Source organism: Eurosta solidaginis, chromosome 1 (genome assembly GCF_040869045.1).
Source record: "Eurosta solidaginis isolate ZX-2024a chromosome 1, ASM4086904v1, whole genome shotgun sequence".
Lineage (NCBI taxonomy): Eukaryota > Metazoa > Arthropoda > Insecta > Diptera > Tephritidae > Eurosta > Eurosta solidaginis.
The window spans coordinates 125,090,323-125,162,411 of record NC_090319.1 but is presented as its reverse complement, the minus strand read 5'-3'; the positions used below and the strand labels follow the sequence as shown (position 1 = coordinate 125,162,411).

Sequence of the window (72,089 nt, the reverse complement as noted above, 5' to 3'; positions counted from 1 at the left end):
AAAATTTGAGCTTATGCGCCTAATCCGCTAAGCAAATATTTATTTAATTCTCTGCGCCTAATACGTAGATAAAAAAGAAAAAAAGAAACATTTGAGCTTATGCGCACAATCCGCTAAGCAAAAATAAAACACAATTTTTTTTTTTACAAAAACAAATAAACAAATAAAAATAAATATAAAATTAAAATATTAATCCAAAGAAAAGAAGAAAAATGAAAAAATTGTTAACAATGAAAAGGAAAAAAAGAAAACCAAAATTTTTCACCTTTTTTAATTTTCCTAATTTTTCGTAATAACAGTATAAAGTAAAATTTTTAAATTTTATTTTAATCTTCCCCACTAATCATAATTTGTAAACCACTGACACATTAACAAATTAACATCGCTAGAAAGGCGAAAATCCTAAAATAAAACAGTAATGCTAGTTTAATGATAACCAATCTAATTTGAAGAATTCCGCTTACTAATAATACCTTCCTACTATCAATAATATTGATCCTCTTTATTAAATAGGTAACCGTAACTTACTTAGAACATAACAACTACTAACTACATTAAATTAGAATTAACACCTTGCGTTGCAGATTCCCACTGCTGGCATCAGCCATCAGCGCACTACACATATTTAAATACAAGGCCCCAATAATAACCGTCCAGAGCGGAGATGGGTGGATCATAGGGGGCTTATTCAAACTCATATACGTCATCGACCTACAAAAATATACCACGATGGTGACTCAAATGGATAAATTAGCAAGTCGTCTAATCAAACGAACCGACGAGCAGCTCTTAGCCCAGCACTACATCAACCAAACACTCGAACGACTCGGAGAGTTGATGGGAAGCACAAGCAAGACTAGAGTCACCCGATCCATTGACTGGATTGGGTCGGCATGGAAATGGCTGGCAGGATCGCCTGACGCAACAGATTGGAATAACATCCTCCACAGCCAAAACCAGATAATAGCGAACAACAACCATAAATATAAGGTCAATAGAAAGCTATTCACAACCACCGAAGAAGTATTGAAACGAATTGAAGAAGTGGTGAACCGCACCAACTACGTAGTAAAGGAAACAGAAGGAATCGAATTCGAGCAAAGCGCACTTCGCAACATCGTCCTCGTTGGCAAAGAGGTCAATGAATTTGTGCGAGCATGTCAATTGGCAAAGCGAGGAATTGTTAATACCAACTTGTTAGACATAGACGAGGTGAACCAAATACTATCCGAAACAGAAACCCTCCCATACCAGAATGTAATTGAGGCAATCGAATATGGCCAACCATTGGTTCTCACAAAAGGGACACTTCTACTCTACGTCCTATCGATGCCGAAAGTGACGGCCATTAAATACAATCTTCTGATTACCCGCGCTGGAATCTACGCTGGTAAACAAGTGGACCTACCGTTCGACAGAATGCTGGTCAATCAAGAGGAGACATACGGGTTGACGAAGGATTGCATGGTTATCGGCTCATTCACAGTATGCAGCTCCGAGTCCTTTATTGCGCTGGAAGAAAACAGCTGCCTGCCACGACTCTTAAAAGGTGGGGCTGCTAGTTGTCAATTTATTAGACGAAACGGATCCCATATAGAGTTGGTAAACGAAAACACCATTTTCATTTCAAACTACCAGAGCATAATAAGGAGCAACAATGCCACAAATACTATTAATGGCGCATACGTAATTCAATTCAAGAACGAGACAATCAAGATTGGCGATCAGGAATTTTCCAGCAATGAAGCTGTTACCACACACGCCCTCCCAGCCGCAGTTTCTAACATAAAAAACCATACCATGAAAGTCAACTTGGAGTACATCCACGACATCACAATGGAGAATGTTAAGTATCTAGGCTATGTCAATGGAAAAATAAATTTTTCTATCGTTACAGAGGCTATCTCGATTTGCGCAATAGCCCTTATTGCCGGAACTCTGTGGAGATGTTACACAATGAAACTAAACCTTCCACCGGTTCAAATTCCTACGCATTGGACGGGAAACATTAGCATAAATAGGATCCCCAAAGGCAAATCTGCACCTGAATTTTATCGCTCAGATCCTAGCCTGCCAGTCACAAGCGTCAGTACTAAATCATCACCAGAAAGTCGCAATCACTCTTTACAAAATTTCTCCGCTCACGCTTTCCGACATTTGATCTACGAGACGCAGATCTTTAAAGGGGGAGGAGTTACACGCATAGGTAACATAATACGGCACACCCTACTATCACTTTGCTAAGCATGTGCCTTATTTAGTTCAATAACATAAAGTCGCTGACGCGGCACACGCGCAACCATCGATCAGGTCACCTTACGCTAGTTATGGGAATCGCACGCTAAGCAATTCCTGTCTACACGCGCGAGCAGTTCAGGGTAAAGCATGCGAACTGCAATGTAAACATTTTTGTTAGACTAAGAAGTTATTTAAGTAAGTTGCAACGTATGTTTAGAGCAGTAGTTAAATAGCGTGCAAGTGACACGAATAAAGAAGTTGTGAGGTTAATCTGAAATCGTTCCTTGTTTCATTTCACAAGTATCGGAGGACAGTGAGTTCCTCCGCACCTTTAATTTTTTACATCTCCCACGAGACGGGAGATAACTTAGATGGCATTTAACAATTCAAATGGTGACAGACCTTTATCAAAATTTGCTTCGTAAATTTGGTTCAAGTGAATTATTTCGCATTCTTAGTTTGAGAAACGTCCGACATGTATTTTTCGATAAATTTTGCAGCATTCGCCCGAACCGAAGTTTCATCCATGTCTTCAAATTGCCACAAAAAGTAAAACGTCTCGTTCAAATTTCTCATAGCTGCAAATCGTTCAGTAATGCCAGTGATTACCCAATCGACGATCACCAAGAATGTATTGTTTTTAAAATCAGACTCTGGATCATCCGTAATCATCTCATTCCATTATCTTCAAAACGTCTTTTGCGTTTTCTCTTTCCAATGTCCGGAAACTGTGGCGAGATGTTCAATTGAATAGCAACTGTTTTGCATTCGTTTAAAATTGTTTCAAATATTGCTACAGTTTTGTTTCTGTTATTGTATGTTGGTTTTTTATTTTGTTTATGAAATTAAATATTTTAGCGTGTATCCCAAACGCAATTTGAATGACGTTGTGCCACCTTTCGATGGAATTATTTGTACGCTGATATTATACATACCATAATTCGATTGGATGTAACGGCGGCCACCGTGGTGTGATGGTAGCGTGCTCCGCCTACCACACCGTATTCCCTGTGTTCACACCCCGGGCAAAGCAACATCAAAATTTTAGAAATAAGGTTTTTCAATTAGAAGACAATTTTTCTAAGCGGGTTCGCCCCTCGGCAGTGTTTGGCAAGCGCTCCGGGTGTATTTCTGCCATGAAAAGCTCTCAGTGAAAACTCATCTGCCTTACAGATGCCGTTCGGAGTCGGCATAAAACATGTAGGTCCCGTCCGGCCGATTTGTAGGGAAAATAAATAGGATCACGACGCAAATTGGAAGAGAAGCTCGGTCTTAGATCTCCTCGGAGGTTATCACGCCTTACATTTATTTTTTATTTATCACGCCTTCTTTCGACGTTGCTGTATACCAGGCTGAAAACTTCTTCTATTTTGACTTCTGAAATTTGACTTCTGAATATTGATTTCTGAATTTTTGTTTGTGAATTTTGACTTCTGAATTTTGGCTTTCTGAAAAAAGGGCTCTGACTAATGTTTTATGAAAAAACGTGTTTCCGAATTTTTGTTTTCTGAATTTATGAGGGGAACCAGATATCGGACCTCAACATCTATGTTGGCGTGTCTAGCTTGGAGTACGACGTTTATTTCATTAATGATGACAGCAAGATACATTCGAACTTGTTGATGTACTTGAGAATGCCGGTAAAATCTCCGTATGCTTGTTCAGTCAAATTTAGCTTAAGTAATGCGTTTAGTGCTTCTGTTAATCCTGGAACATGGTTTGCGAATGGTCTGATTGCCTCAATTCTAGCCGACCACCTAGTGTCTGAAAGACTGTGAAGAGAGCTCGGTACATTTTTTTGAGGATGTCCTATTGTTGTGGACTGCTGCTGAAAATAGTAAAACATTTTTGTACAACTCCGAAGAAAGTAATTGCAGCCGTACAACATTCTGCAGCATCAACACCACATAAATTCAGACTGTGGGTTGCACAAGGCGAGTAATCTTTTAATGGGATTTCATGTTTAACTAGAGTATGACAAATTAAATCAGCGATTTCCTGACCAGTTTTTTGGTTACAATCCACGAAAGCCAAAAAACGTTCTTAAATTGTTAAATTTGTTGCTTTCGAAATGGAGGTAGCGCAAAATGAACGTAGTCTGTTCAACGTGACTGGCATCAGTCAGTCAGCAAAATTCTTGCCTTTCTTGCGTTGATCTAATATATTTTTCCTCATGTGTGTTGCACAAACTTCTATAAACTCGTTCTGAATGTCTGGGGAAAGACGGTGAACTTGTAAAAGTTTATGCTGCTGTTGTGAAATCCTCACTTTCTCCAAATGATCCCTAAGTATCGCATCATAATGGCTTATGAGTTCTAAGATGCCCAAAAAATGTCCATTGTTTCGTTCACCAAGATATGTATATATATACTTTCGCCTATGAAAGCTAGGCCTATTTCATCCAAAAATAAAATAGTGTCCAAAATTCTATATACCATTTCTTTCCACTTTTGAGTTTCAGTGATAAGTGTATCAATTGTAGCCTCCTTTTGAATTAGATTTTGTAAAGATCGCCATTGAATATAATATTTGATGTGATCTTGAGTATTTTCGTATGCTGGCAGTTTATCGTATAGCTTCTTCCCACCTGCAATTTCGAATATCTGCCAGGACAACAAATTTTAGGTCAATTTAAAGTATTGGTGCTTAACAGACGACATGGTAGGCAATAAAAAGCATTGCTACTGGCACTACACAATAACCAGTCACGCTTCACTTTCTCTCCATTTGGCAAGTCTCTGCTTAACAACGAGTAGAAATGCCTCGCCATGACAATCACGTGGAAAAATAGCAGGGCACTTTTAATGACCTCGACGAAATATTTCGTTGACTTCTTCAGATAGCAAAAACTCATTATTCACGGTACCGATATCGAAGTCGTTTAAATAATCTGGACTTTGATACCGAGTTGGTGGTATTGTTGGAAGACTTTTTAAAGATGAACCTTCATCAGTGTCACCACGAAAACTTTACGATTTCGGATTCATGTAAACATACATTTTTGTTTGATGTTTTTATTGTATCTTCAGGTCCAGGCAAAAAATTATTATCAATATTCGTTGCTTTTGAAATTCGGCTTAAAATTTGCACATGATACAACTAAAGACTTTCCTGAATTAAAAAAAAATGTCTTAGTACATCTAAATCGCGGGCCCCCTGAGAAACACATTTTTGTTTGTTGTTTTTATTGTCTCCTCAGGCCCAGGCAAAAAATCATTATCAATATTCGTTCCTTTTGAATTTCGGTTTAAAATTTGCACATGGAACAACTAAAGGCTCTCCTGAATTAAAAAAATTTCTTAGTACCTCTAAATCGCGTGCCCCCTGAGAAACCCCGGGCCCGTGGGGAATACCCCCAATCCCCCCCCCCCCCCCTCAGGAAGGGCCTAAGTGCAAAAATCTTTTTCACATACATTGTGTTGATATCCGTCAGTCAGACGCCGATTTTTTATTGAACTCCTAGCAGAGTTTTTTTTTGTAAAGATTGTGCTACTCAAAGTCGGAATTCCCTCTGCTCTCCTCCCCCAACTCTGGTGATTGATGAAAAGGCTATTGCCATAAACTGGAATTTGTCAGAAAGTAATACTTCAGAATCTACGAAATCTAAGCCTGACAAAGTGATAAAAAGTGACAACACTAATAACAATGTCAATAAATAACAACCAACATTGGTGTCTTTATTTAATATAATATCTTCTCTTAGAGCAGAGAATGCTCGTGTTTTTAATGTGGTCAGTTCCATGGCGGAACGATACAAGTTGGCAGCATGGGACAGCTGATTATCAACTTTTTTATTTGAGTTGATACATCAACTTCCGGCGCGTACGATTTTGACATTTGTCCATCGAATTTACAAAAACAAAGTACATGGAATTTTTATATATGTTTGTAGATATGTCACCATGCTGCCACCTTGTATCGTTCTGCCATGGTCAGTGCTCTAAAAGATGAAAACAAAAGACTCTCGTTAAAATTTGATAGCTTGCACTCACAAATAACCTACCCAGATTGCGCATTCACGAGTTCAAAATTGCTTCGTTCTGCGCATATACGTCACAGTTGCCTACTTAAGCGAATGAAAGAAAGAGACAGAAAAAACAAGAACTAAAGGAAAATGACGTAATAATTGCCATAAAAAACAGCTGAACTGATGTTTACATGCGCCATGCGCCACCTTCATTTTTCCATCATGGCTTGCACTCAGCTCTTCTCGCGTTTCAGCGAGATATGCTTGAAAAGACAATACAATTGCTTCATTCACTTCGGAAATAAATTGCCAACGCGGCTCTTTTGAAGTCGCAGTTAAACAAGTTATGAGTAATGCGGAACGTTGTGTCGTCAGTGCATGAGAATGCTCGATCGGCTGTCGCTGTTGATGCTGCTGCTTGTACCAAAGATTGATCGAAGAGTAAAGATGTTGCAGGGAAGAAAAATAATAGTGTGAAGCAAGCTTCACAAAATTCTAGTAGGTCACATTCTCCACTTACCACAGCAGAATTTGTTAAACTACCACTGTCTGTATTTATTATTTAACAATTATTTGTACTCTTTTTATTTAGCTTATCTGTTTATAAATTTCAATTTTACAATCTAAAACAACAATCAGTGTATTTTGTGTGCCTAAATTATGTTAAAACTTGTGTTAAAGTTTGTTATGTGGTGAAAGTGACCTACTAGAATTTTGTGAAGCTCCGCTGCTTTCCACTGAAGTTTGCGTATGCAACATCTTTATTCTTCAATCAATATTTGTCGTAGTGTTGTGAGCTCAGTGCCTATGAATCCTCAATCATCTGTAGTATCGGTTAGTGCTATCTCAAATATTAGTGCTACTAATAAAACGGTGTCCACTGCTGTGACTTCGACTCCTCAGAATTTTATTTCAACTTCAAATAATACTCGCAATACGTATGCATCCATAATTACGGCCTCGCCAATGACCGATATATCGGCGTCTTCATCCTCCAGTCATGCGCCTAGGGGGCAAATGTGGCTAAAACTAGAACCAAAATGAAAAATAGTAATTCTCAAATTCTTATTAGAGGATCTAATGCATCGATCGATATGGTGGTTGCTGATCGTTACAAATGGCTACATATATCGTCTTTTTCGCCATCTGTAACTGAAGATAATTAATTGAATACGTGGCTAGGCAAGCTAAATTAAATAAAACCACGTTGAGTTGTAAGAAGCTAATAAAAAAAGATGTTGCGTTGGCAAATCTGAATAGAGTTAGCTTCAAGTTGGGAGCTCCTGAGTCATCATTTGACAAATTGCTCAGCTCCGAAATTTGACCGACAAAGGTTACCGTGAAGTTTTTTCAGTTTTTTCGGAAGGCTCACAAAAATAAATAGTTCTCGTTCTGGTGCACAAGGATCCCTATATCTGCTTGCCTCGTATGTTCCAACAGGCAGCGCATTTGTTGTATACAAAGCACATGCTGATATCATAATCTCTCTTGTTTTACGAAACCTCACCTACCCCTGGTCATTACTTGTAATTTTTATTACTATGCGTGGGATACTTCAGAGAGCAGGCAAACGTTCAATTTCAATTCGTGCGATTTTCCTAGATTTAACGATTTTTTAATGGAAATAAACTGGGACTTTTAAACTCTAACTGCTTCTCCTCGTTCAAATACATTCTATTTAGTCACTGTTTGTATACAATTCCGGTAAAGCGAAAGCGGCCGTATAAACTTCCGTGGTATTCGAAAAAATTAAAAAACTGAAGAACATAAAAAATAAATACTTGCTTAACTTCAAACGTTCAAATAATCATATTGTAACGAATTTAGTGAAATTCCTCTTATTTGCAACCTTCTGCTAACGTTCGTATCGCTAAACTGTTGAATAAATCACTCCAATATTCAGTATTGCAAACTGGTCTTTATTAGACTACTTTGAAAATACTTCACAATAACACTTATACTTTGCAACCAATAGCGTGCTTAAAACAAACTGATTGCTGTTTACTCAGCGTTTGCTCCTTTTATACTCTCTGCTGTCTCGTTCGCATACTTCTAGGCTTTTCTTCCTGTAGAATATACTACTCGTTTACCAGCTATAACTTATCAGCTATAAAGTACAGATGCACGTTTATAGCATTTCTCATAGCCATATGCGCGTGTATATGTGAGTAATACTTCCACCGATGATTGCACACTTTTGTGAGTATCTCGGATATATGCGTGTGTTTGTGCGTATCTCTCCGCTGCTCTTATGTACATATGTGTAGACATAATGATTGATTTGTTTATGTACATAGAAATCCCTGCTTAGTATCGGCTTAGAGGTGATAGTATCCATTATTGTTGCTAATATTCTTTACTAAGTACAAGCACTATTTAAAGATATTTTATAATTTAGATGAGTTTCTGTACAATAACTATATTCATAACATCGAGTCGAATATTAAATCGAATCCTACAACTTTTTGGAACTATATAAAGTCAAAACAAGTAAGGAAGGCTAAGTTCGGGTGTAACCGAACATTACATACTCAGCTGAGAGGTTTGGAGACAAAATAAGGGAAAATCACCATTTAGGAAAATTAACTTAGGGTAACCCTGGAATGTGTTTGTATGACATGGGTATCAAATGGAAGGTATTAAAGAGTATTTTAAAAGGTAGTGGCCTTAGTTCTATAGGTCGACGCCTTTTCGAGATATCGCCATAAAGGTGGACCAGGGCTATTCACGTTAGCCTGCTTATCAAGTTATCTGTTTAAAAAATTTTTTCTGTCTTATGCATTTTATTTTTGTAATTGGGTAAAAAAAGATCTAAATGAGCTTATAACCAGATAGGATCCCCAAATGATCCCGAAATTATATAGAAAAAGCCACAAACTGACCCCCACGATATTGCGGACGGATCCCGAAAACCATCCAGAAATGCCCCGGAAGGGTGTCCAAAAGTTCCCGGAATAGTCCCAAAAAAACCCCAAATGACAACGACACGATTCTAGACTTATCCAGAGAACCACACAGAAATGAACCCTGAAGGGTACCAAATTAATCCCGAAATAATCCCGAAAAAGTTCCGAAATGACCCTGACGGGCTCCCGGACGGATCTCAAAACCATCCAGAAAATATCCAGGAAGGGTTCCTAAATTATCACGACATAGTCCAGAAAAAAATGACCCCGAGGGGATCCACGACGGATCGCGAAAACCGTACAGAAATGATTCCGGAAGGGTCCAAAAATGATCCGAAATAGTCCCGAAATGACCCCGACTGGATCACGAAAACTATCCAGAAATGATGCCGGAAAGGTCCCCAAATGATCGCCTAGTAGTCCCGAAATGACCCTAATGGGATCCCGGACGGATCCCGAAGACCATCCAGAAAATATCCAGGAAGGATTCCTAAATTATCCCGACATAGTCCAGAAAAAGTTCCGAAATGACCCCGAGGGGATCCACGACGGATCGCGAAAACCATCCAGAAAATATCTAGGAAGGGTTCCTTAAATTATCCCGATGTAGTCCAGAAAAAGTTCCGAAATGACCCCGAGGGGATCCACGACGGATCGCGAAAACCATACAGAAATGATCCCGGAAGGGTCCCAAAACTATCCCGAAAAATTAACAAAAATATCTCGAAACGACTCCTACGGCATCACGGACGGATCCAGAAATGACCTCGGAAGGGTCCCCAAATGATCCCGAAATAATACAGAAAAAGTCATGAAATGACCCCAAAAGGGTTCCCAAATGATCCCGAAATAGTCCTGAAATTACCCCGATGGGTTTCCGACAAGATCCCGAAAACTATCCAGAAATGATGTCGGAAAGGTCCTCAAATAATCCCCCTAACAAATCCGAAATGACCCTGACGGGATCCCGGACGGATCCCGAAAGCCATCTAGAAATGATGCCGAAAGGGTCCCCAAATGATCCGAAATAGTCAGGAAATGACCCCGACGGGATCCCGAAAACTATCCAGAAATTATGCCGGAAAGGTCCCCAAATGATCGCCTAGTAGTCCCGAAATGACCCTGATGGGATCCCGGACGGATCCCGAAAACCATCCAGAAATGATGCCGAAAGGGTCCCCAATGATCCCGTATTAGTCGAAAAAAAGTCCCGAAATAACCCCGACGGGATCCCGAACGGATCCCGAAAACCATCTAGAAATGTTGTCGGAAAATACCCCTCAATACTTATTTGTAAGCCCTCGACTTATTTGACGTATTGAGTTTGTAATATTGGTAAAGGTCAATAAAGGTAAAGTGATAATATTTAAAAATTATTAAAAAGTAATTTTTCGAAGGGGTCGTGGGACCCCCACCCCCCTTTCCATGTTCGAAAAAAATTTCGTTAGTAGACTATTTTCTGTGTCCCAAATTTCATCAAAATCTGTGTAGCCGTTCTGGCGTGATTCAGTCACAAAGACGAAAAAATATAATAATTTAATTATAACTGTTCCTAGGGGGCGGGGACCTCCCCAACTTTAAAAAATATATGACCCGTAGATCCTTCTCGACTATTGGCTATATGTGTGCAAAATTTCATCCAAATCCGTCCAGCCGTTCTTGCATGATTGAGGCACAAAAACAAACGTCTGGACATCCAAACATCCAAACTTTCCCATTTATAATATACTAGCCTTTACCCGCGGCCCCGTCCGCAAGGAGAAAATTAAATATATGGACTATTTACGTTAGCCTGCTTATCAAATTATCTGTTTAAAAAATTTTTTCTGTCTAATGCATTTTATTTTTATAATTGAGTAAAAAAAGGAACTAAATGAGCTGATAACCTGATCGGATCCCCAAAAATAGTGATGCAAAAGTTCCGAAATTACCCTGACGGGCTCCCGGACGGTTCTCAAAAACTATCCAGAAAATATCCAGGAAGGGTCCCTAAATTATTCCGCCATAGTCCAGAAAAACTACCGAAATGACGCCAAGGGGATCCACGACGGATCGCGAAAACCGTACTGAAATGATTCCGGAAGGGTCCCAAAATGATCCCGTATTAGTCCGAAGGGATCCCGGACTGATCCCGAAAACTATCCAGAAATGATGTCGGAAAGGTCCTCAAATGATCACCTAATAGTCCCGAAATTACCGAAAACCATCCAGAAATTATGCCGGAAGGGACCCCAAATTATCCCGAATAGTCCCGAAAAGGTCCCGAAATGACCGCAAGGGATCCCCGACGGATCCCGAAAACCATCCAAAAGGGTCCCCAAATAATCCGACTCCATTCGATAAAAAGTCCCGAAATAATCCCGAAGGGATCCCGGAAGGATCCTGAAAACCATATAGAAATGATGCCGGAAGGTACCCCAAATGATCCCGAAATAGTCCCGAAATGACCCTGGCAGGATCCCATACGGATCCCGAAAACCATCCAGAAATGATGCCGAAAGGTTCCCCTAATTATCCCGTATTAGTCCCGAAAAAGTCCCGAAATGACTTCGACGGGATTCCTGACGGATCCCGAAAGCCATCCAGAAATTATGCCGGAAGGGACCCCAAATGATCCCGAAAAAGTCAAGAAATTACCACGACGGGATCCCGAAAACTATACAGAAATGATGCCGGAAAGGTCCCCAAATATTCCCGTATTAGTCGCGAAGAAGTCCCGAAATGACCCCAACGGGATCCCGGACGGAGTCCTAAAACCATTTAGAAATGATGCCGGAAGGTACCTCAAATGATCCCGTATTGGTCGAGAAAAAGTGCCGAAATGACCCCGAAGGTATCCCGGACGGATCCCGAAAACCATCTAGAAGTGATGCCGGAAGGCACCCTCAAAGGATCCGGACATAGTCCCGAAATGACCCTGACGGGATCCCGGACAGATCTCGAAATCCATCCAGAAATGATCTTGGAATGGCCCCAAAATGATCCCCTAATAGTCCCGAAATGGCCCTGAGGGGATCTCGAAAACCATCCAGAAATGAAGCCGAAAAGGTCCCCAAATGTTCCCGTATTAGTCGCGAAGAAGTCCCGAAATGACCCCAACGGGATCCCGGACGGAGTCCTAAAACCATTTAGAAATGATGCCGGAAGGTACCTCAAATGATCCCGTATTGGTCGAGAAAAAGTGCCGAAATGACCCCGAAGGTATCCCGGACGGATCCCGAAAACCATCTAGAAGTGATGCCGGAAGGCACCCCCAAAGGATCCGGACATAGTCCCGAAATGACCCTGACGGGATCCCGGACAGATCTCGAAATCCATCCAGAAATGATCTTGGAAGGGCCCCAAAATGATCCCGAAATATATCAGAAAAGTCCAGAAATTACCCCGACGGGATCCCGGACGGATCCCAAAAGTTATCCAGAAATGATGCCGGTAAGGTCCTCAACTGATCCCCTAATAGTCCCGAAATGGCCCTGACGGGATCTCGAACGGATTCCTAAATAACCCTGGGGGATCCCGGACAGATCTCGAAATCCATCCAGAAATGATCTTGGAGGGCCCCAAAATGATCCCGAAATAGTATCGGAAAAGTCCAGAAATTACCCTGACGGGATCCCGGATGGATCCCAAAAGTTATACAGAAATGATGCCGGAAAGGTCCTCAAATGATCCCCTAATAGTCCCGAAATGGCCGAAAGCCAATCAGAAATTATGCCGAAAGGGACCCCAAATGATCCCGAAAACCATACAGGAATGATGCCCGAAAATACCTCAAATTATCCCGAAATAGTCCCGAAAAAGTACCGAAATGACCCCAAGGGATCCCGGACGGATCCCGAAAACCATCCAAAATGGTCCCCAAATGATCCGACACCAGTCGATAAAAAGTCCCGAAATAATCCCGACGGGATCCCGGAAGGATCCTGAAAACCATATAGAAATGATGCCGGAAGGTACTCCAAATGATCCCGAAATAGTCCCGAAATGACCCTGACAGGATCCCGTACGGATCCAGAAAACCATCCAGAAATGATGCCGAAAGGCTCCCCTAATCATCCCGTATTAGTCCCGAAAAAGTCCCGAAATGACCCCGACGGGATTCCTGACGAATCCCGAAAACCATCCAGAAATTATGCCGGAAGGGACCCCAAATGATCCCGAAAAAGTCATGAAATTACCACGACGGGATCCCGAAAACTATACAGAAATGATGCCGAAAAGGTCCCCAAATGATCCCCTAATAGTCCCGAAATGGCCCTGAGGGAATCCCGAAAACCATCCAGAAATGAAGCCGAAAAGGTCCCCGAAATGTTCCCGTATTAGTCGCGAAGAAGTCCCGAAATGACCCCAACGGTATCCCGGTTGGAGTCCTAAAACCATCTAGAAATGATGCCGGAAGGCACCCCAAATGATCCCGAAATAGTCCCGAAGTGACCCGACGGGATCCCGAACGGATCCCGAAAACCATCCAGATATGATGCCGAAAGGGCCCCCAAATGATCCCGTATTAGTCGAAAAAAAGTCCAGAAATGACCCCGACGGGATCCCGGACGGATCCCGAAAATCACCTAGAAATGATGCCGGAAGGTACCTGAAATGATCCCGTATAAGTCGAGAAAAAGTCTCGAAATGACCCTGCCGGGATCCCGAACGAATCCATCCAGAAATGATGCCGGAAGGCACCCCAAATGATCCCGAAATATTCCCGAAATGACCCGACGGAATCCCGGACGGATCCCGAAAACCATACAGATATGATGCCGCAAGGGTCCCCAAATGATCCCGTATTAGTCGAGAAAAAGTCTCAAAATTACCCTGACGGGATCCCGCACGGATCCCGAAAACCAACCAGAAATGATGCCGGAAGGGTCCCCAAATGAGCCCGTATTAGTCGAGAAAAAGTCCGGAAATGACCCTGCCGGGATCCCGAACGAATCCATCCAGAAATGATGCCGGAAGGCACCCCAAATGATCCCGAAATAGTCCCGAAATGACCCGACGGAATCCCGGACGGATCCCGAAAACCATACAGATATGATGCCGCAAGGGTCCCCAAATGATCCCGTATTAGTCGAGAAAAAGTCTCAAAATGACCCTGATGGGATCTCGCACGGATCCCGAAAACCATCTAGCAATGAGGCCAAAAGGTACCCCAAATGATCCCGTATTAGTCGAGAAAAAGTCCCGAAATGACCCAGGACGGATCCAGAAAACCATCTAGAAATAATCCCGGAAGGAACCCCAAATAGTCCCGAAATGAACCTGACGGGATCCCGGACGGAACCCGAAAACCATCCAGAAATGATGCCGAAAGCGTCCCCAAATGATCCCGTATTAGTCGAGAAAAAATCCCGAAATAACCCCGACGGGATCTCGGAAGGATCCCGAAAACCATCGAGAAATGATGCCGGAAGGGTCCCCAAATTATCCCGTATTAGTCGAGAAAGAGTCCCGAAATCACCCGACGGGATCCCGGACGGAACCCGAAAACCATCCAGAAATGATGCCGAAAGGGGCCCCAAATGATTCCGTATCAGTTGAGAAAAGGTCCAGAAATGACCCCGAAGGGATCCCGGAAGGATCCCGAAAACCATCTAGAAATGATGCCGGAGGACACCCCAAATGTACTATATTCTTAAGTCTCTGCTGTATAATAGACATACAAGTAAATAAATAAATAAATAAATAAATAAATAAATAAAATGATCCCGAAATAGTCCCGAAATGACCTTGAGGGGATCCCGGACGGATCCAGAAAACCATCTAGAAATAATCCCAGAAGGTACCCCAAATGATCCCGAAATAGTCCCGAAATGAACCTGACGGGATCCCGGACGGAACCCGATAACCATCCAGAAATGATGCCGAAAGCGTCCCCAAATGATCCCGTATTAGTCGAGAAAAAGTCCTGAAATGACCCCGACGGGATCCCGGAAGGATCCCGAAAACCATCTAGAAATGATGCCGGAAGGCACCCCAAATGATCCCGAAATAGGCCCGAAATGACCCCGACAGGATCCCGGATGGATCCCGAAAACCATCCAGAAATGATGCCGGAAGGGTCCCCAAATGTTCGCGAAATAGTCCCGAAATGATCCCGGAATAGTCCCGAAAATGTCCCAAATTAACCTGGACGGGATCCCGGACGGATCCCGAAAACTATACAGAAATGATCACGGAAGGGTCCCAAACTGATCCCGAAATAGTCCCGAAAAAGTCCCGAAATGACCCCTGCGGGATCCCGGACGGATCCCGAAAAACATCCCGAAATGATCCCGGAAGGGTTTCGATATGACCCTAACGGGATTACAAATAAGGTGAAGCTAATTATAAAACCATGTTAATAAGCAGCAGGCGCGTTGGAGCGAATGAAGAGTTATATAGAAACATACGGGTAAAGCTAATAAAAGCGTGCTAATAAAAACAATTGAAGGAGGGCGGATGGCGGGAGGAGAAGGAGAGGACCACTGATCGTTTTTCCAAAATTGTTTAGATCTCGATCTGTATGTGCCAGATACCAAAAACTATTGATTTTGGAGAAAATTTATATGGAGTTATAACAATTTATAGATTATGCACCAGAGGTGGAGAGAAGGCGGAGGCGGGACGGAGGGTGTCACTGCTCATTTTGGAAGCCCACGACTTATTTGACCTATTGAGTTGTAATATTGGTAAAGGTCAGTAAAGGTAAAATTATAATGTGTAAAAATTATTAAAAAGTAATTGTTCGAAGGGGTCGTGGGATCCCCACCCCCCCTTTCCTTGCTCGAAAAAAATTTCGCTAGTGCGTGATTGAGTGACAAAGACAAACGTCTGGACAAACATCCAAACATCCAAACTTTCCCATTTATAATATATATATTAGATAGATTAGATGAACTTCAATGTGTTGATGATATTAAAGACCTGGGTGTCGTTTTCGACAAAAGGTTTTCTTTCATTAATCACATTAACTACGTAACATCGAAAACATATTCTATGCTCGGATTTGTACGGCGCAATGCCTCAAAATTCTCAGACACCTATACATTTAAGCTGCTATACACGTCATACGTTAGATCTCATCTTGAATAAGCTGTCTTCATTTGGAGGCCAAGCAACTAAACGGCCATTTGTAGAATTGAGAGAATTCAAAAAATTTTCCTTAAATATGCCCTTCGGCCGTTAAACTTTACGGAGCCGATTCCTTCCTACTCTGCACGTCCTTTACTTTTAAGCCTCAATTCTTTGGAAAATCGAAAATCTATACTGTCATCCACGTATAATATTATTAATGGCTATATTGATTGCCCATATTTGCTGGAAAGGATTCGATTTAATGTTCCCCAGAGATCTCTCAGAAATTCCTTTCCATTTTATTGCGATTATTTCAGAACGAATTACGCTGGTAATGCTCCCATTACGCGTGCTATTCAGGAGCTTAACTCAATAAGTAATTCCGTTGCTCTTGATTTTTCTGTACAAAGGGCTGAATTTATGAATAATTTGAAGTTTGCTTTCTAGGTACACCGAGAGTATATTAACTTTGATTGGATAATGGTTGGTTGTACAGGTATAAAGGAATCGTGATAGATATATACTTCCATATATCAAAATCATCAGGATCGAAAAAAAAATTGAGTGAGCCATGTCCGTCCGTCCGTTAACACGATAACTTGAGTAAATTTTGAGGTATCTTGATGAGATTTGGTATGTAGGTTCCTGAACACTCATCTCAGATCGCTATTTAAAACGAACGATATCGGACTATAACCACGCCCACTTTTTCGATATCGAAAATTTCGAAAAATCGAAAAAGTGCGATAATTCATTACCAAAGACGGCTAAAGCGATGAAACTTGGTAGGTGAGTTGAACTTATGATGCAGAATAGAAAATTATGGACAATGGGCGTGGCACCGCCCACTTTTAAAAGAGGATAATTTAAAAATTTTGCAAGCTGTAATTTGGCAGTCGTTAAAGATATCATGATGAAATTTGGCAGGAACGTTACTCCTATTACCATATGTATGCCTAATAAAAATTAGCAAAATCGGAGAACGAGCACACCCACTTAAAAAAAAATTTTTTTTAAAGTCAAATTTTAACATTTTATTGATAAATTTAATAGCCTTGTTTAATATAATTTGATAATTTTGATTGAGCTTTAGGCCAGATTATTGAATGAAACTTCTTTTTTTTAGTAGTATTCAAAATATATTTATATTATTTGTTCGATATTTCGACCTCAATCTGAAGTCATCATCAAGAATACATATGGATATGTATGATCCATATATCAATCATACATATCCATATGTATTCTTGATGATGACTTCAGATTGAGGTCGAAATATCGAACAAATAAATATATTTTGAATACTACTAAAAAAAAGAAGTTTTATTCAATAATCTGGCCTAAAACTCAATCAAGATTATCAAATTAAGTCAAATTTTAACAAAAAATGTAATATCTTTACAGTATAAAAGTAAATTATGTCAACATTCGACTCCAGTAATGATATGGTGCTACAAAATACAAAGATAAAAAAAAATTTCAAAATGGAAGTAGCTCCGCCCTTTTTCATTTAATTCGTCTAGAATACTTTTAATGCCATAAGTCGAACAAAAATTTACCAATCCTTGTGAAATTTGGTAAGGACATAGATTCTATGACGATAACTGTTTTCTGTGAAAAAGGGCGAAATCGGTTGAAGCCACGCCCAGTTTTTATACACAGTCGACGGTCTGTCCTTCCGGTCGGCCGTTAACACGATAACTTGAGCTAAAATCGATATATCTTTACTAAACTCAGTTCACGTACTTATCTGAACTAACGTTGTATTGGTATAAAAAATGGCCGAAATTCGACTATGACCACGCCCACTTTTTCGATATCGAGAATTACGAAAAATGAAAAAAAAATGCCCTAATTATATACCAAATACGAAAAAGGGATGAAACATGGTAATTGGATTGGTATATTGACGCAAAATATAACTTTAGAAAAAACTTAGTAAAATGGGTGACACCTACCATATTAAGTAGAAGAAAATGAAAAAGATCTGCAGGGCGAAATAAAAAACCCTTGAAATTTTGGCAGGAATACTGTTCGTGGTATTACATATATAAATAAATTAGCGGTATCCAACAGATGATGTTCTGGGTCACCCTGGTCCACATTTTGGTCGATATTTGGGAAACGCCTTCACATATACAACTACCATCACTCCCTTTTAAAACCCTCATTATTACCTTTCATTTCATACCCATATCGTACAAACATATTATAGAGTAACCCCTGGTCCACCTTTATGGCGATATCTCGAAACGGCGTCCACCTATGGAACTTTTTTAAAATACTCATTAACACCATTCGTTTGATACCCATATTGTACAAACGCATTCTAGAGTCACCCCTGGTACACCTTTATGGCGATATCTCGAAAAGTTGACCACCTATAGAACTAAGCCCCACGCTCTTTTAAAATACTCATTAACACCTTTCGTTTGATACACATATTGTACAAACGTATTCTAGATTCACCCTCTGGTCCACCTTCATGGCGATATCTCGAAACGGCGCCCACCTATGGAACTAAGGGTCCCTCCCTTTTAAAATACTCTTTAACACCTTTCGTATGATACCCATTGTTTACGCGGCGTAGGCTGCCACCCGTCCCATCTCCCCCTTGCACATACGTATATCAATGAACTTATATATATACCCCATATCTTGTATTATATTCGATTATTGAATTGTATTGTATCGAATATCTATGAATTTTTATATACCCGTATCTTGTACTGTATTCAATTATTGAATTTTATTAAATTTTAACAAAAAATTTAATATCTTTACAGTATATAAGTAAATTATGTCAATATTCAACTCCAGTAATGATATGGTGCAACAAAATATAAAAATAAAAGAAAATTTCAAAATGGGCGTGGCTCCGCCCTTTTTCATTTAATTTGTCTAGGATACTTTTAACGCCATAAGTCGAACAAAAATTAACCAATTCTTTTGAAATTTGGTAGGGGCATAGATTTTATTACATTAACTGTTTTCTGTGAAAATGGGCGAAATCGGTTGATGCCACGCCCAGTTTTTATACACAGGCGTCCGTCTGTCCTTCCGCATGGCCGTTAACACGATAACTTGGGCAAAAATCGACATATCTTTAATGAACTTAGTTCACGTGCTTACTTGAACTCACTTTATCTTGGTATGAAAAATGAACGAAATCCGACTATGACCACGCCCACTTTTTCGATATCGAAAATTACGAAAAATGAAAAAATGCCATAATTCTATACCAAATACGAAAAAAAGCATGAAACATGGTAAGGTAATTGGATTGTTTTATTGACGCGAAATATAACTTTAGAAAAAACTTTATAAAATGGTTGTGACACCTACCATATTAAGTAGAAGAAAATGAAAAAGTTCTACAGGGCGAAATAAAAAACCCTTAAAATCTTTGCAGGTATTACATATATAAATAAATTAGCTGTATTCAACAGATGATGTTCTGGGTCACCCTGGTCCACATTTTGGTCGATATCTGGAAAACGCCTTCACACCACTCCCTTTTAAAACTCTCATTAATACCTTTAGTTTGATACCCATATCGTACAAACTCATTCTAGAGTCACCCCTGGTCCACCTTTATGGCGATATCTCGAAAAGGCGTCCACCTATAGAACTAAGCCCCACGCCCTTTTAAAATACTCATTAACACCTTTCATTTGATACCCATATCGTAAAAACATATTCTAAAGTCACCCCTGGTCCACCTTTATGGCGATATCTCGAAAAGGCGAACACCTATAGAACGAAGGCCCACTCCCTTTTAAAATACTCATTAACACCTTTCTTTTGATACCCATATTGTACAAACAAATTCTAGGGTCACCCCTGCTCCACCTTTATGGCGATATCTCGAAACGGCGTCCACATATGGAACTAAGGATTACTCCCTTTTAAAATACTCATAAACGCCTTTCTTTTGATACCCATATTGTACAAACAAATTCTAGGGTTACCCCTGGTCCACCTTTATGGCGATATATCGAAACCGCGTCCACCTATGGAACTAAGGATTACTCCCTTTTAAAACACTCATTAGCACCTTTCATTTGATACCCATATCGTGCAAACGCGTTCTATAGTCACCCCTGGTCCACCTTTATGGCGATATCTCGAAAAGGCGACCACCTATACAACAACCACCACTCCCTTTTAAAACCCTTATTAATACCTTTAATTTGATACCCATATCGTACAAACATATTCTAGAGTCACCCCTGGTCCACCTTTAGGGCGATATTTCGAAACGGCGTCCACCTATAGAACTAAAGCCCACTCCCTTTTAAAATACTCTTTAACACCTTTCGTTTGATGCCCATATTGTACAAACAAATTCTAGGGTCACCCCTGGTCCACCTTATGGCGATATCTCGAAACGGCGTCCACCTATGGAACTAAGGATTACTCCCTTTTAAAATACTCATTAACACCTTTTTTTTGATACCCATATTGTACAAACAAATTCTAGGGTCACCCCTGGTCCACCTTTGTGGCGATATCTCGAAATGGCGTCCACCTATGGAACTAAGGATTACTCCCTTTTAAAATACTCATTAACACCTTTCATTTGAAACCCATATCGTACAAACGCATTCTAGAGTCAACCCTGATCCACCTTTATGGCTATATCCCTAAATGGCATCCACCTATAGAACTATGGCCCACTCCCTCATAAAATACTCTTTAACGCCTTTCATTTGATACACATTCCAGGGTTTCCCTCGGTTCATTTTCCTACATGGTTATTTTCCCTTATGTTGTCACCATAGCTCTCAACTGAGTATGTAATGTTCGGTTACATCCGAACTTAACCTTCCTTACTTGTTATCATTATTATTGTTATGATAAATTTTTTCTTAATTGAAAAAAATTTTAAATTAGAATAGAAGAAAGAAAAAATTTAGACAACTGCCAAAGCTCGTTGTATAGATCCGTTTCGGGAACTGCTAAATTCCTTCATCGGCAACGTTTAGGCGCCGCTGCTATAACCATTCAGCCATCACAGCGGTTTTTTGTTTGTCTTCATTAATCCTACTTCTATTCTGGTTCGTGCCAATTGATATTGTGGCAGCTCTGCCAGCCACCTATCAACGACTAGCACGGAGTAGTAAACGAACAACCACAACAATACATTTTGACATTTCATTGTATCTTGCTATGTAATTATTCTTCTTATACTTTCTTAGCGACCAGACGTGTCGAGTAACTTGAAATTGAATTATATTAATCTTTGTAATTATTAATAGGTGTTGTTGAATAAATTGAATGAAACACCAAAGTGGTGACCCCGACGTGATCTTCAACAAGAAGATTTTTCAGTTTTCGACACGTTTGCAAAGCATTTTAGCAACGATAGTGCAAAACCACGGAAAATTCCCAACACGAAATTCAACGAATTTGCCTGGAAGCGTATACACACATACATCGGCACAGAATATTTTAAAAAGCAACGTTCAACGAATGAGCGAGAAGCGAATGCACACATTAAACGTAGGAAGAACATTTTGAACGTTCTAGAATATTATCTTTTTGATGTTGCGGTTGAACGAGTTTTTTTCAATCGGCAATTTTTAACTCAAGCAAAATTAGGGTTATGCATGCCGGCCGATACGATTTGCGTAGTGCTACAAATAAAGATTCGAGTGAAGAAGATTTATTTCATGACAGTGTGATGGCGGAATTGAGCGACGAAGTAAAGCAGCAATTGCAGCAAGTTCAAACAAGCATTGAATAACTTCAAAACAATTACTTGCCTTTGTCAACAAGAGTAAACTGGCAACGTATGCACGTACCAAATTTCAATAAACAGAATCCGCAGTTATGGTTCGCACAACTAGAGCGATCATTTCATTTGAGCGACATTACTTCGGACGCCGATAAGTTTGACTGGGTAACTATACATCTCGATCAAGAAATTCTGTTAGCAGTAGAAGATCTTGCAACTCAGCCCCCAAACGAAAATAAATACACCACTCTTAAAGGTAGGTTACTAGCGAAATTTTCTGAATCTTCAGAGAGTAAATTACGGCGATTGTTGCAAGGCGGTGGCACTGCGGGTATGAAGCCGTCTGAGATGTTATCGTACATGCAGCGCCTCGCACCGGACCCAGGCAGTGCAGCCGTTATTAGAACATTGTTTTTAGGACAAATGCCCAATTCTATACGCCCACTTTTAACAGTATGGAAAGAAGACGATCTGGGCAAATTAGCGCTTATTGCTGACAAGATGTTAGAAGCAGTCAGCTCTAACTCTCTTAACATGATAGCGGTACAAGGAAACGTATCAAGTGCTGCTTCGTCTTCAGTTAACGCGTTGTCGAGCGACGGCAATTCCTTGGGGGAAATTGTCAATACACTTAAGTCACTATCTGAGTCGGTCAAGAAACTGCAGATCGACATCAACAAAATTAAGAATAATCCGACAAAACGTTCAACCTCCCGGGCTCGTTCCTCCAGTAGGGACAAAACAACAACTAGTAATGATGGAGGGAAACATCTATGTTATTTTCATAACAAATTTGGCGATAAAGCACGCAACTGTCGTCCAAATTGTACGTACACTAATTCGTCAAACTAGAGCCGCTGCTGCCAGTCCCGCTGGTGGGTAGCAGCGATAACAGGACCAGCAACAGAACTAAACCGAGTGATGATTCTCTTCATGAAACAAGACTACATGTATACGATCGTCACAATTGCTTCCAGTTCCTCGTAGACTCGGGTTCGATTATTTCCGTTATACCACGTAAATTCACTAATTTAAAATTAAAACCAAATGAGCTTCAGCTGTATGCTGCTAACCAAACAGTCATACAGACATACGGAAACCATATCCTCAAACTAGATTTAGGGTTAAGACGAGCGTTCAACTGGAAGTTTACCATTGCTGATACTCATATAGCGATTATTGGGGCAGATTTTCTGACTCACTATAATTTATTAATTGACTTAAATCAACAACGTCTTATTGACAGGACCACTGGTCTTACCACAAGTGGAAAATTAGTCGACACTGCCGAGTTTGATATTTCTACAGTTAACAGCGCTAACGATTTTGCAGGACTTTTAACACGTTTTGTAGAGATTACAAAACCCTCACGTAAATTCAACAATAATAGTAGCGTTAATAACGTAAGACACCATATAGAAACAAAGGGAAATCCAATTGCCGATCGGCCGCGACGTTTAGCTGGGGATAAGCTTTCTAGTGCAAAGAATGAAATTAATTTTCTTCTCGAACAGGGTATTTGCCAACCATCAAAAAGTCCATGGGCAAGTCCACTCCACATGGTCGAAAAAAAGTCGGGAGGTTGGCGAGCTTGTGGGGACTATCGTAAATTAAATGCGATCACCATTCCAGATCGATACCCAATTTCCCACATCCATGACCTATCAGAGAAATTATATGGAAAACAAATTTTTTCTACAATTGACTTGGTGCGCGCATATTATCAAATCCCCATGTGCGAAACGGATATGGAAAAAACTGCAGTATGCACTCCTTTCGGGCTTTATGAATTTCTGTACATGCCGTTTGGGCTTAAGAACGCTACTCAAACCTTTCAAAGGTTTATGGACGGTATTTTTAAAGACATCGATTTCGTGTACGTATATATAGATGATATTCTGGTAATGTCCACGTCAGTACGCGAGCATGAAGATCACCTTCACACAGTTTTTTCCATATTACAGCGGCATGGTTTGACAATTAATGTGAATAAGTGTCATCTTGGAAAACCTGAAGTAAATTTTTTGGGGTATGTCATCAACGGCGATGGTGTACGTCCACCCGCCGAGCGAGTAGAAGTCATAAGGAATTACAAACCACCTGACACAGTTTGCGAACTTAGCCGATTTCTCGGTATCATCAACTACTATCGGCGGTATATTCCAAAGGCATCACAACTACAGTCGCAATTGAGCGAGTTCACACGCAACATGCGAAAGAATGACAAAAGTAAAATCAACTGGACTAGTGAAACTCTCAAAGCTTTTGATGATTGCAAGCGTAGTTTAGCAGAAGCTACGATCTTGGCTCACCCAGCTCCAGATGCAAAGCTTGCAGTGGTAAGTGATGCTTCAGACATAGCGATCGGTGCGGCGTTAGAACAACTTTGCGATGACATTTGGCAGCCTCTAGGGTTTTTTTCAAGAAAACTTACTAGTACTGAAAGGAATTACAGCACTTACGATCGAGAGCTTCTGGCCGTCTATGAAGCCATACGGTATTTTAAACATATGTTGGAAGCACGCGTGTTCGTCATCAAGACAGATCATAAGCCACTTATTCACGCCTTTAAGCAGAAGCCCGAGAAAGCGTCGCCGCGACAGTTAAGACAGTTGGACTACATTTCGCAATTCTCTACGATGATTATGCACGTATCCGGTGACTCTAACGTAGTAGCTGACACCCTGTCACGTCTGAATGCTATTTCAATGCCAACCAGCGTAAATTATTCGGAGCTTGCGCATGCACAGGCCAAAGATATTGATCTACCTCTACTTCTACAGGGAAGCACTTCGTTAAAGTTACAGACAATGCATTTCGAAGGCAACAGCGTTTACTGCGACATTTCTACTGGAAATATAAGGTTATACGTACCTAAAGAGTTGCGTCACAAAATATTTGCATCGGTACATGGACTTTCACACCCGGGGGGTAAGGCAACCCTAAAACAACTACGAAAAAAGTATGTTTGGCCGTCGATGTGCAAAGACGTGGCGCTTTGGGCAAAGGCTTGTTTACCTTGTCAACGAGCAAAGATTCATAGACACAACTCCATTTTACCGGATAAAATCGACATGCCGGACAACAGGTTTGATCATGTGCACATTGACATCGTTGTAATGCCCCAGGTAAACGATTATCGTTACTGTTTGACTATGATCGACCGATTTTCACGGTGGCCCGAAGCCGTTCCCCTGCAAGACATATCTGCGATGACTATAGTAAAAGTTTTTTGGACTCATTGGATCGCTAGGTTTGGCTGTCCAAAGACCATCACGACTGACCAGGGCACACAATTTGAGTCAGCACTTTTTAGAGCTCTCACGAACATGATCGGATGTCAACGCATACACACCACAGCCTATCATCCCCAATCTAATGGGATGATAGAGCGATGGCATCGATCCTTCAAAACAGCGCTCATGTGTGACCCAGCAACTCCATGGCCAGATCTACTACCGACCGTGTTACTCGGATTACGAACATGCTATAAGGAGGATCTTCGAGCTTCCACTGCAGAAATGTTGTATGGTGGTCCAATCAGATTACCTAATGAGTTTTTTGAAGACCTAGACAAAACTATCGATCCACAAAATTTTCTGGAAAAGCACCGCGAATATATGCGCAACACTCGGCCTATTCCAGCTGCTCATCATAACTCGAAGAAAAGTTTATTTTTGCTCAAAAACTTATATGACTGTTCACACGTACTGGTGAGAACAGATGCAGTTCGAGAGCCCTTAGAAGCTCCTTACACCGGCCCCTACGAGGTTATAGATCGTCCCACTGATAGAGTTTTTAACGTGAAGATGAATAACAAGAAAGTTGCTGTATCGGTTGACAGATTAAAGCCAGCTTTCATCATACGTGAAGATACAGATACCAGTTCCGATGAGGCAGCTACGAAACCGATCCCTCGAACATACGAGAAGTCAAGGCGCGTACGATTCCTGAACCAACAGTGACTTCGTCATTAAAAGGGGAGTACTGTGGCAGCTCTGCCAGCCACCTATCAACGACTAGCACGGAGTAGTAAACGAACAACCACAACAATACATTTTGACATTTCATTGTATCTTGCTATGTAATTATTCTTCTTATACTATCTTAGCGACCAGACGTGTCGAGTAACTTGAAATTGAATTATATTAATCTTTGTAATTATTAATAGGTGTTGTTGAATAAATTGAATGAAACACCAAAATATTCACAACACTGCGACATCTGTTGTAGAATGGATGTAAAAATTGGACTTGTTTCATGGCAATGCTGCCATAGTGTCATATTTTATTGACACTTTTTTCCCCGTGCTTTGGGATGTATTAACAATTTTTGTTGTTATATCGGCCAAATGATTTGCAAGATCGGGGGTTCGAATATCGACCTCAAGGCCTAACAATAATTTTTTTATCATTATTATTGTTATGATAAATTTTATTTTTAAATATATGCCAAAGATGCTGTTTGTTCGCACAAAGCTCTGCAATTTTTTTTATTCCACCAGTGTACGGTTTTTTTTTATCGCATTGGGGTTGTACGTAACGGGGAATAGATCAATTGGCAGCAAATATGATTTTTCTATGAAAAACAGCCGCCTATTTATTGATATTTTCCGATATGTCAGAATGACTAAAGCTGCTTGAGGCAATATTATAGAAACGTTCCCAATCAGCTTTGTCTGTCCGAAATCGTGTTTACTTTGTTTTTGTGGATGTTCATTGATGACCGTGTTTTCGTTATTGATTTTTGTTCCCTTTATTCTCTTTTGCCTTGTATTGATTGCTTCTTCGAGCGATTCGGTGGGTGAGATGTAGCTGCTATTTGTAGTTTCGTTCGCAGTTTGAGTAGCCTCGCTGTAGGAGCAGTTATTTTTTGTTTTTATTTTTATAATGTCTTGAACGTGGGACAGTTTCTATTACTTGTGCGGTGTTGTTGGTCGCAGTTAATGCACTGAACTTTTTCGCATGGAGTAGGATCATGTATGCTGAGGGCGCAAACGTCACATTTAGCATCGGTTCGGCAATGTTTTTTTGTGTGACCAAATCTGAAACAGTTTTTGCATTGAAGTGGCGTTGGAATATAGGCCTCTACCTTAAAGTTTAAGAATCCGATCTTTAATTCCTTTGGAAGTTCGAAGCTGTTAAAAGAAAGAATGTGTAGTGGGGTATTAATGACTTTGCCGTCAATGAATTTAGAGATTTTTTTGCATGCTACTATGTTTTGGTCTTTTAAGCCTTCTTCAATTTCACTTTCACTTAATTCCTTAATAGAAGGTGCAAATATTACGCTTTTTATGGTGTTGAGCGTCGGGTGTAGTGTAGATGTTATTTCGCATATGTTTGCTAATTGTGTGGCCCGTAGAAACCGGTTTGCTTGTTCTTCGTTTTGTGTCAATATCAAAAAATCACCGTCACGTGTGAATGTAATTTTTTTTTTGTTGCTGAGAGGTAATGCCTTCTAGCACTTTCGATAGGAGAAAAATGTTCAGTGTATCTAGTGGTTTCTCAGCGTTTTTATTCTTCATCAAAATGAATTTTGGGCAGCATTTCTTAATTGTTTTGTTAGTTGTAGAGAGGAGTGGATACACCCCTTTATTTGAGAAGTTGAGCTTGTTTGTTTGATTTTTTCTCCTCTTTGGAGCCGAACTAAATCCATCCGGATCTAATAAAGCAAAGAAAATTGCCTCCGGAGGCGAAGGCCATGGTGGTGTAACACTTAGGTATTGCTCACTCCGTATCGATTAGAGAAACGATTGTGAAGAGAACAACAGTAAAACTGACTGTAGTGTGTTTAACGTATCACTTTCGGTCAAAGAAGCTCGGCCTTAGATCTCTTCGGAGGTTATCGCGCCTTACATTTTTTTTTTATTAAGTCCCTTTCATGATTGTCCCCTCATATCCATACGAATTTTTGACCCACGGAAAAGTCTTTTTCGGTAACTTCCCGTTGAGCGATACTTAGAACATAGTTGAGATCTGGGGGAAATTACAATGAAAGTGAAAAACAAACTGCCGCCAGGTGGCAGACGAATCGAGATAAACGAAAACCGCTGAAATCCCTGAAAAAACGCAGGGAATCTTGCGATCGATATTTAAGTAACTTCCCGGTGAGCTAGAGTCAGAACCCGGTGACATTGCAACATTTGACCAAAAAAATTTCGCTAGGTGGCGCATGGATCGAGATATTAAGAAAATTTATTTTGATTTGGGAATCTTTCAATCCAATTTTAACTAACTTCGCGGTGACCTAGAGACTTGAAACTTGGCACACAGTTCGAGACTTGGGTACAATACAATTTACAGAAAATGAGATAACTACAAATCCTTGAAAATGAGGGGAATCGATTTTTGAGTAACTTCCCGGTGAGCTGGAGACATGAAACTTGAGCCGTAGGTCATCATTTTATCAAAAAATTCCGCTAGGTGGCGCATGGTCGAGATATTAGGAAAATTAATTTTAATTTGAGAATTTCCAATCCATTTTTAACTGACTTCCCGGTTACCTAGAGACTTGTAACTTAGCACCTAGTTCGAGACCCGGTGGCAATACAGTTTACAGAAAACAAAATTCCGCTAGGTGGCGTGATAAGTGAGATAACTACAAATCTTTGAAAATGAGGCGAATTTCGCAATCGATTTTTGAGTAACTTCTCGGTGAGCTCGGTGAGATAAGAAGCTTGAGCTGTAAGTCAGAACCGGGTGACAATGCAATATTTTATCAAAAAAATTCCGCTAGGTGGCGCATGGATCGAGATATTAGGAAAATTAGTTTTAATTTGGGAATCTTTCAATCCATTTTTAACTAACTTCCCGGTTACCTAGAGACTTGAAACTTAGTTAGAGGCCTGGTGACAGTACAATTTATAGAAAAAAAGCTCCGCCAGGTGGCCCGCTAGTCAATATAACTGCAAATCTTAAAAAGGGGGGGAGGGGGGAACTTTCCGATCGATTTTCGAGTAACTTCCCGATGAGCTAGAGACATGAAGCTTGGGCCGTAAGTCAGAACTCAGTGACAATGCATTATTTTATCAACAAAATTCCGCTAGGTGACGCATGGATCGAGATATTGAGAAACCTATTTTTAAATTGGGACTCTTGCAATCGATTTTTAACTAACTTCCTGGATATCTAGAGACTTGAAACCTGAAATATAGTTTAAAACTCGGTGGCAGTGCAATGTTTGATCAAACAATTTGAGCTACGTAACGCACAAGTCGAACTATTTAGAAGATTAGGCCATACCTTCATGGCTAGCCTCGTGAGTGTTGCAGGCGTGTAGAATTCCAACTCGTTGAAGGCCCAACTCAATGCACGTCCTTGCATACTTTTAGGCGTACGCGACTTTCACCACGATTCTTTTAGATTTTCAGGCGTATGCGAATTTCACCACGATTTTCAGCTGTGCAAATTAAGTAGCTGACAAAGGAGATGAAATTCTCATGTTATGATTCGAGGTGGAATTCTGTTGTTTTTGCCAGTGTTGTCAGCGAAAATTCCACTAATTCTCTTAAATCTTGCTATTTTGAACAAATAAATAAATATAAGAATTTTCACTTAGGAATTACTTAAATTACCAATCAAATTTGTAATTGCCTTTTTGTAGGCAGTACTAAAAAATTGAAAATAAAAAGATGATAAAAAAATTTTAAAGACTACCTTTATATAAATGGACCAAAAAATATAAAGCAATTTTTCTTTTAATACAGACATAGTCTTGTTGAATTTTGACTAAAAAACTTTAACAATAGCTCTTGTAAAATATTTTGGGATTTAAAATTAAAAAGTTTGTTAAAGTTTTTTAAACAAGACTATGTCTGTATTAAAAGAAAAATTGCTTTATATTTTTTGGTCCATATATATAAAGGTAGTCCTTAAAATTTTTTTATCATGTTTTTATTTCATTTTTCGAAATTTTTGATATCGAAAAAGTGGGCGTGGTCATAGTCGGATTTCGCCCATTTTTAATACTAAGATAAAGTGAGTTCAGGTAAGTACGTGAACAAAGTTCAGTAAAGATATATCGATTTTTGCTCAAGTTATCGTGTTAACGGCCAAGAGGAACGACAGACGGTCGACTGTGTATAAAAACTGGGCGTGGCTTCAAACCAATTTCGCCCATTTTCTCAGAAAACAGTTATCGTCTAAGAGGCTATGTCCTTACCAAATTTCACAAGGATTGGTAAATTTTTTATCGACTTATGGCACTAAAAGTGTTCTAGACATATTAAATGAAAAAGGACGGAGCCACGCCCATTTTGAGATTTTCCTTTATTTTTGTATTTTGTTGCACTATATCATTACTGGAGTTGAATGTTGACATATTTTACTTATATACTGTAAAGATATTCAATTTTTTGTTAAAATTTTAATTTAAAATTATTTTTTTTGAGTGGGCGTATTCGCCATCCGATTTTGCTAATTTTTATTTAGAACACATATAGTAACAGGAGTAACGTTCCTACCAAATTTCATCATGATATCTTGAACGACTGCCAAAAATCCAGCTTGCAAAACTTTTAAATTACCTTCTTTTAAAAGTGGGCGGTGCCACGCCCATTGTCCAAAATTTTACTATCTTTCTATTCTTCGCCATAAGGTCAACCCACCTACCAAGTTTCAGCTCTGTATCCGTCTTTGGTAATGAATTATTGCACTTTTTCCGTTTTTCGAAATTTTTGATATTGAAAAAGTGGGCGTGGTTATAGTCCGATTTCGTTCATTTTAAATAGAGATCTCAGATGAGTGCCTGGGAATATACGTACCAAAGTTCATTAAGACACCTCAAAATTTACTCAAGTTATCGTGTTAACGGACAGACGGGCGGACGGACATGGCTAAATGAATTTTTTTTCACCCAGATAATTTTGATATGTAGAATTATATATCTATCTCGTTTAGTTTACGCCGTTACGGGGTACCGTTGTGCGAACAAAATTAATATATTCTGTGAGCTCTGCTCAGCTGAGTATACAAATTCCTACGAGATTTTGAATCTCTCGATCGATTTTTACGTAACGAACTAGAAAAGTAGAGGCTTGATACTTTAAATGTATGTCAGAAGACAAAGCAAGCAAAATATAAATTTCAAAGGGTCCCCTAGAAAATCGTTCGGAAGTTGGAATGCTTTATTTCCAAGAAAGTTTCCACTGAGCTACAAATAGTTAAGCAGTTATCACATAAAGTTAAACTGTTTTTCAGAAACAATACTATAAAGATAAAACGCGATTTGTATCTTCTTTACTACGCTGTTTTCCAATCTTGATGGACTTTAAGTAATGAATCACCTAGGTTCGGCAACTGCGCTCCATCTTTATAATTTTTCTTTCGATAAGCTGTTTACAATAGCTATTGTTTAATTTTCAAAATCAAAATTCATCGGCATTATGTCTATGTTAAGGACCCATTTTCCGCTGAATTTTGACCCAATTATGGAAAAGAAGTGTACGAAACTTTACCTGCGAAGAGATTTACGCCGAGCTTCTCTCCAAATTTGCTTCTTTTAATTCTTGCTACAAATTGGCGGGACGAGGCCTGCATGTTTTAACGCAACTGGGAACGGCAGATGCGCTTTTACGGTGAAGCTTTTCATTTCAGAAATGCACTCTGAGTATTTATCAATCCAATGCCTAGGGCCGACCCCGCATAGAAAAACTTGTTTATGGTTGAAAAAATAAAAGTTATACTTTATATACTTTATTTCAAAAGTCCAAAACAGCGCGGAATAGCTAATATATATATATATGTATATATAGATATATAGATATATATATAAATGGGCAACTCACAAAGTCTCCTATTCGCCGTATGTGCTATGTTTCAATCAAATTTTGTATTGAAAACCATGGAAACAACTCAAAACTTAAGATTTCACATTAACAAGACACTCTTGTGAATTGCCCAATACTTTTTTCAGTAATAGATGTCTAAAAGTTGCCTAATGGTGTATTGACATTATTCAACATCCTATTTTAGTTGCATGCAAACAATTCATTTAAAAATATTTAGTAGCCCGCTTACATTGATCGATTTTTTTAAATATTTGAAAGAATGGGTTGTCAGAAAAAAGAAAATAAAAAATTTAATTTGAAAAACAAAAACCCAAAAGAAATTTCTTCAAGGTCAGCAAATTTACCCAATTAATTTTATTGCCAGCTTTAAATAACATAATTTGTTTATGTAAAAAAATGTAAACAACTTTGTTGCAATTGATTGGAAAGTCGATCAATATAAACGGCTTTTAACATACATTTTTTTGTTGCATGTCAGAAAGTTACTCACTGTAACGAAAACAGACCCAGTGCTTTAATTACATAACATTAATATATTGACCTCTTATAAAATATTAAACTTGCACGTTATCAAGTTGCCGGCTACGATTAACATAGTGCCCATTCTGTTGAAGATCGTCATAGAAAATGAAATCATTGTAAATTTCATCACGATGATAATAATTTTGGAAGCCATGGAGCTTTTCACCGCGTTGGTAATTGGTTTGTTCATCATAATATTTCTCTCCACTTGTTCGCAATGGTTGGCTTTTAAAATATTTTTTGTTATATCGTTTAATCGGCTTTTCACTGCCAAGATATTTTAGAACTGATTTAATTGGCATTCTTTTGTCTGCTGATGCAGCATATTCTACGGATTTTGTATTATGCCCCGCAAAGTTTTCATCATCAATATTCATCGATTTAGCTTCTGCACTTTCCATTTGTTCCTCAACTGTGGATGTTCCGTCGCATACGACTTCCCCATTTTTGTTTTGTGTTATTGGTACTATCTTTGCCAAAACATGTTTATCTGTAGCCTGGACGTTTTTTTTTAAGGGCTTTTGATTTTGCAGAGGCGTCCGACTCTCAAGGTTCCGACTTTCATTATTTTTTTCAACAACACTTAAATTTTCAACAGTCGGAGATGGATTTTTCCATACATCATTAGCATAGAAACATTTTGATACGAAATCCGACCGTACAATGATATAGGGGCATAAACTCACTATTTTAGTTAATCTGTCAGACATACCACGACTTTTGGTTGGCACTTGATATTTTACTGAAGTGTTTAGAGCGCTTTTTGTTATTTGTGTATTTGTGTAATTTTTCTGATTGCTATTAACAATTGAATAATTTTCCATATTCGATAGTGTTGGTGTATCTGTCGTGTTATGGTATGGGAACTGTAGAATGTGAAATTCGCGTGGAACTTGTTCGGGCTTCCCAGGCAGCTTGTAATATGAATATAAATTATGCTCTACGATGATTGCATTTAAAATCGTCAACTCTTGCAATATAGCGATTAATCTTATTGTGGTTACTGAAAGCTTTATAGAGATATGCATAGTCGCACAATATTTGTATTTGGATGTTGTACTAGCCGATTGCTAAGTAATCAGTGAACTAAATTTATCTGTTTGTCGCTTCTTACATTTATATATTTAGTTTTGTTGTTTATGCCAATGATTTAAAAGTTTGCAAATATCTAAAAAAGTTTGCTTCCGTTTAAAGTAATAGGCATATATAGGTATGTTTGTACATTAGGTCAGGGGCGGATCAAAGAAGACATTTGGGGTGGAATCGGAACTACGAAAAAAAATTGCGTGTAACAATTTGTAGCCACTACCGATTTTTGATCGGTGATAGTGTATAGCGATATTTTTTTTCGATAGGGTATGAAAATGCTAGAATATTTTTCAGTACTACAAAATTTATTGAATATGAGGCTGGGTGCGAGTTCGCCTAAATTATAGGTACCTAAATTAATATACCACTGGAACTTTCCAGCACTGCTACAATTTAGGTAAGAAATTGTCAAAACTGTGCGAGTTGATAATCTAATTTGTTTATGCATATAAATAATACTAAAAATTGCAATAAGAAACTTTGTGTTTGCGATGTGCAGATATCACTGATTCAAACCGTGAAGGAGTTCCCTAGACACATACATACATATATAGAAAGAAAAAAATTCATCTGCTCCAATGCTAAAAGTCCCGACAACTTTTATCGTAGTGGAAAACATTAAGAGGGGTGTCCGCCACTATCCATGGGTAAAAATGATGTGGCTAAATTTAGGAACTCCATTAATAAGAGTTTTAGGCCAATTATTGACCACCTCTGAAAAATGTGTGCAAATTTGTCTCCCAAATAGCCGCCATCAGCTTAAGGCGACTTGGTATCACTTTAAAAACATAACCACAGGCACAATTTTTATCAATCAATCGCCACACCGAGAATGGAACTTCCCATCACGTTTTTGGTTTCATGGTACCTGATTTGTGTGCAGATGCAGATGATTTTAAAATTAAAAAAAAAAAAAAAGAACTATTCAAAAAAAATCAAAATTTTTTATTTGTTTTTTTTTCAATTTGACTTTTAAATTTAGGTTGAAAAGTATGCTCCAAAATATTCTAATTTTTTGCGTTTGCGCTCCCTTACCGACAGTTTCCAGTGATTTAGGCTTTTTATCTATTTAGGTAGCAATTTAAGCGAACTCGAACCCTAAATTTGAGAAATATTTCAGCAACAGAAAATAAGCAAAGCAAAAAATATTTGAGATGTAACTTATATTGATACGAGCTAGCGTCGTCAGTAGAAAAAAAAAATTGAATATTTTACTGATTTATTTAAACAGATCCCGCTTTAAAAAATGAGAGCGCAAATAAATCATAGTTAACTGTGAAATAAATTTTCTGGGCGTGACATCACGCTTTTGATAACATATTTCAGTGCTGACGCAGTGTTCAGACTTTATTCCAATCGCGGTTATTTTGCTCCACTCCGACCTACTATAGCATTTTTTATCTCAAATTTGTATTTGGGTCGAGTTGAAAACTTAACAATATCATCTATCTATATATATAAAAATGAATGTTTGTATGTATGTCATCGATTAACTCAAAAACTACTGGACCGATCATTATGAAAGTTTGTATATAAATGTAATTTTCCACGGGGAAGGTTTGTATAATGAGTACTTTGATACCGGGTGACTAGGGTCTCGAGATATGTATATGCCAAAACATGGACCCGGGTAACTCCACGAAGTGTTTGTACAATATGGGTATCAAATGGAAGCTGTTTATGAATACTTTAACACTGGGTATTTTTCGTACCCCTGGGTGACTAGGGTCTCGAGATATAGGCCAAAACGTCGAACCGGGCACCCCTAGAATGTATTTATACAATATGAATATCAAATGAAATATGTTGATGAGTGCTTTAGTACAGGATAGTTTTCATACCTATTGGTGACTAGGGTCTCAAGATATAGGCAAAAACGTGGATCAGGGTAACAATAGGGTGTGTTTTTACATTATTAGTATCAAATTGAAGCTGTTGATGTGTGCTTACTACAGATTATTTTTATACAGCTGTGTGACTAGGGTCTCGAGATATAGGCCAAAACGTGGACTCGGGCACCCCTAGAATGTGTTTATACAATATGGATATCAAATGAAAGCTGTTGATAGGTGCTTTATTACAGGGTAGTTTTCATACCTATTGGTGACTAGGGTCTCGAGATATAGACCAAAACGTGGACCCGGAAACCTCTAGAATGTGTGTGTAATATGGATATCAAATGAAAGCTGTTGATGAGTGCTTTAGTAGGCACAGGTGACTAGGGTTTCAAGATATAGGCAAAAACGTGGATCAGGGTAACAATAGGGTGTGTTTTTACATTATGGGTATCAAATTGAAGCTGCTGTTGTGTGCTCTCGAGATATAAGCAAAAACGTGAACCCGGACACCCCTAAAATGTGTTTATACAATATGGATATCAAATGAAAGCTGTTGATGAGTGATTTAGTACAGGGTAGTTTTCATACCTATTGGTGACTAGGGTCTCGAGATATAGGCCAAAGCAAAACGTGGACCCGGAAACCTCTAGAATGTGTGTGTAATATGGATATCAAATGAAAGCTGTTGATGAGTTCTTTAGTAGAGGGTAATTTTCATATCTCCGGGTGACTACGGTCTCGAGATATAGGGCAAAACAAAAATGAAAGCTGTTGATGAGTGCTTTAGTAGAGAGTAATTTTCATATCCCTGGGTGACTACGGTCTCGAGATATAGGATAAAACATGGACCCGAGTACCCCAGAATATGTTTATAGAATAGGGATAACAAATGAAAGCTGTTGATAAGTACTTTAGGAGAGGGTAATTTTCATACCTCTGTGTGACTAGGGTCTCGAGATATAGGCCAAAACGTGGGCCCGTGAACGCCTAGATAGTGTTTTTACATTATGGATATCAAATTGAAGCTGTTGATGTGTGCTTTAGTACAGAGTAAGCTTTATGCCGCTGGGTGACTAGGGTCTCGAGATATAGGCCAAACCGTGGACCCGGATACACCTAGAATGTGTTTTTACATTATGGGTACCAAATTGAAGCTGTTGATGTGTGCTTTAATACAGATTAAGTTTTACACCGCTGGGTGACTAGGGTCTCGAGATATAGGCCAAAACGTGGGCCCGTGAACGCCTAGATAGTGTTTTTACATTATGGATATCAAATTGAAGCTGTTGATGTGTGCTTTAGTACAGAGTAAGCTTTATGCCGCTGGGTGACTAGGGTCTCGAGATATAGGCCAAACCGTGGACCCGGATACACCTAGAATGTGTTTTTACATTATGGGTACCAAATTGAAGCTGTTGATGTGTGCTTTAATACAGATTAAGTTTTACACCGCTGGGTGACTAGGGTCTCGAGATATAGGCCAAAACGTGGACCCGGAAACCTCTAGAATGTGTGCGTAATATGGATATCAAATGAAAGCTGTTGATGGGTGCTTTAGTAGAGGGTAATTTTCATATCCCTGGGTGACTACGGTCTCGAGATATAGGCCAAAACGTGGACACGGAAATCTCTAGAATGTGTGTGTAATATGGATATCAAATGAAAGCTGTTGATGAGTGCTTTAGTAGAGGGTAATTTTCATATCCCTGGGTGACTACGGTCCCGAGATATATCTAATCTAATCTAAAACGTAGACCCGGGTACCCCCAGAATATGTTTATAGAATATGGATAACAAACGAAAGCTGTTGATAAGTACTTTAGTAGAGGGTAATTTTCATACCTCTGGGTGACTACGGTCTCGAGATATAGGCCAAAACGTGGACCCGGTAACCTCTAGAATGTGTGTGTAATATGGATATCAAATGAAAGCTATTGATGAGTTCTTTAGTAGAGGGTAAGTTTCATATCTCTGGGTGACTACGGTCTCGAGATATAGGGCAAAACAAAAATGAAAGCTGTTGATGGGTGCTTTAGTAGAGGGTAATTTTCATATCCCTGGGTGACTACGGTCTCGAGATATAGGCCAAAACGTGGACACGGAAATCTCAAGAATGTGTGTGTAATATGGATATCAAATGAAAGCTGTTGATGAGTGCTTTAGTAGAGGGTAATTTTCATATCCCTGGGTGACTACGGTCTCGAGATATAGGCCAAAACGTGGACACGGAAATCTCTAGAATGTGTGTGTAATATGGATATCAAATGAAAGCCGTTGATGAGTGCTTTAGTAGAGGGTAATTTTCATATCCCTGGGTGACTACGGTCTCGAGATATATCTAATCTAATCTAAAACGTAGACCCGGGTACCCCCAGAATATGTTTATAGAATATGGATAACAAACGAAAGCTGTTGATAAGTACTTTAGTAGAGGGTAATTTTCATACCTCTGGGTGACTACGGTCTCGAGATATAGGGCAAAACGTGGACCCGGAAACCTCTAGAATGTGTGTGTAATATGGATATCAAATGAAAGCTGTTGATGAGTGCTTTAGTTGAGGGTAATTTTCATATCCCTGGGTGACTACGGTCTCGAGATATATCTAGTCTAATCTAATCTAATCTAATCGAAAACGTGGACCCGGGTACCCCCAGAATATGTTTATAGAATATGGATAACAAATGAAAGATGTTGATAAGTACTTTAGTAGAGGGTAATTTTCATACCCCTGGGTGACTAGGGTCCCGAGATATAGGCCAAAACGTGGGCCCGTGAACGCCTAGATAGTGTTTTTACATTATGGGTATCAAATTGAAGCTGTTGATGATTGCTTTAGTACAGGGTAGTTTTCATACCTATTGGTGACTAGGGTCTCGAGATATAGGCTAAAACGTGGATCAGGGTAACACTCGGATGTGTTTTTAAATTATGGATATCAAATTGAAGCTGTTGATGTGTGCTTTAGTACAGAGTAAATTTTATGCCGCTGGGTGGCTATGGTCTCGAGATATAGGCCAAAACGTGGACCGGTATACACCTAGAATGTGCTTTTACATTATGGGTAACAAATTGAAGCTGTTGATGTGTGCTTTAGTACAGAGTAAGTTTTACACCGCTTGGTGACTAGGGTTTCGAGATATAGGCCAAAACGTTGACCCGGGCACCCCTAGAATGTGTTTATACAATATGGATATCAAATGAAAGCTGTTGATGGGTGCTTTAGTACAGGGTAGTTTTCATACCTATTGGTGACTAGGGTCTCAAGATATAGGCAAACACGTGGATCAGGGTAACAATAGGGTGTGTTTTTAACACGCTTTTATTAGCTTGGCCTGCATTTATCTATGTATCTATGTATCCATGTATGTATGTAATGGAATCTGGAGTGGAGCCGAGAGCCCCGGTAATGCAGAGCTCCGAACTCCGTTGCACCTTTTGAAGCATTTTAAGATAGGTACTTTTAGCTAGTGCAGGCCACCAGACCAAGGCACCATAAAGAAGAATCGGGCGCACAATGGCTGTGTAAATACAGTAGGTCACCTTAGGGGAGAATCCCCAGGAAGTGCCAATTGCCCTCTTGCAGGTGAACAGCTCTGCTGCTGCTTTCTTGGATCGCTCCACTATATGGTCAATCCGTAATAGCTTCCTATCCAGAATGACTCCCAAATACTTGACTTGATCGCTAAACGCTAAGAACGTACCCCCAATTCTTGGCGGTGTAAGATTTGGTACTTTGTACCTCCTCGTGAGGAGAACAAGCTCGGTTTTATCCGGGCTGAATTCCAAACCTGTGGCGGGCTGTACTCCCGGAGCAGCTTCAGGATGTCAGCTGGGTCCGTTGGCGTTACTGGAACCCAGGCTCTAGTCCTTGGTCGTGAGGGGATATCACGCGCCGCCACTACCTTGATGCGCGCGCCCCGATATACCACCCCTATGAGCGTGACGGCGGCCCTATAGAGGTTGACCGACCTAGCGTCGTCACAGGCAATTAGCTTGACATTGCTCTGGAACCACCCTGCATCGGGGTAAGATGGCGGTGGACCAGGGTTGTCTTTTTAACCTTAAAGGCCACCGTAGCGAGCGCGGCTTCGATCCACTTCCACTGTTGTTTAGGGATCCTGCCATCTTCGCTGCTCTCGTCTTTAATGCCAATGATCTGCCGACCCTTGGCAATTTCGGCGAAAGACCGCGTCCAGCCTCCCTGCGTCTTGGCCCTTTTCGGTGCCGTGGGGATGGATTCATCCACGGACCGCTGGCGTTTCGAGGTTTCATCACTCTCGACTAAAACTTTTAAAATTACTTGAACTAAAAAATTAAAAATAAATAATAGTTTACAAAAACTAAAAAAACACGCTTGTATAGCAAAACGAACTAAAAAATAGAAAATAATTTTCAGTTAAAAAGAGTTTATATAACAGTAGTAGAAGGTCAAACAATCGTTTATAGTTAATCACCTCAAAATAAAATTATAATAAAATTTAAGTTATTAACAGAATAATTTAATTCAGAGTAAAACGCGTGGGGTGCTTGATATTGAATGTTACAATCATTCTATTGGCAACTATCTGAGAGGAAAGATATGAAATGTAGTCAAATGCACCCCACGCTTTTTACTCTGAATTAAATTATTCTGTTAATAAGTTAAATTTTATTATAATTTTATTCTGAGGTGATTAACTATAAACGATTGTTTGACCTTCTTTTACTTTTATATAAACTCTTTTTAATTGAAAATTATTTTCTATTTTTTAGTTCGGTTTGCTATAAAAGCGTGTTTTTTAGTTTTTTTAAACTATTATTTTTTAAATTATGGGTATCAAATTTAAACTGTTGATGTGTGCTTACTACAGATTATTTTTATACAGCTGAGTGACAAGGGTCTCGAGATATAGGCCAAAACGTGGACCCGGGCACCCCTAGAATGTGTTTATACAATATGGATATCAAATGAAAGCTGTTGATGAGTGCTTTAGTACAGGGTAGTTTTCATACCTATTGGTGACTAGGGTCTCGAAATATGGGCAAAAACGTGGAAATTGAAGCTGTTGATGTGTGCTTTATTACATATTATTTTTATACAGCTGGGTGACTAGGGTATCGAGATATAGGCCAAATCGTGGACCCGGGCACCCCTAGAATGATACAATATGGTAGAGATATACGCCGCCGATTAGGGTCGTTTTTCGCACGCCGCCGCCGAATGACAAAAATATCGGCGCGGCGGCGGCGGCGGTGGCGTTCGGCGCGTTACTACATTTTCTACTCGTTTAAGACTGTTTTTAGTCCATTTATTGTTCATCTCGAAAATTTGTCGGATATGGTAGAAAGTGGTATCAACGGATGCGCATCACCGCCAGTTATAGGAAACTAATTGCGAAATTTAACCCTTTCTAACTGTTCAAAACTTATTTAAAAAAACAGGCGTTTTCGATGTCAGCTTAACACGAACTTTGCATCACCCAATTCACCAAGTTATTAAAACAGAACACTAAAAGAAAAGTTATATAATAAATTTTTATGCTCTCATTGCATATTTTTTTCAAAAAATTAATAATGAACAATGAATTCAAATAAAATGACCGAAGGCTTTTCAAATTGTCCTCAATTTGTTAAAAAAAGCAAAAATGTGCCGATTTTTTTTTTAAATTTTATATTGTGATTGGCTGAAAGAATAAGCGAAATCACTGATGCAAAATCCTTTAGTAGGTTCTAGGTGCATATAAACACTCCTTTGAAATGTTTCTTACCTCATACTTAAGTTGAGGATATATGTACGTATGAGGTTTTGAAAAATCATTTGGGCTTACATTCAAAAATCTGTTGTTTATTTGCGAAACTATACAATAGCGTCTGAAATGTTAATTTTGATTTTCACACTTCATTCTTCAACGCCCAAGTCTCCCGGTTTGACATAAAGTTAGCGGCTCTATCCAAAACTAGTCCCTTGGAGTGAATCACATTGATTATAGCCTATCAACCAAGTTTAAATATCACCTACACGTTACGGCTCCTTTTACAAATGTGAATACGTAAACACATATATTTACCATGGGAGGCTTCGTTCTTCGCAAGAATACTCAAAGTGGTGAAGCAAAAGCTTTCCCAAGACAGTCGAAATATGACGGTGTGTGCTACTACCCTAACGTAGTGGACAGTCGAACTAGTCTGAAAACTGAAGCTACGCGGTCATCCATTATGAGCTCTTATATCACAAGGCCGGAAAACAGCAGAAAACATCTTTCAACTTAAAATCGGTCGACTTTCATTCTAAAATATCGTTTTGATTTAACGAAGAGTATCGAAATCAATGTTGTGAAACCAAACGTCTGCAAACTTTGGTCTATATTTTAAAAATTTTATCCAGGGTCCTTGTAAAATTTTAATTATGTAGATGCGCCGAGGATTATACGAGTTTCACCCATTACGCAATGACTTCCAATTAGATTGCTTATGATTTCGAAGGCGGCATCCTTGGCCGAATAGTCACTCCCTAACGTTTCAAGGTGTTTCTCTGGTGTAGCTAGGCAGCATAGCGCGATAAAAGCATCCGTTGGAAAGTCTTCGAAGCTGCAGCTATAGTTTCTAGGAAAGTGACGTCGACGAAGGTATCAGTTCGAAGTCGCAGTCCTATAGCTTCTGTGCTGGAATATGGTGTGAGGGTCAGGAGGCGTGGTAGCGACTGGTGGTCGGGATTGCTACTGTTCGCACATCGGGAAATGTAGCTCTTAAAAACAGCAGAAAAAATTGGAGGCGCCCTGTGCCACGAGAGTCATGAGTATTAATAGACCATTAATAGCAACCGTAAGTCGCCTTTGTGCGTGACCCCCAAGGAGCCACAAATTATTTAAAGAAATTGTGTTCGCGACGATTATTAGAGTTTACCCTAGGTGAAACTACGCTTTGCACGAGATATACAGACAAAAGTGTGGCTATTTTATGTATTTCTATTTCTTTTCAGCATACGCAGCAGTACCAATTCCGAAGACCGGAGTTAGGTTCGAAGCCTCTCTGGAGTAAGTGAACGAGAGACAATCCCTCCGCAGGGAGCTACTCCTGAAAATGTTTGAACGGTCTGCGAGATCTTGAGGCAAAAACTCCGGATCATACCGAAATGTCCAACACGTTGATTTCCTTAAATACATAAGACAAAACCCTTCCTAAATACTATTTTTTTAAATAGTAAAATCAAGCTTTTTAAAGGAAGAATACCGGCGTACGCCGGCGCGCCGCCCACGCCACCGCCGCCGATAAAGTGATCGGCGTAAACCTCTACAATATGGATATCAAATGAAAGCTGTTGACTAGGGTATCGAGATATAGGCCAAAACGTGGACCCGGATACACCTAGAATGTGTTTTTACATTATGGGTATCAAATTGAAGCTGTTGATGTGTGTTTTAGTTCAGAGTAAGCTTTACACCGCTGTGTGACTAGGGTCTCGAGATAAAGGCCAAAACGTGGACCCGGGCACCCCTAGAATGTGTTTATACAATATGGATATCAAATGAAAGCTGTTGATGAGTGCTTTAGTACAGGGTAGTTTTCATACCTATTGGTGACTAGGGTCTCGAGATATAGGCCAAAACGTGGACCCGGGCTCCCCTAGAATGTGGTTATACAATATGGATATCAAATGAAAGCTGTTGATGATTGATTTCGTACAGGGTAGTTTCATACCTATTGGTGACTAGGGTCTCGAGATATAGGCCAAAACGTGGACCCGGGCACCTCTACAATGTGTTTATACAATATGGATATCAAATGAAAGCTGTTGATGAGCGCTTTAGTACAGGGTAGTTTTCATACCAATTGGTGACTAGGGTCTCGAGATATAGGCCAAAACGTGGACCCGGGCACCCCTAGAATGTGTTTATACAATATGGATATCAAATGAAAGCTGTTGATGAGTGCTTTAGTACAGGGTAGTTTTCATACCTATTGGTGACTTGGGTCTCGAGATATAGGCCAAACCGTAGACCCGGGCACCCCTAGAATGTGTTTATGCAATATGGATATCAAATGAAAGATGTTGATGAGTGCTTTTTAGTACAGGGTAGTTTTCATACCAATTGGTGACTAGGGTAACAACAGGGTGTGTTTTTACATTCCGGGTATCAAATTAAAGCTGTTGATGTGTGTTTTACTACAGATTATTTTTATACAGCTGGGTGACTTGGGTCTCGAGATATAGGCTAAAACGTGGACCCGGGCACCCCTAGAATGTGTTTATACAATATGGATATCAAATGAAAGCTGTTGATAAGTGCTTTAGTACAGATTAGTTTTCATACCTATTGGTGACTCGGCTCTCGATACATAGGCCAAAACGTGGACCCGGGCACCCCTATAATGTGATTATACAATATGGATATCAAATGAAAGCTGTTGATGAGTGCTTTAGTACAGGGTAGTTTTCATACCTATTGGTGACTAGGGGCTCAAGATATAGGCCAAAACGTGGACCCTGAAACCTCTAGAATGTGTGTGTAATATGGATATCAAATGAAAGATATTGATGAGTGCTTTAGTACAGGGTAGTTTTCATACCTATTTGTGACTAGGGTCTCAAGATATAGGCAAAAACGTGGACCCGGAAACCTCTAGAATGTGTGTGTAATATGGATATCAAATGAAAGATGTTGATGAGTGCTTTAGTACAGGGTAGTTTTCATACCTATTTGTGACTAAGGTCTCAATATATAGGCAAAACCGTGGATCAGGGTAACAATAGGGTGTGTTTTTACATTACGAGTATCAAATTGAAGCTGTTGATATGTGTTTTACTACAGATTATTTTTATACAGCTGGGTGAATTGGGTCTCGAGATATAGCCCAAAACGTGGACCCGGATACTCCGAGACAATGTTTATACAATATGGATATCAAATGACAGCTGTTGATGAGTGCTTTACTACAGGGTAGTTTTCATACCTATTGGTGACTAGGGTCTCGAGGTATAGGCAAAAGCGTGGATCCGGGCACCCCTAGAATGTGTGTATACAATATGGATATCAAACGAAAGCTGTTGATGAGTGCTTTAGTACAGGGTAGTTTTCATACCTATTGGTGAAGGGGTCTCGAGGTATAGGCCAAAACGTGGACCCGGGCACCCCTAGAATGTGTTTATTCAATATGGATATCAAATGAAAGCTGATGATGAGTGCTTTAGTACAGGGTAGTTTTCATACCTATTGGTGACTAGGGTCTCAAAATATAGGCAAAAACGTGGATCAGGGTAACAATAGGGTGTGTTTTTGCATTATGGGTATCAAATTGAAGCTGTTGATGTGTGCTTACTACAGATTATTTTTATACAGCTGTGTGACTAGGGTCTCGAGATATAGGCCAAAACGTGGACCCGGGCACCCCTAGAATGTGTTGATACAATATGGAAATCAAATGAAAGCTGTTGATGAGTGCTTTAGTACAGGGTAGTTTTCATACCTATTGGTGACTAGGGTCTCGAGATATAGGCCAAAGTGTGGACCCGGGCACCCCTAGAATGTGTTTATACAATATGGATATCAGATGAAAGCTGTTGATGAGTGCTTTAGTACAGGGTAGTTTTCATACCTATTGGTGACTAGGGTCTCGAGATATAGGCAAAAGCGTGGACCCGGGCACTCCTAAAATGTGTGTATACAATATGGATATCAAACGAAAGCTGTTGATGAGTGCTTTAGTACAGGGTAGTTTTCATACCTATTGGTGAAGGGGTCTCGAGGTATAGGCCAAAAGGTGGACCCGGGCACCCCTAGAATGTGTTTATTCAATATGGATATCAAATGAAAGCTGATGATGAGTGCTTTAGTGCAGGGTAGTTTTCATACCTATTTGTGATTAGGGTCTCAAGATATAGGCAAAAACGTGGATCAGGGTAACAATAGGGTTTGTTTTTACATTATGGGTATCAAATTGAAGCTGTTGATGTGTGCTTACTACAGATTATTTTTATACAGCTGTGTGACTAGGGTCTCGAGATATAGGCCAAAACGTGGACCCGGGCACCCCTAGAATGTGTTTATTCAATATGGATATCAAATGAAAGCTGATGATGAGTGCTTTAGTACAGGGTAGTTTTCATACCTATTTGTGATTAGGGTCTCAAGATATAGGCAAAAACGTGGATCAGGGTAACAATAGGGTTTGTTTTTACATTATGGGTATCAAATTGAAGCTGTTGATGTGTGCTTACTACAGATTATTTTTATACAGCTGTGTGACTAGGGTCTCGAGATATAGGCCAAAACGTGGACCCGGGCACCCCTAGAATGTGTTGATACAATATGGATATTAAATGAAAGCTGTTGATGAGTGCTTTAGTACAGGGTAGTTTTCATACCTATTTGTGACTAGGGTCTCGAGATATAGGCTAAAACGTGGACCCGGAAACCTCTAGAATGTGATTATACAATATGGATATCAACTGAAAGCTGTTGATGAGTGCTTTAGTACAGGGTAGTTTTCATACCTATTGGTGACTGGGGTCTCGAGATATAGGCCAAACGTGGACCCAGACACCCCTAGAATGTGATTATACAATATGGATATCAAATGGAAGCTGTTGATTAGTGCTTTAGTACAGGGTAGTTTTCATACCTATTGGTGACTAGGGTCTCGAGATATAGGCCAAATCCAAAGAGTGGACCCGGAAACCTCTAGAATGTGTGTGTAATATGGATACCAAATGAAAGCTGTTGATGAGTGCTTAAGTAGAGGATAATTTTCATTCCCCTGGATGACTACATTCTCGAGATATAGGCCAAAACGTGTACCCGGGCACCCCTAGAATGTGTTTATACAATATGGATATCAGATGAAAGCTGTTGATGAGTGCTTTAGTACAGGGTAGTTTTCATACCTATTGGTGACTAGGGTCTCGAGATATAGGCCAAAGTGTGGACCCGGGCACCCCTAGAATGTGTTTATACAATATGGATATCAGATGAAAGCTGTTGATGAGTGCTTTAGTACAGGGTAGTTTTCATACCTATTGGTGACTAGGGTCTCGAGATATAGGCAAAAGCGTGGACCCGGGCACTCCTAGAATGTGTGTATACAATATGGAAATCAAACGAAAGCTGTTGATGAGTGCTTTAGTACAGGGTAGTTTTCATACCTATTGGTGAAGGGGTCTCGAGGTATAGGCCAAAACGTGGACCCGGGCACCCCTAGAATGTGTTTATTCAATATGGATATCAAATGAAAGCTGATGATGAGTGCTTTAGTACAGGGTAGTTTTCATACCTATTGGTGACTAGGGTCTCAAAATATAGGCAAAAACGTGGATCAGGGTAACAATAGGGTGTGTTTTTACATTATGGGTATCAAATTGAAGCTGTTGATGTGTGCTTACTACAGATTATTTTTATACAGCTGTGTGACTAGGGTCTCGAGATATAGGCCAAAACGTGGACCCGGGCACCCCTAGAATGTGTTGATACAATATGGATATCAAATGAAAGCTGTTGATGAGTGCTTTAGTACAGGGTAGTTTTCATACCTATTTGTGACTAGGGTCTCAAGATATAGGCAAAAACGTGGACCCGGAAACCTCTAGAATGTGTGTGTAATATGGATATCAAATGAAAGATGTTGATGAGTGCTTTAGTACAGGGTAGTTTTCATACCTATTTGTGACTAGGGTCTCAAGATATAGGCAAAACCGTGGATCAGGGTAAGAATAGGGTGTGTTTTTACATTACGGGTATCAAATTGAAGCTGGGTGACTTGGGTCTCGAGATATAGGCCAAACGTGGACCCGGATACTCCGAGATAATGTTTATACAATATGGATATCAAATGAAAGCTGTTGATGAGTGCTTTACTACAGGGTAGTTTTCATACCTATCGGTCACTAGGGTCTCGAGATAGAGGCCAAAACGTGGACCCGGGCACCCCTAGAATGTGTTTATACAATATGGATATCAGATGAAAGCTGTTGATGAGTGCTTTAGTACAGGGTAGTTTTCATACCTATTGGTGACTAGGGTCTCGAGATATAGGCAAAAGCGTGGACCCGGGCACTCCTAAAATGTGTGTATACAATATGGATATCAAACGAAAGCTGTTGATGAGTGCTTTAGTACAGGGTAGTTTTCATACCTATTGGTGAAGGGGTCTCGAGGTATAGGCCAAAACGTGGACCCGGGCACCCCTAGAATGTGTTTATTCAATATGGATATCAAATGAAAGCTGATGATGAGTGCTTTAGTACAGGTTAGTTTTCATACCTATTGGTGACTAGGGTCTCAAAATATAGGCAAAAACGTGGATCAGGGTAACAATAGGGTTTGTTTTTACCTTAATGATATCAAATTGAAGCTGTTGATGTGTGCTTTCTACAGATTATTTTTATACAGCTGGGCGACTAGGATATCGGGATATAGGCCAAACCGTGGACCCGGGCACCCCTAGAATGTGATTATACAATATGGATATCAACTGAAAGCTGTTGATGAGTGCTTTAGTACAGGGTAGTTTTCATACCTATTGGTGACTGGGGTCTCGAGATATAGGCCAAACGTGGACCCAGACACCCCTAGAATGTGATTATACAATATGGATATCAAATGAAAGCTGTTGATTAGTGCTTTAGTACAGGGTAGTTTTCATACCTATTGGTGACTAGGGTCTCGAGATATAGGCCAAATCCAAAGCGTGGACCCGGAAACCTCTAGAATGTGTGTGTAATATGGATACCAAATGAAAGCTGTTGATGAGTGCTTAAGTAGCGGATAATTTTCATTCCCCTGGATGACTACATTCTCGAGATATAGGCCAAAACGTGTACCCGGGCACGCCTAGAATGTGTTTATACAATATGGATATCAGATGAAAGCTGTTGATGAGTGCTTTAGTACAGTGTAGTTTTCATACCTATTGGTGACTAGGGTCTCGAGATATAGGCCAAAGCGTGGACCCGGGCACCCCTAGAATGTGTGTATACAATATGGATATCAAACGAAAGCTGTTGATGAGTGCTTTAGTACAGGGTAGTTTTCATACCTATTGGTGAAGGGGTCTCGAGGTATAGGCCAAAACGTGGACCCGGGCACCCCTAGAATGTGTTTATTCAATATGGATATCAAATGAAAGCTGATGATGAGTGCTTTAGTACAGGGTAGTTTTCATACATATTGGTGACTAGGGTCTCAAAATATAGGCAAAAACGTGGATCAGGGTAACAATAGGGTGTGTTTTTACATTATGGGTATCAAATTGAAGCTGTTGATGTGTGCTTACTACAGATTATTTTTATACAGCTGTGTGACTAGGGTCTCGAGATAAAGGCCAAAACGTGGACCCGGGCACCCCTAGAATGTGTTGACACAATTTGGATATCAAATGAAAGCTGTTGATGAGTGCTTTAGTACAGGGTAGTTTTCATACCTATTGGTGACTAGGGTCTCGAGATATAGGCCAAAACGTGGACCCGGAAAACTCTAGAATGTGTTTATACAATATGGATATCAAATGAAAGCTGTTGATGAGTGCTTTAGTACAGGGTAGTTTTCATACCAATTTGTGATTAGGGTCTCAAGATATAGGCATAAACGTGGATCAGGGTAACAATAGGGTTTGTTTTTACATTATGGATATAAAATTGAAGCTGTTGATGTGTGCTTTCTACAGATTATTTTTATACAGCTGGGCGAGTAGGGTCTCGAGATATAGGCCAAACCGCGGACCCGGGCACCCCTAGAATGTGATTACACAATATGGATATCAAATGAAAGCTGTTGATGAGTGCTTTAGTACAGGGTAGTTTTCATACCTATTTGTGACTGGGGTCTCGACATATAGGCCAAACGTGGACCCAGACACCCCTAGAATGTGATTATACAATATGGATATCAGATGAAAGCTGTTGATTAGTGCTTTAGTACAGGGTAGTTTTCATACCTATTGGTGACTAGGGTCTCGCGATATAGGCCAAATCCAAAGCGTGGACCCGGAAACCTCTAGAATGTGTGTGTAATATGGATACCAAATGAAAGCTGTTGATGAGTGCTTAAGTAGAGGATAATTTTCATATCCCTGTATGACTACATTCTCGAGATATAGGCCAAAACGTGTACCCGGGTACCCCCAGAATATGTTTATAAAATATGGATAACAAATGAAAGCTGCTGATAAGTACTATAGTAGAGGGTAATTTTCATACCTCTGGGTGACTAGGGTCTCGAGATATAGACCAAAATGTGGGCCCGTGAAGGCCTAGATATTGTTTTTATATTATGGGTATCAAATTGAAGCTGTTGATGAATGCTTTAGTACAGGGTAGTTTTCATACCTATTGCTGACTAGGGTGTCGTGATATAGGCAAAAACGTGGATCAGGGTAACAAAAGGGTTTGTTTTTACATTATGGGTATCAAATTGAAGCTGTTGATGTGTGCTTTACTACAGATTATTTTTATACAGCTGGGCGACTAGGGTCTCGAGATATAAGCCAAAACGTGGACCCGGGCACCCCTAGAATGTGTTTATACAATATGGATATCAAATGGAAGCTGTTGATGAGTGCTTTAGTACAGGGCAGTTTTCATACCTATTGGTGACTGGGGTCTCGAGATATAGGCCAAAACGTGGACCGGGATACACCTAGAATGTGTTTTTACATTATGGGTATCAAATTGAATCTGTTGATGTGTGTTTTAGTACAGAGTAAGTTTTACACCGCTTGGCGACTAGGGTCTCGATATATAGGCCAAAACGTGGACCCCTGAACCCCTAGAATGTGTTTATACAATATGGATATCAAATGAAAGCTGTTAATGAGTGTTTTAGTACAAGGTAGTTTTCATACCTATTGGTGACTAGGAGAAATATGGAACGCCACCCTGAAGAAATGCGAAAGTGGTGCCGGGGTGGGCGCCGGTTCCAGAACGGGGCTGTTTTTTAGTCTACGGACACACGGTTGCTGCGACGGCAGCAATTATGGTGCATTAGGCATTTTTCAGCCTCCCCGCAAAAAAAAAAAAAAAAAAAAAAAAAAACTTCATGGTGATTTTCCCTTATTTTGTCTCCATAGCGCTCAGCTGAGTATGTAATGTTCGGTTACTGCCGAACTTAGCCTTCTTTACTTGTGTTTTTAAATAAAAAAAGTCAGATTTATTTCACTAATTTATGTAAATATATTTCGAGATATAGGCCAAATCGTGGACCCGGGCATCCCTAGAATGTGTTTATACAATATTGATATCAAATGAAAGCTGTTGATGAGTGCTTTAGTACAGGTTAGTTTTCATACCTATTGGTGACTAGGGTCTCGAGATATAGGCCAAACGTGGACCCAGACACCCCTAGAATGTGTTTAAACAATATGGATATCAAAAGAAAGCTGTTGATAAGTGCTTTAGTACAGTGTAGTTTTCATACCTATTGGTGACTAGCGTCTCGAGATATAGGCAAAAACGTGGATCAGGATAACAATAGGGAGTGTTTTTACATTATGGGTATCAAATTGAAGCTGTTGATGTGTGCTTACTACATATTATTTTTATACAGCTTTGTGACTAAGGTCTCGAGATATAGGCCAAAACGTGGACCCGGGCACCCCTAGAATGTGTTTATACAATATGGATATCAAATGAAAGCTGTTGCTGAGTGCTTTAGTACAGGGTAATTTTCATACCTATTAGTGACTAGGGTCTCGAGATATAGGCCAAAACGTGGACCCGGAAACCTCTAGAATGTGCGTGTAATATGGATATCAAATGAAAGCTGTTGATGAGGGCTTTAGTACAGGGTAGTTTTCATACCTATTGGTGACTAGGATCTCAAGATATAGGCAAAAACCTGGATAAGGGTAACAATAGGGTGTGTTTTTACACTATGGGTATCAAATTGAAGCTGTTGATGTGTGCTTTACTACAGATTATTTTTATACAGCTGGGTGACAAGGGTCTCGAGATATAGGCCAAAACGTGGACCCGGGCATCCCTAGAATGTGTTTAAACAATATGGATATCGTATGAAAGCTGTTGATGAGTGTTTTAGTACAGGGTGGTTTTCATACCTATTAGTGACCAGGGTCTCGAGATATAGGACAAAGCCATAACGTGGGCCCGGAAACCTCTAGAAAGTGTGTGTAATATGGATATCAAATGAAAGCTGTTGATGAGTGCTTTAGTAGAGGAATTTTCATATCCCTGGGTGACTACGGTCTCGATATATAGGCCAAAACGTGGGCCCGGGTACCCCCAGAATATGTTTATAGAATATGGATAACAAATGAAAGCTGTTGATAAGTACTTTAGTAGAGGGTAATTTTCATACGTCTGGGTGACTAGGGTCTCGAGATATAGGCCAAAACGTGGGCCCGTGAACGCCTAGATAGTGTTTTTACATTATGGGTATCAAATTGAAGGTGTTGATGAATGATTTTGTACAGGGTAGTTTTCATACCTATTGGAGACTAGGGTCTCGAGATATAGGCTAAAACGTGGATAAGGGTAACACTAGGATGTGTTTTTAAATTATGGATATCAAATTGAAGCTGTTGATGTGAGCTTTAGCGCAGAGTAAGTTTTATGCCGCTGGGTGACTAGGGTCTCGAGATATAGGCCAAAACGTGGACCGGGATACGCCTAGAATGTGTTTTTACATTATGGGTATCAAATTGAATCTGTTGATGTGTGCTTTAGTAAAGAGTAAGTTTTACACCGCTGGGTATAGGCCAAAACGTGGACCCGGGCACCCCTAGAATGTGTTTATATAATATAGTTATCAAATGAAAGCTGTTGATGAGTGCTTTAGTACAGGGTAGATTTCGTACCTATTGGTGATTGGGGTCTCGAGATATAGGCCAAAACGTGGACCCAGGCAACCCTAGAATGTGTTTATACAATATGGATATCAAATAAAAGCTGTTGATGAGTGCTTTAGTACAGGGTAGTTTTCATACCTATTGGTGACTAGGGTCTCGAGCTATAGGCCAAACCGTGGACCAGGAAACCTCTAGAATGTGTGTGTAATATGGATATCAAATGAAAGCTGTTGATGAGTGCTTTAGTACAGGGTAGTTTTCATACTTAGTGGTGACTAGGGTCTTGAGATATAGGCCAAAACGTGGACCTGGAAACCTCTAGAATGTGTGTATAATATGGATATCAAATGAAAGTTGTTGAGGAGTGCTTTAGTACAGGGTAGTATTCATACCTATTGGTGACTAGGGTCTCGAGATATAGGCCAAATCGTAGACCCGGGCACCCCTAGAATGTGTTTGTACAATATGGATATCAAATGAAAGCTGTTGATGAGTGCTTTAGTACAGGGTAGTTTTCATACCTATTGGTGACTAGGGTCTCGAGATATAGGCCAAAGCCAAAACGTGGACCCGGAAACCTCTAGTTTGTGTGTGTAATATGGATATCAAATGAAAGCTGTTGATGAGTGCTTTAGTACAGGGTAGTTTTCATACCTATTGGTGACTAGGGTGTCGAGATATAGGCCAAAACGTGGACCTGGAAACCTCTAGAATGTGTGTATAATATGGATATCAAATGAAAGTTGTTGAGGAGTGCTTTAGTACAGGGTAGTTTTCATACCTATTTGTGACTAGGGTCTCAAGATATAGGCAAAAACGTGGATCAGGGTAACAATAGGGTTTGTTTTTACATTATGGGTATCAAATTGAAGCTGTTGATGTGTGCTTTCTACAGAGTATTTGTATACAGCTGGGCGACTAGGGTCTCGAGATATAGGCCAAACCGTGGACCCGGGTACCCCTAGAATGGATATCAAATGAAAGCTGTTGATGAGTGCTTTAGTACAGGGTAGTTTTCATACCTATTGGTGACTAGGGTCTCGAGATATAGGCCAAATCGTAGACCCGGGCACCCCTAGAATGTGTTTATACAATATGGATATCAAATGAAAGCTGTTGATGAGTGCTTTAGTACAGGGTAGTTTTCATACCTATTGGTGACTAGGGTCTCGAGATATAGGCCAAAGCCAAAACGTGGACCCGGAAACCTCTAGTATGTGTGTGTAATATGGATATCAAATGAAAGCTGTTGATGAGTGCTTTAGTACAGGGTAGTTTTCATACCTATTGGTGACTAGGGTCTCGAGATATAGGCCAAAGCCAAAACGTGGACCCGGAAACCTCTAGTATGTGTGTGTAATATGGATATCAAATGAAAGCTGTTGATGAGTGCTTAAGTAGAGGATAATTTTCATATCCCTGGATGACTACATTCTCGAGATATAGGCCAAAACGTGTACCCGGGTACCCCCAGAATATGTTTATAAAATATGGATAACAAATGAAAGCTCTTGATAAGTACTTTAGTAGAGGGTAATTTTCATAACTCTGGGTGAATAGGGTCTCGAGATATAGACCAAAATGTGGGCCCGTGAACGCCTAGATATTGTTTTTACATTATGGGTATCAAATTGAAGCTGTTGATGAATGCTTTAGTACAGAGTAGTTTTCATACCTATTTCTGACTAGGGTCTCGTGATATAGGCAAAAACGTGGATCAGGGTAACAAAAGGGTTTGTTTTTACATTATAGGTATCAAATTGAAGCTGTTGATGTGTGCTTTACTACATATTATTTTTATAAAGCTGGGCGACTAAGGTCTCGAGATATTGGCCAAAACGTGGACCCAGGCACCCCTAGAATGTGTTTATACAATATGGATATCAAATGAAAGCTGTTGATGAGTGCTTTAGTACAGGGCAGTTTTCATACCCATTGGTGACTGGGGTCTCGAGATATTGGCCAAAACATGGACCGGGATACACCTAGAATGTGTTTTTACATTATGGTTATAAAATTGAATCTGTTGATGTGTGCTTTAGTAAAGGGTAGTTTTCATACCTATTGGTGACTGGGGTCTCGAGATATAGGCCAAACGTGGGCCCGTGAACGCCTAGATAGTGTTTTTACATTATGGGTATCAAATTGAAGCTTTTGATGAATGCTTTTGTACAGGGTAGTTTTCATACCTATTGGAGACTAGGGTCTCGAGATATAGGCTAAAACGTGGATCAGGGTAACACTAGGATGTGTTTTTAAATTATGGATATCAAATTGAAGCTGTTGATGTGTGCTTTAGTGCAGAGTAAGTTTTATGCCGCTAGGTGACTAGGGTCTCGAGATATAGGCCAAAACGTCGACCGGGATACGCCTAGAATGTGTTTTTACATTATGGGTATCAAATTGAAGCTGTTGATGTGTGCTTTAGTACAGAGTAAGTTTTACATCGCTGGGTGACTAGGGTCTCCAGATATAGGCCAAAACGTGGACCCGGGCAACCCTAGAATGTATTTATACAATATGGATATCAAATGAAAGCTGTTGATGAGTGCTTTAGTACAGGGTAGTTTTCATACCTATTGGTGATTGGGGTTTCGAGATATAGGCCAAAACGTGGACCCGGGCACCCCTAGAATGTGTTTATACAATATGGATATCAAATAAAAGCTGTTGATGAGTGCTTTAGTACAGGGTAGTTTTCATACCTATTGGTGACTAGGGTCTCAAGATATAGGCAAAAACGTGGATCAGCGTAACAATAGGGTGTGTTTTTACATTATGGGTATCAAATTGAAGCTGTTGATGTGTGCTTACTGCAGATTATTTTTATACAGCTGTGTGACTAGGGTCTCGAGATATAGGCCAAAACCTGGACCCGAGCACCCCTAGAATGTGTTTATACAATATGGATATCAAATGAAAGCTGTTGATGAGTACTTTAGTACAGGGTAGTTTTCATACTTATTGGTGATTAGAGTCTCGAGATATAGGCCGAAACGTGGACCAGGACACCTCTAGAATGTGTGTGTAATATGGATATCAAATGAAAGCTGTTGATGAGTGCTTTAGTACAGGGTAGTTTTCATACTTATTGGTGACTAGGGTCTCAAGATATAGGCAAAAACGTGGATCAGGGTAACAATAGGGTGTGTTTTTACATTATGGGTATCAAATTGAAGCTGTTGATTTGTGCTTACTACAGATTATTTTTATACAGCTGTGTGACTAGGGTCTCGATATATAGGCCAAAACGTGGACCCGAGCACCCCTAGAATGTGTTTAAACAATATGGATATCAAATGAAAGCTGTTGATGAGTGCTTTAGTACAGGGTAGTTTTCATACCTATTGGTGACTAGGGTCTCGAGATATAGGCCAAATCGTGGACCCGGGCACCCCCAGGAATGTGTTTATACCATATGGATATCAAATGAAAGCTGTTGATGAGTGCTTTAGTACAGGGTAGTTTTCATACCTATTGGTGACTAGGGTCTCGAGATATAGGCCAAAGCCAAAACGTGGACCCGGAAACCTCTAGAATGGGCGTGTAATATGGATATCAAATGAAAGCTGTTGATGAGTGCTTTAGTACAGGGTAGTTTTCATACCTATTGGTGACTAGGGTCTCGAGATATAGGCCAAATCGTGGACACGGGCACCCCTAGAATGTGTTTATACCATATGGATATCAAATGAAAGCTGTTGATGAGTGCTTTAGTACAGGGTAGTTTTTATACCTATTGGTGACTAGGGTCGCGAGATATAGGCCAAAGCCAAAACGTGGACCCGGAAACCTCTAGAATGTGTGTGTAATATGGATATCAAATGAAAGCTGTTGATGAGTGCTTTAGTACAGGGTAATTTTCATACCTATTGGTGACTAGGGTCTCGAGATATAGGCCAAAACGTGGACCTGGAAACCTCTAGAATGTGTGTGTAATATGGATACAAATGAAAGTTGTTGATGAGTGCTTTAGTACAGGGTAGTTTTCATACCTATTGGTGACTAGGGTCTCGAGATATAGGCAAAAACGTGGATCAGGGTAACAATAGGGAGTGTTTTTACATTATGGGTATCAAATTGAAGCTGTTGATGTGTGCTTAATACATATTATTTTTATACAGCTTTGTGACTAGGGTCTCGAGATATAGGCCAAAACGTGGACCCGGGCACCCCTAGAATGTGTTTACACAAAATGGATATCAAATGAAAGCTGTTGATGAGTGCTTTAGTACAGGGTAGTTTTCATACCTATTGGTGAATAGAGTCTCGAGATATAGGCCAAAACGTGGACCCGGAAACCTCTAGAATGTGCGTGTAATATGGATATCAAATGAAAGCTGTTGATGAGTGCTTTAGTACAGGGTAGTTTTCATACCTATTGGTGACTAGGGTCTCGAGATATAGGCAAAAACGTGGATGAGGGTAACAATAGGGAGTGTTTTTACATTATGGGTATCAAATTGAAGCTGTTGATGTGTGCTTACTACATATTATTTTTATACAGCTTTGTGACTAGGGTCTCGAGATATAGGCCAAACGTGGACCCAGACACCCCTAGAATGTGTTTATACAATATGGATATCAAATGAAAGCTGTTGATGAGTGCTTTAGTACAGGGTAGTTTTCATACCTACTGGTGATTAGAGTCTCGAGATATAGGCCGAAACGTGGACCAGGAAACCTCTAGAATGTGTGTGTAATATGGATATCAAATGAAAGCTGTTGATGAGTGCTTTAGTACAGGGTAGTTTTCATACCTATTGGTGATTAGGGTCTCGAGATATAGGCCAAATCGTGGACCCGGGCACCCCTAGAATGTGTTTATACCATATGGATATCAAATGAAAGCTGTTGATGAGTGCTTTAGTACAGGGTAGTTTTCATACCTATTGGTGACTAGGGTCGAGAGATATAGGCCAAAGCCAAAACGTGGACCCGGAAACCTCTAGAATGTGTGTGTAATATGGATATCAAATGAAAGCTGTTGATGAGTGCTTTAGTACAGGGTAGTTTTCATACCTATTGGTGACTAGGGTCTCGAGATATAGGCCAAAACGTGGACCTGGAAACCTCTAGAATGTGTGCGTAATATGGATACAAATGAAAGTTGTTGATGAGTGCTTTAGTACAGGGTAGTTTTCATACCTATTTGTGACTAGGGTCTCAAGATATAGGCAAAAACGTGGATCAGGGTAACAATAGGGTTTGTTTTTACATTATGGGTATCAAATTGAAGCTGTTGATGTGTGCTTTCTACAGATTATTTGTATACAGCTGGGCGACTAGGGTCTCGAGATATAGGCCAAACCGTGGACCCGGGCACCCCTAGAATGTGATTATACGATATGGATATCAAATGAAACCTGTTGATGAGCGCTTTAGTACAGGGTAGTTTTCATACCTATTGGTGACTAGGGTCTCGAGATATAGGCCAAATCCAAAACGTGGACCCGGAAACCTCTAGAATGTGTGTGTAATATGGATATCAAATGAAAGCTGTTGATGAGTGCTTAAGTAGAGGATAATTTTCATATCCCTGGATGACTACATTCTCGAGATATAGGCCAAAACGTATACCCGGGTACCCCCAGAATATGTCTATAAAATATGGATAACAAATGAAAGCTGTTGATAAGTACTTTAGTAGAGGGTAATTTTCATAACTCTGGGTGACTAGGGTCTCGAGATATAGACCAAAATGTGGGCCCGTGAACGCCTAGATATTGTTTTTACATTATGGGTATCAAATTGAAACTGTTGATGAAAGCTTTAGTACAGGGTAGTTTTCATACCTATTGCTGACTAGGGTCTCGTGATATAGGCAAAAACGTGGATCAGGGTAACAAAAGGGTTTGTTTTTACATTATGGGTATCAAATTGAAGCTGTTGAAGTGTGCTTTACTACAGATTATTTTTATACAGCTGGGCGATTAGGGTCTCGAGATATAGGCCAAAACGTGGACCCGGGCACCCCTAGAATGTGTTTATACAATATGGATATCAAATGAAAGCTGTTGATGAGTGCTTTAGTACAGGGCAGTTTTCATACCCATTGGTGACTGGGGTCTCGAGATATAGGTCAAAACATGGACCGTGTTGATGTGTGCTTTAGTAAAGGGTAGTTTTCATACCTATTGGTGACTGGGGTCTCGAGATATAGGCCAAACGTGGACCCAGACACCCCTAGAATGTGTCTATACAATATGGATATCAAATGAAAGCTGTTGATAAGTGCTTTAATACAGGGTAGTTTTCATACCTATTGGTGACTGGGGTCTCGAGATATAGGCCAAACGTGGACCCAGACACCCCTAGAATGTGTTTATACAATATGGATATCAAATGAAAGCTGTTGATAAGTGCTTTAATACAGGGTAGTTTTCATACCTATTGGTGACTAGGGTCTCGTGATATAGGCAAAAACGTGGATCAGGGTAACAAAAGGGTTTGTTTTTACATTATGGGTATCAAATTGAAGCTGTTGATGTGTGCTCACTACATATTATTTTTATACAGCTTTGTGACTAGGGTCTCGAGATATAGGCCAAAACATGGACCCGGGCACCCCTAGAATGTGTTTATACAATATGGATATCAAATGAAAGCTGTTGATGAGTGCTTTAGTACAGGGTAGTTTTCATACCTATTGGTGACTAGAGTCTCGAGATATAGGCCAAAATGTGGACCCGGAAACCTCTAGAATGTGCGTGTAATATGGATATCAAATGAAAGCTGTTGATGAGTGCTTTAGTACAGGGTAGTTTTCATACCTATTGGTGACTAGGGTCTCGAGATATAGGCAAAAACGTGGATCATCGTAACAATAGGGAGTGTTTTTACATTATGGGTTTCAAACTGAAGCTGTTGATGTGTGCTTACTACATATTATTTTTATACAGCTTTGTGACTAGGGTCTCGAGATATAGGCCAAACGTGGACCCAGACACCCCTAGAATGTGTTTATACAATATGGATATCAAATGAAAGCTGTTGATAAGTGCTTTAATACCGGGTAGTTTTCATACCTATTGGTGACTAGGGTTTCAAGATATAGGCAAAAACGTGGATAAGGGTAACAATAGATTGTGTTTTTACATTATGGGTATCAAATTGAAGCAGTTGATGTGTGCTTTACTACAGATTATTTGTATACAGCTGGGTGACTAGGGTCTCGAGATATAGGCCAAAACGTGGACCGAGCACCCCTAGAATGTGTTTATACAATATGGATATCAAATGAAAGCTGTTGATGAGTGCTTTAGTACAGGGTAGTTTTCATACCTATTAGAGACTAGGGTCTCGAGATATAGGCCAAAGCCATAACGTGGGCCCTGAAACCTCTAGAAAGTGTGTGTAATATGGATATCAAATGAAAGCTGTTGATGAGTGCTTTAGTAGAGGGTAATTTTCATATCCCTGGGTGACTACGGTCTCGATATATAGCCCAAAACGTGGACCCGGGTACCGCCAGAATATGTTTATAGAATATGGATAGCAAATGAAAGCTGTTGATAAGTACTTTAGTAGAGGGTAATTTTCATACCTCTGGGTGACTAGGGTCTCGAGATATAGGCCAAAACGTGGGCCCGTGAACGCCTAGATAGTGTTTTTACATTATGGGTATCAAATTGAAGCTGTTGATGAATGCTTATGTACAGGGTAGTTTTCATACCTATTGGAGACTAGGGTCTCGAGATATAGGCTAAAACGTGGATCAGGGTAACACTAGGATGTGTTTTTAAATTATGGATATGAAATTTAAGTTGTTGATGTGTGCTTTAGTGCAGAGTAAGTTTTATGCCGCTGGGTGACTAGGGTCTCGAGATATAGGCCAAAACATGGACCGGGATACACCTAGAATGTGTTTTTACATTATGGTTATCAAATTGAATCTGTTGATGTGTGCTTTAGTAAAGGGTAGTTTTCATACCTATTGGTGACTGGGGTCTCGAGATATAGGCCAAACGTGGACCCAGACAACCCTAGAATGTGTTTATACAATATGGATATCAAATGAAAGCTGTTGATAAGTCCTTTAATACAGGGTAGTTTTCATACCTATTGGTGACTAGGGTCTCGAGATATAGGCAAAAACGTGGATCAGGGTAACAATAGGGAGTGTTTTTACATTATGGGTATCAAATTGAAGCTGTTGATATGTGCTCACTACATATTATTTTTATACAGCTTTGTGACTAGGGTCTCGAGATATAGGCCAAAACGTGGACCCGGGCACCCCTAGAATGTGTTTATACAATCTGCTTTAGTACAGGGTAGTTTTCATACCTATTGGTGACTAGAGTCTCGATATATAGGCCAAAACATGGACCCGGAAACCTCTAGAATGTGCGTGTAATATGGATATCAAATGAAAGCTGTTGATGAGTGCTTTAGTACAGGGTAGTTTTCATACCTATTGGTGACTAGGGTCTCGAGATAAAGGCAAAAACGTGGATCATGGTAACAATAGGGAGTATTTTTACATTATGGGTATCAAATTGAAGCTGTTGATGTGTGCTTACTACATATTATTTTTATACAGCTTTGTGACTAGGGTCTCGAGATATAGGCCAAAACATGGACCCGGGCACCCCTAGAATGTGTTTATACAATATGGATATCAAATGAAAGCTGTTGATGAGTGCTTTAGTACAGGGTAGTTTTCATACCTATTGGTGACTAGAGTCTCGAGATATAGGCCAAAATGTGGACCCGGAAACCTCTAGAATGTGCGTGTAATATGGATATCAAATGAAAGCTGTTGATGAGTGCTTTAGTACAGGGTAGTTTTCATACCTATTGGTGACTAGCGTCTCGAGATATAGGCAAAAACGTGGATCAGGATAACAATAGGGAGTGTTTTTACATTATGGGTATCAAATTGAAGCTGTTGATGTGTGCTTACTACATATTATTTTTATACAGCTTTGTGACTAAGGTCTCGAGATATAGGCCAAAACGTGGACCCGGGCACCCCTAGAATGTGTTTATACAATATGGATATCAAATGAAAGCTGTTGCTGAGTGCTTTAGTACAGGGTAATTTTCATACCTATTAGTGACTAGGGTCTCGAGATATAGGCCAAAACGTGGACCCGGAAACCTCTAGAATGTGCGTGTAATATGGATATCAAATGAAAGCTGTTGATGAGGGCTTTAGTACAGGGTAGTTTTCATACCTATTGGTGACTAGGATCTCAAGATATAGGCAAAAACCTGGATAAGGGTAACAATAGGGTGTGTTTTTACACTATGGGTATCAAATTGAAGCTGTTGATGTGTGCTTTACTACAGATTATTTTTATACAGCTGGGTGACAAGGGTCTCGAGATATAGGCCAAAACGTGGACCCGGGCATCCCTAGAATGTGTTTAAACAATATGGATATCGTATGAAAGCTGTTGATGAGTGTTTTAGTACAGGGTGGTTTTCATACCTATTAGTGACCAGGGTCTCGAGATATAGGACAAAGCCATAACGTGGGCCCGGAAACCTCTAGAAAGTGTGTGTAATATGGATATCAAATGAAAGCTGTTGATGAGTGCTTTAGTAGAGGAATTTTCATATCCCTGGGTGACTACGGTCTCGATATATAGGCCAAAACGTGGACCCGGGTACCCCCAGAATATGTTTATAGAATATGGATAACAAATGAAAGCTGTTGATAAGTACTTTAGTAGAGGGTAATTTTCATACGTCTGGGTGACTAGGGTCTCGAGATATAGGCCAAAACGTGGGCCCGTGAACGCCTAGATAGTGTTTTTACATTATGGGTATCAAATTGAAGGTGTTGATGAATGATTTTGTACAGGGTAGTTTTCATACCTATTGGAGACTAGGGTCTCGAGATATAGGCTAAAACGTGGATAAGGGTAACACTAGGATGTGTTTTTAAATTATGGATATCAAATTGAAGCTGTTGATGTGAGCTTTAGCGCAGAGTAAGTTTTATGCCGCTGGGTGACTAGGGTGTGTAATATGGATATCAAATGAAAGCTGTTGATGAGTGCTTTAGTACAGGGTAGTTTTCATACTTAGTGGTGACTAGGGTCTTGAGATATAGGCCAAAACGTGGACCTGGAAACCTCTAGAATGTGTGTATAATATGGATATCAAATGAAAGTTGTTGAGGAGTGCTTTAGTACAGGGTAGTATTCATACCTATTGGTGACTAGGGTCTCGAGATATAGGCCAAATCGTAGACCCGGGCACCCCTAGAATGTGTTTGTACAATATGGATATCAAATGAAAGCTGTTGATGAGTGCTTTAGTACAGGGTAGTTTTCATACCTATTGGTGACTAGGGTCTCGAGATATAGGCCAAAGCCAAAACGTGGACCCGGAAACCTCTAGTTTGTGTGTGTAATATGGATATCAAATGAAAGCTGTTGATGAGTGCTTTAGTACAGGGTAGTTTTCATACCTATTGGTGACTAGGGTGTCGAGATATAGGCCAAAACGTGGACCTGGAAACCTCTAGAATGTGTGTATAATATGGATATCAAATGAAAGTTGTTGAGGAGTGCTTTAGTACAGGGTAGTTTTCATACCTATTTGTGACTAGGGTCTCAAGATATAGGCAAAAACGTGGATCAGGGTAACAATAGGGTTTGTTTTTACATTATGGGTATCAAATTGAAGCTGTTGATGTGTGCTTTCTACAGAGTATTTGTATACAGCTGGGCGACTAGGGTCTCGAGATATAGGCCAAACCGTGGACCCGGGTACCCCTAGAATGGATATCAAATGAAAGCTGTTGATGAGTGCTTTAGTACAGGGTAGTTTTCATACCTATTGGTGACTAGGGTCTCGAGATATAGGCCAAATCGTAGACCCGGGCACCCCTAGAATGTGTTTATACAATATGGATATCAAATGAAAGCTGTTGATGAGTGCTTTAGTACAGGGTAGTTTTCATACCTATTGGTGACTAGGGTCTCGAGATATAGGCCAAAGCCAAAACGTGGACCCGGAAACCTCTAGTATGTGTATGTAATATGGATATCAAATGAAAGCTGTTGATGAGTGCTTTAGTACAGGGTAGTTTTCATACCTATTGGTGACTAGGGTCTCGAGATATAGGCCAAAGCCAAAACGTGGACCCGGAAACCTCTAGTATGTGTGTGTAATATGGATATCAAATGAAAGCTGTTGATGAGTGCTTAAGTAGAGGATAATTTTCATATCCCTGGATGACTACATTCTCGAGATATAGGCCAAAACGTGTACCCGGGTACCCCCAGAATATGTTTATAAAATATGGATAACAAATGAAAGCTCTTGATAAGTACTTTAGTAGAGGGTAATTTTCATAACTCTGGGTGAATAGGGTCTCGAGATATAGACCAAAATGTGGGCCCGTGAACGCCTAGATATTGTTTTTACATTATGGGTATCAAATTGAAGCTGTTGATGAATGCTTTAGTACAGAGTAGTTTTCATACCTATTTCTGACTAGGGTCTCGTGATATAGGCAAAAACGTGGATCAGGGTAACAAAAGGGTTTGTTTTTACATTATAGGTATCAAATTGAAGCTGTTGATGTGTGCTTTACTACATATTATTTTTATAAAGCTGGGCGACTAAGGTCTCGAGATATTGGCCAAAACGTGGACCCAGGCACCCCTAGAATGTGTTTATACAATATGGATATCAAATGAAAGCTGTTGATGAGTGCTTTAGTACAGGGCAGTTTTCATACCCATTGGTGACTGGGGTCTCGAGATATTGGCCAAAACATGGACCGGGATACACCTAGAATGTGTTTTTACATTATGGTTATAAAATTGAATCTGTTGATGTGTGCTTTAGTAAAGGGTAGTTTTCATACCTATTGGTGACTGGGGTCTCGAGATATAGGCCAAACGTGGGCCCGTGAACGCCTAGATAGTGTTTTTACATTATGGGTATCAAATTGAAGCTTTTGATGAATGCTTTTGTACAGGGTAGTTTTCATACCTATTGGAGACTAGGGTCTCGAGATATAGGCTAAAACGTGGATCAGGGTAACACTAGGATGTGTTTTTAAATTATGGATATCAAATTGAAGCTGTTGATGTGTGCTTTAGTGCAGAGTAAGTTTTATGCCGCTGGGTGACTAGGGTCTCGAGATATAGGCCAAAACGTCGACCGGGATACGCCTAGAATGTGTTTTTACATTATGGGTATCAAATTGAAGCTGTTGATGTGTGCTTTAGTACAGAGTAAGTTTTACATCGCTGGGTGACTAGGGTCTCCAGATATAGGCCAAAACGTGGACCCGGGCAACCCTAGAATGTATTTATACAATATGGATATCAAATGAAAGCTGTTGATGAGTGCTTTAGTACAGGGTAGTTTTCATACCTATTGGTGATTGGGGTTTCGAGATATAGGCCAAAACGTGGACCCGGGCACCCCTAGAATGTGTTTATACAATATGGATATCAAATAAAAGCTGTTGATGAGTGCTTTAGTACAGGGTAGTTTTCATACCTATTGGTGACTAGGGTCTCAAGATATAGGCAAAAACGTGGATCAGCGTAACAATAGGGTGTGTTTTTACATTATGGGTATCAAATTGAAGCTGTTGATGTGTGCTTACTGCAGATTATTTTTATACAGCTGTGTGACTAGGGTCTCGAGATATAGGCCAAAACCTGGACCCGAGCACCCCTAGAATGTGTTTATACAATATGGATATCAAATGAAAGCTGTTGATGAGTACTTTAGTACAGGGTAGTTTTCATACTTATTGGTGATTAGAGTCTCGAGATATAGGCCGAAACGTGGACCAGGAAACCTCTAGAATGTGTGTGTAATATGGATATCAAATGAAAGCTGTTGATGAGTGCTTTAGTACAGGGTAGTTTTCATACTTATTGGTGACTAGGGTCTCAAGATATAGGCAAAAACGTGGATCAGGGTAACAATAGGGTGTGTTTTTACATTATGGGTATCAAATTGAAGCTGTTGATTTGTGCTTACTACAGATTATTTTTATACAGCTGTGTGACTAGGGTCTCGATATATAGGCCAAAACGTGGACCCGAGCACCCCTAGAATGTGTTTAAACAATATGGATATCAAATGAAAGCTGTTGATGAGTGCTTTAGTACAGGGTAGTTTTCATACCTATTGGTGACTAGGGTCTCGAGATATAGGCCAAATCGTGGACCCGGGCACCCCCAGGAATGTGTTTATACCATATGGATATCAAATGAAAGCTGTTGATGAGTGCTTTAGTACAGGGTAGTTTTCATACCTATTGGTGACTAGGGTCTCGAGATATAGGCCAAAGCCAAAACGTGGACCCGGAAACCTCTAGAATGGGCGTGTAATATGGATATCAAATGAAAGCTGTTGATGAGTGCTTTAGTACAGGGTAGTTTTCATACCTATTGGTGACTAGGGTCTCGAGATATAGGCCAAATCGTGGACACGGGCACCCCTAGAATGTGTTTATACCATATGGATATCAAATGAAAGCTGTTGATGAGTGCTTTAGTACAGGGTAGTTTTTATACCTATTGGTGACTAGGGTCGCGAGATATAGGCCAAAGCCAAAACGTGGACCCGGAAACCTCTAGAATGTGTGTGTAATATGGATATCAAATGAAAGCTGTTGATGAGTGCTTTAGTACAGGGTAGTTTTCATACCTATTGGTGACTAGGGTCTCGAGATATAGGCCAAAACGTGGACCTGGAAACCTCTAGAATGTGTGTGTAATATGGATACAAATGAAAGTTGTTGATGAGTGCTTTAGTACAGGGTAGTTTTCATACCTATTGGTGACTAGGGTCTCGAGATATAGGCAAAAACGTGGATCAGGGTAACAATAGGGAGTGTTTTTACATTATGGGTATCAAATTGAAGCTGTTGATGTGTGCTTAATACATATTATTTTTATACAGCTTTGTGACTAGGGTCTCGAGATATAGGCCAAAACGTGGACCCGGGCACCCCTAGAATGTGTTTACACAAAATGGATATCAAATGAAAGCTGTTGATGAGTGCTTTAGTACAGGGTAGTTTTCATACCTATTGGTGAATAGAGTCTCGAGATATAGGCCAAAACGTGGACCCGGAAACCTCTAGAATGTGCGTGTAATATGGATATCAAATGAAAGCTGTTGATGAGTGCTTTAGTACAGGGTAGTTTTCATACCTATTGGTGACTAGGGTCTCGAGATATAGGCAAAAACGTGGATGAGGGTAACAATAGGGAGTGTTTTTACATTATGGGTATCAAATTGAAGCTGTTGATGTGTGCTTACTACATATTATTTTTATACAGCTTTGTGACTAGGGTCTCGAGATATAGGCCAAACGTGGACCCAGACACCCCTAGAATGTGTTTATACAATATGGATATCAAATGAAAGCTGTTGATGAGTGCTTTAGTACAGGGTAGTTTTCATACCTACTGGTGATTAGAGTCTCGAGATATAGGCCGAAACGTGGACCAGGAAACCTCTAGAATGTGTGTGTAATATGGATATCAAATGAAAGCTGTTGATGAGTGCTTTAGTACAGGGTAGTTTTCATACCTATTGGTGATTAGGGTCTCGAGATATAGGCCAAATCGTGGACCCGGGCACCCCTAGAATGTGTTTATACCATATGGATATCAAATGAAAGCTGTTGATGAGTGCTTTAGTACAGGGTAGTTTTCATACCTATTGGTGACTAGGGTCGAGAGATATAGGCCAAAGCCAAAACGTGGACCCGGAAACCTCTAGAATGTGTGTGTAATATGGATATCAAATGAAAGCTGTTGATGAGTGCTTTAGTACAGGGTAGTTTTCATACCTATTGGTGACTAGGGTCTCGAGATATAGGCCAAAACGTGGACCTGGAAACCTCTAGAATGTGTGTGTAATATGGATACAAATGAAAGTTGTTGATGAGTGCTTTAGTACAGGGTAGTTTTCATACCTATTTGTGACTAGGGTCTCAAGATATAGGCAAAAACGTGGATCAGGGTAACAATAGGGTTTGTTTTTACATTATGGGTATCAAATTGAAGCTGTTGATGTGTGCTTTCTACAGATTATTTGTATACAGCTGGGCGACTAGGGTCTCGAGATATAGGCCAAACCGTGGACCCGGGCACCCCTAGAATGTGATTATACGATATGGATATCAAATGAAACCTGTTGATGAGCGCTTTAGTACAGGGTAGTTTTCATACCTATTGGTGACTAGGGTCTCGAGATATAGGCCAAATCCAAAACGTGGACCCGGAAACCTCTAGAATGTGTGTGTAATATGGATATCAAATGAAAGCTGTTGATGAGTGCTTAAGTAGAGGATAATTTTCATATCCCTGGATGACTACATTCTCGAGATATAGGCCAAAACGTATACCCGGGTACCCCCAGAATATGTCTATAAAATATGGATAACAAATGAAAGCTGTTGATAAGTACTTTAGTAGAGGGTAATTTTCATAACTCTGGGTGACTAGGGTCTCGAGATATAGACCAAAATGTGGGCCCGTGAACGCCTAGATATTGTTTTTACATTATGGGTATCAAATTGAAACTGTTGATGAAAGCTTTAGTACAGGGTAGTTTTCATACCTATTGCTGACTAGGGTCTCGTGATATAGGCAAAAACGTGGATCAGGGTAACAAAAGGGTTTGTTTTTACATTATGGGTATCAAATTGAAGCTGTTGAAGTGTGCTTTACTACAGATTATTTTTATACAGCTGGGCGATTAGGGTCTCGAGATATAGGCCAAAACGTGGACCCGGGCACCCCTAGAATGTGTTTATACAATATGGATATCAAATGAAAGCTGTTGATGAGTGCTTTAGTACAGGGCAGTTTTCATACCCATTGGTGACTGGGGTCTCGAGATATAGGTCAAAACATGGACCGTGTTGATGTGTGCTTTAGTAAAGGGTAGTTTTCATACCTATTGGTGACTGGGGTCTCGAGATATAGGCCAAACGTGGACCCAGACATCCCTAGAATGTGTCTATACAATATGGATATCAAATGAAAGCTGTTGATAAGTGCTTTAATACAGGGTAGTTTTCATACCTATTGGTGACTGGGGTCTCGAGATATAGGCCAAACGTGGACCCAGACACCCCTAGAATGTGTTTATACAATATGGATATCAAATGAAAGCTGTTGATAAGTGCTTTAATACAGGGTAGTTTTCATACCTATTGGTGACTAGGGTCTCGTGATATAGGCAAAAACGTGGATCAGGGTAACAAAAGGGTTTGTTTTTACATTATGGGTATCAAATTGAAGCTGTTGATGTGTGCTCACTACATATTATTTTTATACAGCTTTGTGACTAGGGTCTCGAGATATAGGCCAAAACATGGACCCGGGCACCCCTAGAATGTGTTTATACAATATGGATATCAAATGAAAGCTGTTGATAAGTGCTTTAATACCGGGTAGTTTTCATACCTATTGGTGACTAGGGTTTCAAGATATAGGCAAAAACGTGGATAAGGGTAACAATAGATTGTGTTTTTACATTATGGGTATCAAATTGAAGCAGTTGATGTGTGCTTTACTACAGATTATTTTTATACAGCTGGGTGACTAGGGTCTCGAGATATAGGCCAAAACGTGGACCGAGCACCCCTAGAATGTGTTTATACAATATGGATATCAAATGAAAGCTGTTGATGAGTGCTTTAGTACAGGGTAGTTTTCATACCTATTAGAGACTAGGGTCTCGAGATATAGGCCAAAGCCATAACGTGGGCCCTGAAACCTCTAGAAAGTGTGTGTAATATGGATATCAAATGAAAGCTGTTGATGAGTGCTTTAGTACAGGGTAGTTTTCATACCTATTGGTGACTAGGGTCTCGAGATATAGGCCAAAATGTGGACCCGGAAACCTCTAGAATGTGCGTGTAATATGGATATCAAATGAAAGCTGTTGATGAGTGCTTTAGTACAGGGTAGTTTTCATACCTATTGGTGACTAGGGTCTCGAGATATAGGCAAAAACGTGGATCATCGTAACAATAGGGAGTGTTTTTACATTATGGGTATCAAACTGAAGCTGTTGATGTGTGCTTACTACATATTATTTTTATACAGCTTTGTGACTAGGGTCTCGAGATATAGGCCAAACGTGGACCCAGACACCCCTAGAATGTGTTTATACAATATGGATATCAAATGAAAGCTGTTGATAAGTGCTTTAATACCGGGTAGTTTTCATACCTATTGGTGACTAGGGTTTCAAGATATAGGCAAAAACGTGGATAAGGGTAACAATAGATTGTGTTTTTACATTATGGGTATCAAATTGAAGCAGTTGATGTGTGCTTTACTACAGATTATTTTTATACAGCTGGGTGACTAGGGTCTCGAGATATAGGCCAAAACGTGGACCGAGCACCCCTAGAATGTGTTTATACAATATGGATATCAAATGAAAGCTGTTGATGAGTGCTTTAGTACAGGGTAGTTTTCATACCTATTAGAGACTAGGGTCTCGAGATATAGGCCAAAGCCATAACGTGGGCCCTGAAACCTCTAGAAAGTGTGTGTAATATGGATATCAAATGAAAGCTGTTGATGAGTGCTTTAGTAGAGGGTAATTTTCATATCCCTGGGTGACTACGGTCTCGATATATAGCCCAAAACGTGGACCCGGGTACCGCCAGAATATGTTTATAGAATATGGATAGCAAATGAAAGCTGTTGATAAGTACTTTAGTAGAGGGTAATTTTCATACCTCTGGGTGACTAGGGTCTCGAGATATAGGCCAAAACGTGGGCCCGTGAACGCCTAGATAGTGTTTTTACATTATGGGTATCAAATTGAAGCTGTTGATGAATGCTTATGTACAGGGTAGTTTTCATACCTATTGGAGACTAGGGTCTCGAGATATAGGCTAAAACGTGGATCAGGGTAACACTAGGATGTGTTTTTAAATTATGGATATGAAATTTAAGTTGTTGATGTGTGCTTTAGTGCAGAGTAAGTTTTATGCCGCTGGGTGACTAGGGTCTCGAGATATAGGCCAAAACATGGACCGGGATACACCTAGAATGTGTTTTTACATTATGGTTATCAAATTGAATCTGTTGATGTGTGCTTTAGTAAAGGGTAGTTTTCATACCTATTGGTGACTGGGGTCTCGAGATATAGGCCAAACGTGGACCCAGACAACCCTAGAATGTGTTTATACAATATGGATATCAAATGAAAGCTGTTGATAAGTCCTTTAATACAGGGTAGTTTTCATACCTATTGGTGACTAGGGTCTCGAGATATAGGCAAAAACGTGGATCAGGGTAACAATAGGGAGTGTTTTTACATTATGGGTATCAAATTGAAGCTGTTGATATGTGCTCACTACATATTATTTTTATACAGCTTTGTGACTAGGGTCTCGAGATATAGGCCAAAACGTGGACCCGGGCACCCCTAGAATGTGTTTATACAATCTGCTTTAGTACAGGGTAGTTTTCATACCTATTGGTGACTAGAGTCTCGATATATAGGCCAAAACATGGACCCGGAAACCTCTAGAATGTGCGTGTAATATGGATATCAAATGAAAGCTGTTGATGAGTGCTTTAGTACAGGGTAGTTTTCATACCTATTGGTGACTAGGGTCTCGAGATAAAGGCAAAAACGTGGATCATGGTAACAATAGGGAGTATTTTTACATTATGGGTATCAAATTGAAGCTGTTGATGTGTGCTTACTACATATTATTTTTATACAGCTTTGTGACTAGGGTCTCGATATATAGGCCAAAACGTGGATAAGGGTAACAATAGGGTGTGTTTTTACATTATGGGTATCAAATTGAAGCTGTTGACGTGTGCTTTACTACAGATAATTTTTATACAGCTGGGTGACTAGGGTCTCGAGATATAGGCCAAAACGTGGACCCGAGCACCCCTAGAATGTGTTTATACAATATGGAAATCAAATGAAAGCTGTTGATGAGTGCTTTAGTACAGGGTAGTTTTCATACCTATTAGAGACTAGGGTCTCGAGATATAGGCCAAAGCCATAACGTGGGCCCTGAAACCTCTAGAAAGTGTGTGTAATATGGATATCAAATGAAAGCTGTTGATGAGTGCTTTAGTAGAGGGTAATTTTCATATCCCTGGGTGACTACGGTCTCGATATATAGTCCAAAACGTGGACCCGGGTACCCCCAGAATATGTTTATAGAATATGGATAGCAAATGAAAGCTGTTGATAAGTACTTTAGTAGAGGGTAATTTTCATACCTCTGGGTGACTAAGGTCTCGAGATATAGGCCAAAACGTGGGCCCGTGAACGCCTAGATAGTGTTTTTACATTATGGGTATCAAATTGAAACTGTTGATGATTGCTTTTGTACAGGGTAGTTTTCATACCTATTGGAGACTAGGGTCTCGAGATATAGGCTAAAATGTGGATCAGGGTAACACTAGGATGTGTTTTTAAATTATGGATATCAAATTGAAGCTGTTGATGTGTGCTTTAGTGCAGAGTAAGTTTTATGCCGCTGGGTGACTAGGGTCTCGAGATATAGGCCAAAACGTGGACCGGGATACGCCTAGAATGTGTTTTTACATTATGGGTATCAAATTGAAGCTGTTGATGTGTGCTTTAGTACAGAGTAAGTTTTACATCGCTGGGTGACTATGGTCTCGAGATATAGGCCAAAACGTGGACCCGGGCAACCCTAGAATGTGTTTATACAATATGGATATCAAATGAAAGCTGTTGATGAGTGCTTTAGCACAGGGTAGTTTTCATACCTATTGGTGATTGGGGTCTCGAGATATAGGCCAAAACGTGGACCCAAGCATCCCTAGAATGTGTTTATACAATATGGATATCAAATAAAAGCTGTTGATGAGTGCTTTAGTACAGGGTAGTTTTCATACCTATTGGTGACTAGGGTCTCAAGATATAGGCAAAAACGTGGATCAGGGTAACAATAGGGTGTTTTTTTACATTAAAAAAATAAAAAAACATAAAAACATTATGGGTTTCAAATTGAAGCTGTTGATGTGTGCTTACTGCAGATTATTTTTATACAGCTGTGTGACTAGGGTCTCGAGATATAGGCCAAAACGTGGACACGAACACCCCTAGAATGTGTTTATACAATATGGATATCAAATGAAAGCTGTTGATGAGTGCTTTAGTACAGGGTAGTTTTCATACTTATTGGTGACTAGGGTCTCA

At 39.9% G+C, this 72,089-nt stretch overlaps 1 protein-coding gene across 1 annotated transcript; it reads right to left on the bottom strand.

Moving 5' to 3' along the window:
- Positions 1 to 26,375: 26,375 nt before the first annotated feature.
- LOC137237839 (uncharacterized) lies at positions 26,376 to 33,311 on the bottom strand. The gene is made up of 2 exons (XM_067762082.1): positions 32,185 to 33,311; positions 26,376 to 27,044 (listed from the first exon to the last, which is right to left on the bottom strand). Exon 1 carries the CDS (start codon positions 33,242 to 33,244, stop codon positions 32,249 to 32,251), a length of 996 nt encoding a protein of 331 aa, XP_067618183.1. The 5' UTR covers positions 33,245 to 33,311; the 3' UTR covers positions 26,376 to 27,044; positions 32,185 to 32,248.
- Positions 33,312 to 72,089: the final 38,778 nt, after the last annotated feature.

Coding starts and splice junctions, on each gene's coding strand:
- LOC137237839 (XM_067762082.1), bottom strand. CDS start 33,244: ATGCATATCTCTATAAAGCTTTCAGTAACCACAATAAGATTAATCGCT.